Genomic DNA, 62929 nt, shown 5'->3' on the forward strand with positions numbered 1-62929 from the left:
TTTTTCTTTAAATATTCATCATTTGCAACCTCGCCATCGTCATCTCCATCGCCATCTCCATCGCCATTGTCGTCACCATTGCTAGTTCAGCAGCTGGTATGTTTTCTAAATAGTAATTTACCGTTTTTATGCATGTCGCTTTTCAGGATCTTCTCCGTTTACAAATGTGACAGACATTCATTTTTATTCCAGGCAAATGAGTATGTTTCAAGATTTGGCGGAATAAATATTACCGAAACGACTTCCATACAAGTATGTAATTTTCATAACTTAAAGGCGTTTTAACCTTGATATATGTTTTTAAACGATAAAAAGTAAATATCTGACCTTTAAGTAGAAACCACCATTAAGCCATATGAGAGAAAATGATGAGGCTTAAAATATAATCCAGGCTCCTAAAAGAGTTCTTTAGCCAATGAATACCCTGGACACCATTTGGGGCCTCCTGCTAGACTTTTTCCGCGTTCTTAATATTTATTGTACATTTGAGACTGGCTGGTTAATGACCTGGAAATATTTTATGTAATTGTAGGAGGCTGTAACTGTGTTTGAAGATTTCACCTTTAAAATCAAGAACGTCACGAAGGCCGATATAGAAGAGGTTAAAACTCTGAAAAAATCCATCTTTAAGGTGGCAGAGGCCGTCGAGAAATTTGCTCTTAGTTATAGCAAACGACACCTGAGTGGAATGAGACATTCAAAAAGGATCGTTTCCTCAAAAATGGGTGAGCTTGCGACCTTGAATCCTGTTTATTTTCAAAGTCTATTCCTCTGTTACTTACTGATTTGCTGACTGACCGACTGAGTTGTCCAAGTTCCTAGATATTGTAAGAACTCAGGTAGAACTCAACTATTTAGAAACGTTATTGTTGATGTCATCGCTTCATCTGGTATTTTAATTTGTTTGATACTTTCATTTTCCGCGATGGAGAAGGTAATAAAAGTAGAGAAAAAAAGAATCCTTCAAAAACGTAAAATGTTTGAAATCGTCGAGTAGTCGTTGAAGGCAAATACGATACAAACAATACACGTCCATCCAATAAGATTATGAAATATTTGTGTACAGCACAAAACGCATGTTTGTGTAGATGTGTTATTGTGAATTTTACCGTAGGTGCTTTCATTTGTAATTTTTTTCAACAGTTTTGGCCATTCAAAAAGCCTATCGCCAGAATGCAGGTGGCGTTTACTTTGAGGAACAACAATGGCGAGCGAGAATCGATATCGCTTCTTCAAATTTTGAGGAAAATGGTTTGTGGTAACTTTACAACTTTTAGCATTACTTTGGTTTTTCTCCAATCGAAATTTCTGAATTGAAATAAAGCCTCAGGTACATGGGCTTCCTTAGTTTGCATAGTCTATCTTTTTAATCATTCACACACCTCAGAGCCTGTAAAAATTTCAACTTTGTGGTTTTTTGCAAATGTTGTTGTTTGATAACTTTTTTTGTTGATTCTTGGGGATTTTAAGGAACATTGCTAGTTGTGTTTGTGTACAAGGATCTGCATGACCTACTTCTGACAGATCAAGCCATCAGGAGTGAAACAGACAACCAAAGGTGACGTTATTTTCATATTACTCCATGTCGTTTACCCGCAAAGACACATAACACGGAAACACATAAGATCTATGTTCAGCTAAACTGAATTTAGAAACTTTCCAAACACCCTAACTGAGGTTGGAAGACTCCCTGCTTGTCTCTGGCCGTTCCACCTTCATGAAAAATTGGCTTGAATCCACTAAAAGTATGTAATTTTTCTTCCTTGTTTCTGATCCATATCCGAATACAATTTCTTCATAGGTATGTTAATTCCAGGATTATGGCCGTTACTATGGACCCCAAGCCAGAGACATTGCGAGAAAATGTCATCCTAAAGTTCAAAAACCTAAAGGTAACATGACAATTCGTTGCTATGCATTTTTTAAAATTTATTCTGACAAGATAAAATCCATTTTCAGGTTTCGACAGCAGAGAAGCGCTGTATGTTTTGGAGTGGCCTCAGCAAAAGGTAAAAAGACTTAAATATATTAATGTATAGTATTCATTCCTTTACATTTATTGTTGTATAGTATTCATAGCGAAGATTAACACTTTTCCTGTAAGCCAGCATGTTGTGGTTTTTATAGAGGGGAAGTCTGATTGAAATGTTCTCGCAACTATGATTCTAATGGAAGAAAAACTGAGCGGAAAATTGTCAAACATCACCTCTTCCCCAAACTCTTTGTTAACTTTACTTTTTTTCATCTCTAACAGCTTTGCAGAAAAAGGATGCCATATAGTTGCATCAAAAAGCAACTCAGAAGAAACAGTTTGCAGCTGCAATCATTTGACGCATTTTGCCGTCTTATTGGACTACGACGGCAGCACAAAGGTAATAAAGTTATTTTTGCCTTACTTAGTAATTTTTATGGGCTCAGTTAACTAACTCGATGTTGTCGTTTAATTTTTCTTTTTTGGACACAGCTCACCGAGGAGGACAAAACAATTCTGAAAATTATCACCTACGTGGTACTGAGCCTTTCCATCGTCGGGATACTTTTAACATTAATACTTTATTCTTACCTCACGTAAGTGATGTACTTGAATAATAATGAGGTAGATTCTTAACTCTCCTCAACAAGGCTGGTAAGAAGAGAGATTTCAGTGCCAATCTGGTAACAAAAAATACTAATAGTAATAGGCGCTAAAGTGGACATTAAAAGTTGTTGCTTAATGAATAAATAGATGAATACACAAATGGTTGAATAAATAAATAACTGATTTAAAAAGAATAGAAAAACTCTCATAATGAAATCGTTTTTGGATCAGTTACATTTGCCTTTCTTTTCTGCATCCTTAAGATAAGGAATACCATTTCGAATCGAAATACATCGAATAATTTGGAATCCAATAGGGACGACACTGGCCGGAAATGGCATAATCCAAGAGATTATAATCTCTTGCGCAAACTTCATTAAACAGCGATGAAAGAACTTTTGCACAGAGTAGACAATTTAAAGGGAAAAAGTTCAGCGATAAAAATGCGGAATATTTCCAAGGGCCTGGCTTTCAAATATCACTACAAAGGAGAGGCTAGCATTGAAGAGGAATTTCAACCAGCAAGGGACGGAGTTGATTATGTAGATGTGCTTAACTCAGTTTACAACAGGCTAGACTATGTCATACCTATTTATTAATCAGCATGGATGAAGAACCGTACGATTTAGGTGGAAAAATTAATAAAAAAAGGAATATTCTTGAATGTACAAGTACATTTCTCTTTACACCGCCCAAATGCGATATGTCAAAACGTTTCAAGCTTCGATTGACTAACTTTATTGCAGCTAAGACTATTGGATATTCCAGAATAATATCGATTATTTTTGAGCTGCTTCTTTCTAAAATTGGAATGATAAAAAGTATTTTAATACCGTGAAGTTTCTCGATTATATGACGAAAAACAATGCTCCACATCTGTTGCGAGCTGCTCTTTGGTCCGTCTATGACGGAAAAAAAAAAGACAAACGCCATAAACAAGCTATCAGAGAGCAAAATTTGCATTAAATTCTAACGAAAGGGTTTTATAGGGATGCCGTATATCCGCAACTCGCAAGCGGGGTGAATCAAGTATTAGTGTAACAATACCTTTTAACAGTAACCTTTGCATATCATGGCCATGATGAAGTGGATGATGAATGGAACTGAATCCGGCAAAATTTTCAAAACTCTATTAACATGTTGTGTACTGTGTAAGTACAACGCTAGTTATTCCTGTTTGTTAGGCGTTAGCTATCAAATTCTGTGATGAGTACAACTGAATCCGACAAAGTGAGCAAAACTTTTTTTTAAAAGTTGTGCACTAGGTAAGTACCACCTAATTATATCGTGACTTTCCTTTTCCGAAACATTTGTATCGATTTTTTAACATCCTGTGAAATTTGGCCAAACAAAACCGAAAAAAAAATATCAGGTGGCTATTATTTGGTGTAATATATTAAGTACCCTCTAGGGTTACTGTGTATGTACCCAGAATACATTGCTGGAATAAAGTTGTGTTGAAGCGGCCATGTTGTTTGACCTCGTGGGTTTATATCACTAGCAATATATTACATTTTGGCGACGAGGATCGGTCGTTTTTCCACCTCATTCAAAAGTGCAAGGTCTTTGGACAACGCTGTGTGTGTTGTGGCATAGAAGATGGCCAGCACTAGTGCGGGTGGATTATTTGGACGTGTTGGCGAGTTCAACGTCGCACGTGAAACGTTTAGTGCCTACGTCGAGAGGATGGAAATGTTCTTTACAGCCAACAACATTGTAACGACAACAGGAGAGGGAAGTGCTGCCACCAACCTTGTGGTAGCGAACAGGAAACGTGCCATTTTCCTGACAGAAGTGGGGCCGGAGGTATACACAACCCTCAGCAACTTATTGGCGCCCACTAAACCGAAGGACGTGTCATTCACTAACATTGTGGAAGTCTTGGAGAAACACTACAACCCGAAGCCCCTGGAAATTGCACAAAGTTTTCACTTTGGCACGCGAAATCAAAAATCCGAAGAATCAGTTAGCGATTATGTGCTGGCTTTGAAGAGATTGGCGGTCCACTGTAATTATGGTGAATTCCTCAATCGGGCGTTACGTGACCGATTCGTATGCGGACTGAACAATCCGAAGATACAAAACAAACTACTGAACACAGATGACCTCACATTCGAAAAGGCTTGCAGTATTGCCAAGACCATGGAGATGGCAGACAGGAACACCCAAGAATTTCACCCTTCACGCAGTGAAACTGTTCAAGTAAACAAGTTGAGGAAACAAGGAAGTAAAAACACTGAAAAGAAGAACACTGAACAATTGTCATGTCCTAGGTGTGGGGGTAATCATTCAGGTCAGTCTTGTAAATTTAAGTCAGCAAAATGCTACGTGCTCCAAGATTGGGCATTTAGCTTCTGTTTGTCGCAGTAAGGATGAAAAGAAAAAGGGTAAAATTCATAGTGTACAGGCTTCAGAATCAGGCAATGGTGAGTGTGAGGATGAGGAATTAGGAATTTATTCTCTGAATTCGCTTGACCAAAACAAGCCTAATTGCAATAGGTACACTGTAGAAATGGAAATCAATGGTAAACTGTGTATGATGGAGTTAGACACAGCTGCAGATTTCTCAATAATGAGTAGAAGTGAATATATAGAGAGGTTTGCAGACAAGCCTCTGTCTCCTTCTAAAGTAACACTTAAGACATACACGGGTGAATTACTTGATGTGTCAGGGGAAATGCAGTGTGACATAGTGTATAAGGGTAAACCATACTCTCTACCCGTTCTTGTAGCCAATTATGATGCAAAACCTACTTTACTTGGTAAAAACTGGCTGCGGCACATTAAGTTTGAGTGGGGTGAGATATTTTGTATTCCCAAGGGAGACCCTAGGAGTGCTGATAGTCAACTAAATGGGTTGCTATCTAAACATAGCGAATTGTTTACTGAGAGTTACAAAGGTATGACGGGCCTTGAGGCCCATATTACTATGAGAGGCGATGCAAAACCTGTATTCGTGAAAGCGCGTAGGGTTCCATACGCTTTAAAAGAGCAAGTCGAAAAAGAGTTAGACAAACTAGAAAAGCATGGTGTTATTAAGAAAGTTGACAGGTCACTTTGGGCTAGCCCAATTGTGGTAGTGCCAAAGGCTGATAACACTGTCAGAATATGTGGAGACTACAAATCCACTATCAATCAGTCAGTTGAAGATGAGCAATATGTTTTACCTACTGCTCAGGATTTGTATGCTGCTCTGGTTGGCTCTAAGGTATTTAGTAAGCTTGATCTATCACATGCCTATGCCCAGCTGAATGTTGACAAAGAAAGTCAAGAGTACTTGACAATTACCACTCATAAAGGCCTTTATTCCTACCAGAAATTGCCCTATGGGGTCAAGTCATCCCCAAAAATCTTTCAAGCAAAAATGGATCAAATTCTTCAGGGAATTGAAAAATGTGTTTGTAAACAAGATGACATCTTGATAGGGGGAAATGACTGGCAAGAGAATCTCAAGATACTTGCTGATGTGTTGGACAGGCTACACCAATACAATTTGCATTTAAAACTGGCAAAATGCGAGTTTTTGAAACCTGAAGTGGTTTATCTAGGTCTGAGAATAAGTGCCGAAGGCCTGCAACCGGTGGAGGAGAAGATCAGTGCAGTGCAAAGAGCCCCAGCCCCAAAGAATGTGAGTGAATTAAGGTCCTTCCTGGGCATGGTTCAGTATTATCATTCCTTTTTGCCAGGGCTGGCTACAACCTTAGCACCTCTGCATAGGCTTTTGCAGAAAAATATTCAATGGGAATGGACAGATGACTGCCAGAAAGCTTTCGAGGCATGCAAGGAGGGCCTCACCAGTGAGTCGCTGTTGGTCCACTATGATCTAAATCGTGAGCTTAAGTTAGCTTGTGACGCATCGAGTTATGGTTTGGGGGCAGTGCTTAGTCATGTAATGGAAGATGGTCAAGAAAGGCCAATAGCATATGCGTCACGTACCCTCAGCTCAAGTGAGAAAAATTATCCTCAAATTGAACAGGAGGCCTTGTCTATTAATTTCGGGGTAAAAAATTTAATCAGTTTCTATATGGACGAAAGTTCACTTTAGTAACTGACCACCAGCCATTGTTGGCTATTTTGGGCCCAAAAGCTGCTATACCCACACTTGCAGCTGCCCGTATGCAGCGCTGAGCACTTGTCCTTTCAGCATATGACTATAACATTGAGTACAGGAGCTCCGAGAAGCACAGCAACTGTGACGCCCTTTCTAGATTACCCCATGAAGAGTCTAAGATTGGCAGTGAGAGTGAGATTTACAATGTAAGTGCCATTGACAAAGATTTCCCCATAACTGCAAAAGAGATTGGGAAAGCTACATTGATGGATCCAGGGTTAAGCAAGGTACTTGATTGGGTCATAATGGGGTGGCCAGAGGTTTGTGATGAAGATTTAAAACCCTATTACACCCGTCGACATGAACTTTCTTGCGAACAAAATTGCATTCTCTGGGGTTCCAGGGTGATCATTCCCCCAGTATTTAGGGAAAAGATGTTGGAGGAGTTGCATTGGGAGCACCCAGGCATTTGTGCAATGAAAGCAATAGCACGCACCTGTGTTTGGTGGCCCTAGATGGATGAGGAAATTGAACAAAAGATCAAACTATGCTCAGTGTGTCAGGATGTGCGGACCTCTCCACCTTGTGCCCCATTGATACCCTGGAAATGGGCCACGCGACCCTTTCAGCGTATTCATGTTGATTTTTGTCAGAAAGAGAGTGATTTTTTTTGTGGTGGTTGATAGTTTTTCAAAATGGATAGAGGTTAAGCACATGACCTCAATCACCACAGAGAAAACCATAAATGAGTTGCGTCTTAAATTTGCCCAACATGGTTTGCCCGAGGAGTTGGTATCAGATAATGGGCCACAATTTGGTTCAAGTGAGTTTGCTGAGTTTATGTATAAAAATGGCATTAAACATACCCTTACTCCTCCTTATCACCCACAATCAAATGTTGCTGCTGAGAGATCAGTCAGGGTGGTAAAGGAGGCGCTTGTCAAACAAGTTCTAGAGGGAAACAAGGGAAGGTCTATCAAACATAGACTAGCAGACTTCCTCTTGAGATACCGTACCACCCCACACAGCACCACAGGTGCTACGCCAGCAGAACTGTTGATGAGACGTAGACTGCGTACTCGTTTAACTCTAGTGAAACCTGATCTAGCCAAAACCGTAGAGAGTAAACAAAATAAGCAGAAGGAATATAAGGATTTAAAGGGTCATCAAGATAGGCTGTTTGCAGAGAATGACATAGTTCGAGTGAGAAATACTCAAGCCCGTAGCAATACTGAGAGGTGGATTCCGGGAAGGGTAGTTAGGGTCTGTGGACCCAGAACATATTTAGTTAAGACTGGCTATAAGACCAGATGTGTTCATGTTGATCATTTAATTAAAGCACATGATCAGGTGCCACATGAAACTAGAGAGTTGGACATACCTGTCCCAGAACTGTGTGAGCAACCTAATCGAAACCGAAAGTGTAGATAATAGTCAAGTTTCATCCGGAGTGCCGCAGCCACCAATCAATTTTTCAGATAAAGATAATGAGCCTAGTTCTAGTATTAGTGAAGAGAATGTAAACACACCATCGCCGGTTGTTCTGAGGCGATCAGAGAGAATTAGGAAACCTGTCGACCGACTGAACCTGTAGTGAATGTTATAGCTACTATTGTGTTACTTGTAAGGATATCTTATTTGTAAGGGGAAAGCAGTGTAATATATTAAGTACCCTCTAGGGTTACTGTGTATGTACCCAAAATACATTGCTGGAATAAAGTTGTGTTGAAGCGGCCATGTTGTTTGACCTCGTGGGTTTATATCACTAGCAATATATTACAATTTGGCACTGTTGATTAAAACAAAACAAATCAGATTCTAAAGATGTCCGCACTAAACTCTTAGTTCATAATCAGAGAAGGATTTATTATAAATTGGATACCTTAAGCCTTTTACATTCCATATAGCGCAAAGCAATTAAAGATCAACAAGCACAGGCGAGACATTCATGCTGTGGTCATGTTATTTGCGTCATGGTTGTCTGCACAACAGCTTTGGCCGCCATATTTAGGATAACAGGGACACAATAGCTTAGTTGCTATCGTTTTGCTATCGTTTTCTACCACCAGAACAATCTTTCTTCAATTGTCCACTTAACCCTTTAACCCCTGAGAGTGACTAACATCTAATTTCTCCTCAGAATATCCCCTCAATCAAACGTTAAGGTCAGGAGAATAAAGGAAATGATCACCAGTTAAAGAAGCTCTTGATTTTTACATGATTTTTCCCTGTCAGCATCTTACGAAATGTGTAGAGAACAGTATGGCGAGTATGCATTGTTATGTTAGCATGTAAGGGGTTAAAGCCTCTTTGCAAAAACAGTGGCCTTCTTCTCAGTCTCTGAACAATTATTTCCTCGTGAGTACACAGTTCGTTCAAACGAATGAGTTCGTCTATAAATTTTGCAATGATTGCTTGGCTAGTCGTTGAAGTCAGGATGGATCCTGGAACAACTAATCCATTTTCCAGTCTTCTTGGTGCTTCTCAAATAAACATCAAAGCCCTGTTCCTTACATTTTGCTGTTCCTCAAGAACAAAAACAAAATCAAAGTGCTCCGTGAGCAAACTCGTGAATTGACTCATGATATTTTGGATTATGTTTAATGTTATCTGGTTTAGGGAGTTTTGTGGTTGATTGTTATATCTAGAGTACGAGCAGTAGTTCAGTTTTCGCTAATGTAGCAGAGAAACAAAGTAACGTTGGGATAAGAAGGCATTACGATTGAATTGATCATGCTATTACATTTGACCAGGGTGGATGATGTAATGTGTTTTAAACGTATATCATTTTTGTTTTTGGTTCAAAGGAAAAGGTTGGAAGTAAATGTGGGTGAAAAGTGAAATTTACTGTCTATCATAGTAAATATTAGAAAATCAAGGCAATACTGTCTAAAACTTTAGCGATTCCCTCTTTATCAAATGTGACAAGCGAGAACGAGTTTTGAGTGATATAACTAAGTCATGACTGCCACCGTCATTTTGGATCTCCGCCTGGGTAGATTTTAGTCACGTGCTAGGCAACGTATAATCAATAACAATAAGATAGAATTTCATTTCAGGCCTAGTTATCAATTTTGTGGTGTATAACTTACGCATTTTAGTACGTAATATGCATTTTGAATCTTCAAATTGTCTTGAAACTTAAAAGAAAATTGTTCTTTAAAAATTCACTGAAAATCGGTAGCTAAAATTGTTTGTTTAGGTGTTATTTGATTTTCGTGTTAACTTGTAATTTGGTCAGTCGCCGGCATCTTTTGTTGTTTCACACAGGAAAAACACACGATACGAAACGTAATGATCGATTTTGTCCTCAATCTCACGCCATAGTAGAAAAAGCTTCTGAACATCTGTAAACTCCGAGCGCTTCGCAGTAAGTGATATTTTCAATGAATCATCGGATTGTTTTCAAGTTCAGAGATTGTAAATTACAATTTTATGGAAAAAGGTTGTTCTGTTATTTCAGTGTGAATCCTTGCATGTCTGCCAATAATAATAATGATGATGATGATGACAATAGTATTGATGGGGAAAATGATAACTATAAAGATGATAAGGATAACACAAGAAAACGACAGAAATATAATGATGGTGATAGGAAACGGAAGATTTTCAAGAACTCTAGACCCGGTAAAATTGAGTGAGTCCTTGGTTTGACCTTACGACTTCTGAATAAAGCCATCTACAAAGCTTGTCATGTGTCAAGCGTACTGTATGTTGCTAGAAAAATTATCTCTAATGTCTTGTTCATTATTAGTGTGTCATTAAGATTTTGTTGTTGCCTTTTTTCTTTTAATCCTTGCTAGGGGAAGAGTCTCCGATTTTCTGGATATCAGATAGCGTAAAAATTGATTGGTATAAGAAAATGAATTTGATATCACACAGTATCTTAAAAAGCAAATCTTCTGTTTTTTCCTTTTTTCGTTTGAATGATCGACATCAGAATCTGAGCAATTGCAAGCTACCCCTTCCTAACAAAAGTCAACTGATAACAAGTTAGGGTTAATGTTGGGTTAGGGGAGGGGTGGGGGCGCAATTTCTTAGATACTGACATTGACCCTGTTTGAACATGATACAAATGTACTAAAGAAGTACGCAATAGTAGGGGTCAGAAATTCTGAGAATAAAGTTTACGTGGTCCTTTAAGAGGGCCTTTTCACGTTTTTTCCCCAGTGACTTTTATTCTCCTACAGAGTTATCGAGTTTGAGTGAATTTTTACCGTAGATTCATGAAACGACACCTTTATGTTGTTGCCGAAACTTGAATTTGAAGAGATTGTTTATGATTTAACCATAGGTGAGAAGCAACGTGGTCGTTAAAGGGAAGTAATAGTATTTCATGAACCTGCAAATTTTAAGTCATTGTTGATACTATTAGGTGGGCTCGAAATTTCGCAATGCTCTTGGTACAAATCTGATCTCGCTATGAAGCTCTTTGATGTTTTATCTTCGTTTCTTTTCTAGGTTTTGGCACTCTGACAATTTTTCTGTCAACTGTGGCTGCTGCTTTGGCAACCGTTTTCAAATCGAAAGAATTCTCCCAGATTCACATCTTGCTTATGGGTCACATAGCTTAAAATATTCAGCCCGTATCGTGTACACTTTATTTTTGGTCTCTTTCTCTCTCTTTCGGGCGGCTATTCTCCATCATGTCGTACTTTTTCTTCTTCTACAACATAATTCTTGGACTTTTCTCTGCTTTTATGCGAATTCTAAAGGGCATGCTTTTTGAGATTTTCATCTCGCGTATCGATCGAACATCACTGATGCAGGGTTTCCAGGCTTGGGACAAAGGTACAGAGCATTCACCCAGTACAAGTAATTTATAAGTGGCAGAGGCTATGTGAAGGGACATATACAACATACAGACCTATTATGCTGCCATGTTGTTCACTATTTCCCAAAAAAAATCTAAGAAGACGAAGGAAGTCCAACAATTATTCAGGAAAATTCTTATCTTTACCTTCTGAAATCGTAGCTCTAAGATTCTTGAGAATCCGTCCTGTGATGCTACCCATGAAGCCACGTAGCTGTTTGCACTCCCAACCCGGGGGGATAAACGAAACCTCGATCCACCCTTCTCCACTTCCTGTGACTCTTTTTCGAAAATGATTGTAATATATGCTATCGTCAGTAGAGATATTCTGCTGAAACATTTACGTTGTCGCAGTTTTTTAGATCTGGGGTGAAGTCAAAATATCAGTGCTTACTGACTTTTCGGATCAGGTACAAGGTGCTAAAGAGTGGAAGAAATTTATCACCGCTCGCCTTGACGTCGGTGAATATCTCGCAAGACATATTTAATTTTTTTGTGTGAGCTTCATTGAGCATCTCAGATCGAACATAAAAGGAATTAGTAGGGTCAACGCACTCCCCATGACCGTCTCTCCCAGGTTAATCCATCCTTCCCTCCAGGATTTTTCCACGGCTTGTTTTTCCCTAGAAGGTCTACTTCCAAATTCGAGTTGAAAATGCCACCCTCTTAAACCGTTTTCATTTTACATCTTGCATGTCACCTAGTCGAGAGTCCCCATAAGGTTAACCGTTAGCTGTAAATCGGTCAAAAAACCAGCTGTTAGGCGTAAAAATTGACAAATTTTAACCCTTAGTTGTAGCAAACATTAACCTTGGAAATCTTTCCTTCCTCCAAAGTGTTATTTTGTGTTATTCTGAGTTAACTGCAGTAGAAAAATTGCCACAATTTTAACCGTCAGCCGTAAAAAGTTCTCCTCGGTCGGCCCTCCTCAGTTCTAAGTAAGTTAAGCTGTTTTAGTTAAGTTTGCAATCGTGGAAAAAAAAATTAATCAATATTTTCTACACTCGCGGAACCACACCGACCTAGGGTACATGCCATGATGAGGACTCTCTCTATAAATGGAATAAAGCACCATCTCCCAAATTGAAGAGTGGTTTCTTTTTTCTTGCCTCTTTAACGATGTACGACAAAACATCATGTCGCTTTAGATGCTAGAGAAGCGCGTCGCGTGACATCCTAAGGAACGGCTGCCAATGAAACTAGCAGATATAAAATCTGAACAAAATCGAGGTTGCTATCTCCTTTAATAACTCTATCCAAGGAAATGGACAAAAGTTGAGCAAATTAGACGTAGGTGCGCTCACTACTTCAAACGACAAGATGTGACAAAACATCATATCTGTCGCATAACGCGCTGAAGAAGTGCGTCGCGTGACATCCTATGAAACGGCTGCCAATGATCAATACTAACAGTTATAGGGTCAGAAAATATCGAAGTTTATCTCTCATTCAATAAACTTATTGAAACAAATGGCCAAAAGCTATTGAGCGAATAAGACATAGGCGCGCTCACTACTTCATACGTGTTACTTCACAGTGTTATTATGTGTTTTTCTGAGTTAACTCGCTGTTGTTCTTCCACATCAGTGAACTAAGTAACTTCTTCAAACGAGACAAGACAAGAAATGAGAAACGACAAGAAATGGCTTATGCAGGTTGATGCAGAAATTTTTTTCCTTTTGTTGTTGAATCTACCATCCTAACAAAATGCCAAGCGACTTGTTTCATTGTTTCACATTCAAATGTTTGTTTATTGTACTTAGATAATAAGTAAACAATCTAATCGGAGAAACTAAATAACACTCATTTAACTTTCCAGCTCGTTCTGAGCTTCTTCTAATGCTTTGTAGGCCAGTAACTAAAACTGAAATGAGAATTCTCGTTTTGCCTTAAGACGATTAGTTTCAACAATATACTTAAAATGAATCATTCTGCTTTTAAAAAAATACACAATTTATCGCATTCAAAATTAAAGGAGAAATCTCAGAATATTAACAAGCAAGACTTAATCCTGGCCATTACGGCCAAAATCTGTCATTTTAAGGCCAGATAAACCATCTTCTGATCGGCAGAAACTAACGTTAAGTGCTAATAACTGGGTACAAATCCTCGAAATGTTAATCCCAATTTCCATCTGACATAAACTAAGATAATCGAGAAGTCGGACAACTGATTATTTTCCAATTTCCATGATAATTCTCCACACACGCACATGGCTGTAATAGCTTTACATCACTCATGAGACAAAAAGTGATTGATAAAAAGTCTAAAAAAACTCTGGAAAACGTTTTCAACTTCGACGTCAGCGCAACGCCCAAATCCGCTTAGTAGGTAATACCTAAATTAAAAATAATTTTTTTACATAGCTAGTCATAATAACGTCATATGAGAAAAAAAACAGTAGTTTTAGCAGGATATCAAAAATGAAGCTCGTAAGAGCAGTTCAGACAAGCAAAACGTCAACTTTTGAATCAAAGGAAATCTGTTCTCTTGTTAAACTTGACTTTGGCCGTCTTTTGGTTCCTCCTGCTTTAGAAAGAAGACTCTTTAAAAATATTCCATCGGTAGCTTAATGGTTTCTGGTCCAAATATCGGCGTTTGCAAGTACCCTAAAACTCCCTGGGATTCCAATGCTCTCTGCCTTCACTGAAAAATAAAATAACTCATAGTTGAGTTTCCATGAAACATTTCTTAGCACTTGAAACGATACATCGCACAACAGGGTTGTTTTAAAACGAACTTGCTGTTTTACTCCTAAAAAGAATGTTATCATCGTAAACGTGTCCACTTGATTGAAAAGCATCTCAATTTGCAGGAGCAAAAAAAGAAATCCGTAACCCAACTGAAAGGAAAATAATACGCAAGTATCAGTGCTCACACATGAGCAATAATTATGATTTAATGTGACTTTGTATAGAATAGAATGTACATGCAGAGTATTAACTTACATATCCTCGAAATCCAGGTTGACGTCGTCACCAATGAGTACAAATGGTGCCCAGGAAATCACCTTCTTGAAGTTTTCAATTTCTCTCATACACTTCATGGCCTGATTGAGCGCTTCACTTGCCTTCTTGCCTTTAGCAAGTGCATCATAGAAGAAACTCATGAACTCCAGGGTTTCCTCGTCGCCAATCGCCCACAAGGTTGCCACAACAGATCTAGCGCCGGCAGCCAAAAGTGCACGCGCCATTCCAACCACACCCTCGGCCATGACCTCCCCACGAGCAGTGTAACAGCAGCTAAGTACAACCAGACTTGCTCGCAACCCGGCTTCTGTGACATCTTTCATCGTCAGGAGATAGTCTTTCTCTTGCAGCTGAGGGTTTTCTCTTGTGGTGTTTGGCGCCAGGATAACTTCTCCAGTTTCCATTTTACCGTGCGCTGCTATGTGAACTAAGGCCACTGATGATATACGTTTTAACACTTCATATTTTGTTGCCATTTCTCCAGTGAGGGGGGAAACATTAAGGATACGACCGATCATCTCCACTTCTTCCCTTGCTCCTGGAAGTTGCAGCAAAAGGTCCCCCTGATAGATGATATGTTTGAAACATGGGTCGCCGACAAGCAAGGCACCAGTCTTCATGTGAAAGTCAGCTGGACTATCATGAATTAGTTGCAACGTCGTCAGAGAGGGAAGCACCCGAATTCTGAAGGAGTCACTTAGATATGATGAGTTCGACTTCTGCAGGGCTGCATAAGGTACTAGGCAAAATGGCCCCTCAGGAACGAATGTCAGCTCGTTGCCTACGATCAGATCAGCAATAGGATAAACGATGATGTCATGCAGCTTCTTTAAAGCACTTGATTGGGAGTGTCTCACATCAACTCGGATCACACCATTGGCCACTTCCTCTTCTGTCGGCGAATCAAGTGGAGGATTTTCGATTGCAGCAGTATCTTTTGCACGGATCTCCTTAAGAGTAGTTGTGTTCAGTAGCTGGATGAAAGTTTTCAATTCATCCTCAAATTTAAAATCGTTGACGTGTACTTTTCTCATCCGGATATTATTTTCACTGAGGCAAACCCAGAAGTAAACGCACGGTCCACTGACAGCTATGAAAACTGTACTTGATGGAACAGAACTCAGGGAAAGGCACGAACCACTCCTCCTGGAAGTATCTTTAGGCGGATATCTTGTGTCCATGAGATCTCTCAGAGCTTGAGCACGTCCTTTCTCTGCGGCAAGAAGAGCCTTTACAACTTGACCTCGTTTGAGACTTATACGCCATAAACCTTTGTATGCACTTTGGTGCTGGTTACGATAAGAAATCTTCCACTCATCGTTGAGTTGAAGTCTGGCTCTAATGCCATTATACAACTGTACACTCGAGTGATAACAGTCAAAGGCCATCATAAGATTTCCTAAGCACTCAAAACTGCCTCCAAGAGAACAGAGTGAGCACGCCACTCCAGTCTTGTCTCCCACTTCTTTGGATATTTCTAGGCGGCGTTGACAACACTCGATTGCCGTTTTCATCTCTCCTTGAGAGAGATAATACCTGCCGAGACGGCAATAACTGATTCCCTCTGCGGCCTTGTCTCCCACTTCTTTAGCAATGTCTAGATGACGTTGATAGTACTTCACTGCTGTTTTGAACTGTTTAAGACTGTCATAAACTTTGCCGAGATTACCATAACTAATTCCCTCTCTGGCCCTGTCTCCCACTTCTTTAGCAATTTTTAAATCACGTTGATGGTACTCGATTGCTTGTTCGAACTTTCTTAGATAGTTATAAGCAGTGCCGAGATTGCCATAACTTCTTCCCTCTCCCACCTTGTCTCCCACTTCTTTAGCAATCTCTAGACCACGTTGATAGTATTCGATTGCTGTTTTGGACTTTCCTAGACCGTAATAAGTACCGCCGAGATTGCCATAACTTCTTCCTTCACTGGCTTTGTCTCCCGTGCATTTAGCAATTTCTAGATGACGTTGGTGGTACTCAATGGCTGATGTGAACTCTCCTAGACTGTCATAAGCCTTTCCGAGATTTCCATAACCTTTTCCCTCACTGGCCTTGTCTCCCACTTTTTTAGCAATTTCTAGATGACGTTGGTGGTACTTGATGGCTGTTTTGAACTCTCCTAGACTGCCATAAGCGGTGCCGAGATTGCAATAACTCTTTCCCTCTCCGGCCTTGTCTCCCACTTCTTTAAAAATTTCTAGACTACGTTGGTGGTACTTGATGGCTTCTTTGAACTCTCCTAGACTGTCATAAGCGTTGCCGAGATTGCAATAGTTACTTCCCTCTCCGGCCTTGTCTCCCACTTCTTTAAAAATTTCTTGACTACGTTGGTGGTACTTAATGGCTTCTTTGAACTCTCCTAGACTGCCATAAGCGATGCCGAGATTGCAATAACTTTTTCCCTCTCCGGCCTTGTCTCCCACTTCTTTAAAAATTTCTAGACTACGTTGGTGGTACTTGATGGCTTCTTTGAACTCTCCTAGACTGTCATAAGCGTTGCCGAGATTGCAATAACTTTTTCTCTCTCCGGCCTTGTCTCCCACTTCTTTAGCAATTTCTAGATGACGTTGGTGGTACTTGATGGCTGTTTTGAACTCTCCTAGACTGTAATAAGCGTTGCCGAGATTGCAATAACTTCTTCCCTCTCCGGCCTTGTCTCCCACTTCTTTTGCAATTTTTAGATCAAGTTGATGGTAGTTGATGGCTGTTTTGAACTCTCCTAGATGTCGATAATCGTTGCCGAGATTGCCATAACTATTTCCCTCTACAGCCTTGTTTCCCACTTCTTTAGCAATTTCTAGACCACGTTCATGGTAGTTGATGGCTGTTTTGAACTCTCCTAGACCTTGATAAGCGTTGCCGAGACCGCTATAACTTTCTCCCTCTACAGCCTTGTTTCCCACTTCTTTAGCAATTTCTAGACCACGTTCATGGTAGTTGATGGCTGTTTTGAACTCTCCTAGACCTTGATAAGCGTTGCCTAGATTGCAATAACTTTTTCCCTCTCCGTCCTTGTTTCCCACTTCTTTAGCGATTTCTAGATGACGTTGGTGGTACTTGATGGCTCTTTTGAACTCTCCTAGACTATTATAAGCGTTGCCGAGATTGCAATAACTTCTTCCCTCTCCGGCCTTGTCTCCCACTTCTTTTGTAATTTTTAGATCAAGTTGATGGTAGTTGATGGCTGTTTTGAACTCTCCTAGATGTCGATAATCATTGCCGAGATTGCCATAACTTTTTCCCTCTACAGCCTTGTTTCCCACTTCTTTAGCAATTTCTAGACCACGTTCATGGTAGTTGATGGCTGTTTTGAACTCTCCTAGACCTTGATAAGCGTTGCCTAGATTGCAATAACTTTTTCCCTCTCCGTCCTTGTCTCCCACTTCTTTAGCAATTTCTAGATGACGTTGGTGGTACTTGATGGCTGTTTTGAACTCTCCGAGACTGTCATAAGCGTTGCCGAGATTGCAATAACTGAATCCCTCTCCGGCCCTGTTTCCGACCTCTTTAGCAATTTCTAGATGACGTTGATGGTACTTGATGGCTGTTTTGAACTCTCCGAGACTGTGATAAGCGTTGCCGAGATTGCAATAACTGAATCCCTCTCCGGCCCTGTTTCCGACCTCTTTAGTAATTTCTAGATGACGTTGATGGTACTTGATGGCTGTTTTGAACTCTCCGAGACTGTCATAAGCGTTGCCGAGATTGCAATAACTTCTTCCCTCTTCGTCCTTGTCTCCCACTTCTTTAGCAATTTCTAGATGACGTTGATGGTAGGTGATGGCTGTTTTGAACTGTCCTTGGTCTTCATAGGCGATACCGAGATTGCAATAACTCTTTGCTATACCTTTTAGCTCAGCATTAGTTTTCCTCATTAATTGAAGCAGATGTTCGTTGCTGTTTTCAATCTTAAAACGTGTCAAGGGTAGATAAATGACGGCCGGATTTTCTTAAATGCAGTGAAAATGTGTATTTTTAAAGTAATGAGAGTATTGGATAGAACCTTTAAAATGGAATGATAATTCGTATGTGGGTTTCTTGAAGATATTTGGTTTCAAGTTATTCGAGAATGTTAACTAGCTCTGAAGTGCATTTATTAGTTTAGGTTCGGTCGTCATGGTGATGCTCAGAAAAATGAGGGGCATTTAGCACAAACTCTTGGAATTAGTTAAAATGCCCTTTTCTTTCAAGTTGAGTTTCGTGGAATAATCGAAAGAATTCTTTAAGAATAATTTACCTTTTTAAACTGCTTAGTGCAGTATAAGAGAATATCGCTAGCATTATGTGTAAAAGAATCTGTCTGGAACGTATTGATTTTCCTTGAAATATTACGCGTATTGCATCTCGTATCACGTTTGAAACGTTCATTAAAGGATACGGCCAATCCCATATGCAACCAGCTCCTCGCTTCTTTATACAAGCAAAGTTCGACACAAGCTCTGGCTCCTGAAAAGGAGAGAACGATTGGTGGTGCGAGGTAATTAATCATTGTTAAGGTATAAAAGTATTGATAAAATGGACTTAATTTGTCATTTAGCTGGGAACAAAAATACAGTAAAGAAATTTGAACTCGTGGAAAAACTGAAAAGGAACAATAAGGAGCTAGTGGAAAGTGGCTATCAATTAAGCTTTAATTGATGATGATAACGATGAATCTACATAACGCATTCTTCATTTTAATGTGCTCTTATGCGCTTTTCAGCACTTTTCGGGAAAGTTTTCGGGCAGACTGCATTGAGCAGTTTACAACTTTTGAAAGACAATTTTTCAGGTGCCTCCTGGCCGGGTTTAGAATGTCCCCTGCACGAGTTACCGAGAAGATGCAGGAAACGGAGCTTACGGTTTTCCGGTTATATCCAAGACAAGAATTCCAAACCATTTGCAGATGTCATAGCTTAGGCGGCAGCACATTCTTCTCAGATATTTTAAGACTCTGAATGTTAGTCCAGTCCAGGGCTTGAACCCTCGACCTCCGGCGCTCTGTAACGTGAACTAACCAGGCGGCGGTATTTGAGAGCTTATTAAAATTTAGTCATGCTTTTCATCACTTAACAGACATTAACACACCAGATACAATTCACACTTAAAGTGCAGTTACGTGCCACAACCAAACACAAACCCCTTTTGACGAAATCAAAAAAAAGAATGTTAAACGCTTATGATTGAAAACCCCAACTTTCTCAATAGCTTTGATTAAAGTGGGTTCCAATTGAACAGCAACTGTTGCATCATCAAGACATTCCCCGTAGTTTGCTGTGAAATTCAAGAAATAAGGTTTAAAGAAATGGTCATCACATGCAATTGCAGCAAAGACGCCTAAAAAAATTGCAATTGCATAAATTGCAGTCCATTTACGAGGATCATTTCTTTGCTTAATTTCGATCTGCTAAAGGGTGATATCTCTTTCTATGCTTCTTTTCTGCTGTGACTCTAATGTCTTCCTTTTCTTGACGCAGATGGTGTATTCCATTATCTTGTAACGCTGCATGAGATATTTATATATTTAGAAATAAAATTGCTACCCAAACGGAAATGAGCTGCTGCCCTGTTGCTGTAAAGCTTGGCGTTCAGTAGTTTATCTTTGCAGTTCACTTGAAGTCCTTCCGTGTAGGAGCGTATGGCGTTATTAGCTTCTCCTTGTCTGTATTCTTTGTTACCTTTCTCCAGACATACTTCCGCTATCCCTGAAAACACACCGTTTTAGCGTTAATGATATATTAATAAGTCACACGACCCTTGACGGGTGATTCCAACTTTATACTTCCAAACAAACTTTTATGTTAAGCTGTTAGGAGTCTGGGCTGTAGCTTGGCTATTACCAGCCGAGTTCAAGTTTCTTGGTTTACATTTAGGTCGAGAGGCTTTCCAAACCCCTTTTACACCTGGCTTACGTCTTCCAAAATATCACAAATTTCACTGGGAGATCCTATTTGTACTCAACTTTGTTTATATTCGCCCTTCAGGAGAGTTGGTCTGTGCATTTTGTTTGTTTTAAAGTATGCAAGCTTTTAGGAGTTTTAGTTGTAGCTTGGCTCTAACCAGATAAAGTCTGTTCGGTTTACATTTTGGTCGAGAAACTCTCCAAAATCCTTTTATACCTTGGTTACGTTTTCCAAAAGATCAAGTCAGAACATAAAACCGCATGAGTTATTGAGAAAAAAATTCGTAAAGCAAAGCAAAGCCAGGACCGTAAAAGGTTGAAACTTGGGAATGTTCTGATAAAAAAAGAAACGTGGGGCTGAGAGTGACAAGGGTTCGTAGTTTGCCCATCCTTCAGAAAAGTGCGTCTCTTTTTCTTAATTATCACTTGGTTTTTCCCATACAAGCAATTGTCTATTGAGAACGTACTCGAGGAGGCTAACTGGAAAAAATTTGATCGGGAAACTACCATTTCAAGTGCAAAAGGAAAATACTTTTACCACGCAAATATCGTTCATTTTAGGTGCAAATTGTAAATAGATCGATAATCTCCAGGACATTGTGCGTTGAGCTTACAAGTAAGCTCTTCTGAAACTCGGAATTCAATTTTGGCCTACTCTTCTTTAATTTACGGCTCTTCAAAGCGAAGTCGCGTTCAAATTTGCCGCTTTATTGCTTATAAAAAAAAATTAATGATGTCTACGCTCTCTGCTCGAGCGAATTGAGCAATAGATTGTTTTTTCTTTCGTTTTTTTTTTTTTTTTCCATTTTCTGGTAACAAAGTTTGAAAGTTGAGGAAACAATCTTCTGCTTTTTAAAAAACATTCACAGAAGATACGCAAATTTTCATGTATATGTGATAAAAACTTCACTGGGGTGTCTTTCAAAAAACCTTGTTTCACCTGGTGTTCTTACCTCCTAAAGGGGCATTGTGTACATCCAATTTAGCGTCACTTGACGTAACTTGACTTTCCTCTGTTGCTGAAATTTCCGAGAAGATATTTCAACTTTGTTAGTGATCACAACTATGTGTAATTACAATTGTGCACCAGAATTCAGATATACTTAATTTATAAACAGTACAAAATCACCATAACTAAGTCTTTCCCTGTTGCTTTTTCTCACCTGTGGCTGGAAACTCATTTTTCACCTCCACTTCTTCTCCCGTTGTTGGGAGGTTGCTTTCTGCCATAGCTAGAAATAAAATTGAATCGATTTTACTGCGCTACATGATTAGGAATGAACAGAGGAGACTCAGGTAAAAGTAACCTAAAGAACACGTTGCATACTTTATCATACAAGAAGAACGAAAATCTCAAAGCGTCCTCCGTCACGCTATTGTGGTTGCGTGACAGCTCCAGTCAAGTTCCTCGGGTTGTGTCTTGTTTGTTTTTATTTGTTTGTTTGATTGTTTGTTTTCGCAGTTTCATCTGATGAAACTTCGTTCTAGGCTGTCCCTTATCAAAATGCGTGAGTTGCAATGCACAACCTATGCCCCATTCACACCAAAGCTTAAACATGTTTAAAAGTTGTTTTGTTAAACACAGTTTAATTTTTTTTTTCTTCATAGAAACTATTTAACCGAATATTTTTGACTTGAATGTAGCACATTGGAAATGCAAGTTAGCAAGTACTTGAATCCCATGGAAAATCAAGTTTTTCAGTTCTCTGTTTATAATTTTCATTCAATGAAAACCAGTTTAACAAAACATGTTTTGCTGGTGTGAATGGGGTACTAGTTGTATCCGGTAGGCATGGATAAGCATGGATCAAAAATTATGCAATAAAAGACTCTTTCTCTCATTCCTTCACCTTAACGCATGTGGGGCTGAGAGAATTCGCGAAACCTATTCAAATCAGAAGCTCCTTCGAGGGTTTGCGTAATCATCACGAATCAGTACCAACACCCGAGAGCGTATTGCGTAAAGAAACACGTTTATGGACTCTTGAAAGCGAGTGTAAGTTCTGCTCTTCTTCAAAGCGCATGGAAAATTTCTCTCAAAGCTATCAAAAATTGCTGGACAGTCTTTTTTTGAAAAAATTCCTAAGTTCTAGTTAAGAGAATATTACATTAATTTTTTTATTGGAAGGAGCCACCAAATTTTGAATAACTGGAAGTAGCAGGCCCTTTTCCAGATTATTTTTATTTTTGCGAGTTCGAAAAAGGCGCTGAATACGAGATTATTTTGAGGAACTGGAGAAGATGGCACTGGAAAGTGTCCTATTCATCCAAACTCTTGTTATCAAGAAACTTCATCTGCAACAAATTGAAAGCCAAGCGCAACACACAGACTCCTCCACAGCTTAATCTTGAAGGCCATCGAATTAATTCACTACCAGGCCATATGAGCATTTTGCGGAGGAATTAGACTGGAAGCGAAATGAAAATGAGAAATAAAAAACAACAACATTTTGATATCGCAAAGCAAAGAGAACTTTAAAATTATTTGTGAACGAATTGCTGATCAAAAAAGAATCTATTTCAATATTACAGTGAATGGGAAATTTAGGAAATTTCCGGGAAGCTGCTGAGGTGGTCTTGCCCCACAGAACAGGATTCTGCTCCAATATCAGCGTTTACTGAGCCCACAGTTTTATCTTCCAGTGCACGATGTAGACACGCAAACATTGTGCTCATTTAGTCTGTCATCGTGCGCCGCACGATGACAGACTAAATGATGACGGCAAAGGTACATCTAATAAAACCGAATGACAGATAACCAGTTGGAAATGATATTAGTAACCACCTTGTAGATACGTAGTTCGAACATTTGAAGACAGAAACTTATTCAGGAGGTGGTTGATGTCCCAAGGCGTTTAAAAAACCAGGATAATTAATCGTGTCGTTGACGAGGTTTAGTTTTCATACGTGATCAAGAAATCGTAGTCACCGTGGTTCTGGGGTTAAAATTTTTTCTTTTGTTGACAGGTTTTCCTAATTTCTCTGCTATTTATACGTTAAGGTGAGACCCGTAAGCGAGCAGGAAACCTGTGCTCTGATCGGCTACCCAAGAGTGCAAAATATGTTTCTTTCGATTCCCACCTTGATTCCCGACAGAAGGAAAAAAAAGAAATGCTTGTTGCCTGTTGAATACCTCGTATAATGTCGTAACTAAACAGTATATTTTTGTCCTATGAATAAAAGCTCTTCCAACATTTTTGGCTAAAACAGAGGTCACAGAGTCGTCCTAAATGAAAACAAAACAAAACAAAAATCACAACGAAACTCGCAGATTCATTTGGTAATTCCATGGTGCATGAATATATTTTGTAATCGTGTGATACATCCTTTGATCTGTTGCTGACGAAGCCTTCGTCCCGGTCCCGGCTTAAAATGTAGAGAGGGAAATTGGCCGATGTACAGCCTTCCTAAGCTCACGCTTGTTCAGTAATGCACACGCCTATATGAGGTATTAGATAACCATGCGTCGATACGAATTTTACCATCGAGTGTTCATGACATCTTTTACTCCCTCAAACAGATAATTCAATTCAAGAAGATAAATACGTATCCATAGGCCGACATGTATCATCCTTTTCATCCAAAAGAGATTGGTTGAAAATTTGAATCAAATATAATTTTTTAAATAGGAGCATCGAATACAGAGATCCGCTACATCGAAACTCAGCTCGTCGGAACACCAATTCAATTTCGGACATTGTAATACAACAATTTCTCATTACAAGAACTATTTCCCTTAAAAAAGAATTGATTTCAGCTTCAGGTAAAAAAAACAATTAAAAACAAAACAAAACAAAACAAAAAAACAGCCCACTTGGAAAGGATTACTGTCATGTTGATAAATTCGGTTCTAATGACGACCTCGATACCTTTATATGATGATATAAATGGTACATTTACAGCGTGCGGTGGAGATGTCACGTTTTGAAAACTGAAAAAATTCTGATATTTCACCGACAACCATATTACCGTTATTATTACTGTATATCGCGAATGTTACGATATCAAAAGAAACGTAGGGATTGCCTATTTTTTTGCAACCTCGAGCTTTGTTTCAAAATTCGTTTGTTTTCGAGAGATATTTGCTGGTTTTGATATTGACGAGAGCTATAATTATATACAGCATGTTATTTAGCTTTGTCACACGCTCATCACCCGCTTCTGCCGCCTAATCATCACGCACAGTTAAACCTTTAACTTCCGTGATCTAATTATTAATTCTCCCCTCTAGCTGCTACATGTTTCGTTTCAAAGTAGATACAGAAATTTAGTGTTAGTTCAAAGATGACAAATTCTACCTAATAAAACTGTGAGTATTCTGATTACTTGTTTGCTGATAACGTATTGATATTACAGGGACAAGTTACAAGTTATATCACCTTTAGGAGTTTAAGGCTTAGGGAAATTGCATCGCGTGCAGACTATTAAACCACGAGTCAATCAAGAGAAACCATTAAAATATTTTCAAATCTGATAACAATTAACCGGGAAAATTCAACTGAAATTAAATGTGATAGTTGTCAGCCGCAAGAAAAATAAGATCGCGATCTTTCATTAAAAATAACATGAGCTCTACAGCTCTAATTAGTTGCAGAATGAAATTGATTTGTACCCGTCAAACTGTTATCCTCTGAATCCGTCTATTCTCCAAACGATGTCATTTGTTAATTCTACATGCCTGAAAATATCAAGAATAATATTTTGCTTTACAGCAATTTCGATGAAAAAATGAAGGTAACATATTCACGCGTTTGAAAGATCTAACCTCCTCTAATGCCCAGTTTCATGATCAAAATTGCTGTTCTTCTTTAAGAAAGTTTTTGCGCCTGTTTTTTTGTTTGTTTGTCTTTTTCTTATTCTTTTTATGGTTATTACTTGTTTACATGTTTCTCCGTGGCGATTAATTAATTCTGTGATTTAAATTAAGCGCGTTTTCTTTTAGTGCAAAACACTCGCAATCCGCAAAACCCCTTTTCTCCTCAGAGCAGGAAATGTTACAATCTGCCATAACTGACTCGATAAGGATGAATTCACATCGTGAGTTATAATGTACCAATGCAATTTCTCTTCAAGTGATCGACTCAATATATCACTCGTTCAATATGATACACATTTGTTTTAGGTCATCTTCCCATTAGCTTTACAGTTCTCTCAAGTTTTCATTTTCCGATTTCACCGTGACAACTTCATAAAGTTTCTAAAAATAATAACGGTGAGCTTTTTTTCTTGTAAATAACTCCCGCCAATTCTGCACTTAATATTTTTCCAGTCAAAAGCGTAGGCGTTCAGCGAAATCACCAGAGGGAGATACAAAGCTAAAGAAATCACATCAACAGTATTTATTCATCATGTAAATTTTTTTTCCAATTTTTATGTCTTTCGATTATAATATGCTACATATTTCTTCATTATCTTTCCTCACCTGAAGACTACTTGCAATAAATTAACTCCAACAACGTTCTTTTTCAAGAAAAATACTTGACTTCTCGTGGTATCTAGAGAAAAGCATATTTAAATCTTTTCGCGTGCTATGAAGAATTGAAGCGAATACCATGAGTACTCTCTTTAAGGAAATATCCGAGGATGATATTCAAAATATTTTAAATCTATGTACTCCATGCATCTTTGTGTACAGAAACCCTCAGTGTATCTTACAGGAATTTTATGAATAAATTGTTACTGAACCAGTTGTCTTAAAGTTGGAAGAGAAATCTAAGGCCCTAGCTCTCTGTCTCTTTGAGCTCCAGAATTGTCTGCTGAGTTTAGATGCTATAAGCGAGACCATAAATAAATGTCTAATAGTTCATACAGACAAGTGACACACTTGATACTGGAATCAGAAACGCTGCAGCTTCGTAAATCCCTCACGGGAAGATAAATAAGCTACCTCAAGGTCTGGTATGTTTCTCTTCATGTCAGCATTGATATTTAATCTGTTGCTTAACCTGATCTAGCGGGTAGGGTTTTTTTTTTTTCGGTTGTCGATTAAAAATGATTTTTTCCTTTGTCACGAAAGGGCTTAAAATTTCCTTTCTATCATTATGCATGCTAAGACAGGAAACTTTCGACATTGATGATTTTAGCAGTATGCAGGATGATCCTTTATGTGTCCACTGTACGTCATGGCTCATTAACGAGAAATATAAAGCTATGTGGGTGAACTTCAGATCGTAAAATCAGATGGTCTAAGATTCGATCCTGCGTTCGTGACGAGTAAACAAGATCGATATTTCTTTCATTCTTTTGTCTCATGTTTCAAATTATTTCTATTTGTATCTTTAGTCTATACACGTTTATCGCATTCACTGCATTAGGTCGCTATCAACTTATTCTGTCCTCACCTTAACTCCAGTGAAAATGTGACTTGCCCCACAAGTGTGTAACAAAACGGTGCACTAGGTAACACCAGCAGTATTGAAGAAGCTGAATATGAGCTCATCGAACTCGAAACAGAAAATCGTGTATCATTGTTTATTTCGTGATCCGTGATTCTATTTTGTAGCTATGCTGTTTGTTTCGCTATTTAAACGCCAAGTTTGAACAGGGCCTCATACTACATTTTTTAACTTTTCATTTTCATTAATCCGGAGTTCCTTTGTCTTTAAGTCCATATTAGAAACCATGAGCAAACTATCGTCTTTGCGTTTGCGCCGCGAATCAAAGCGGAAAAAAAAAACCAAAACAAAAAAACTCGCTCATGAACTTACAGTACACACGTGGAACTCGGGTGAGTAAGAGATGTGGGTTATTCACTTATATAACCAAAACTAACGAGACCTCATTTGTTACCTAGGTTTTTTTTTGCATCACAAAAGAAACACACAAACCGAACGCATAGCGAAGGAAATTTTCTTATTAATGATAAGGGCGACTTGTCGGCTTAGAAACTTCACAAGTTTTGTTGGAAAAGTTGACCAATAGAGCTGTAATTTACGTCACTAACTCAGTTGATAATAATAAATTAACTACAGTGGAAAGTCAGTTTAGTAAGACAGAAGATTGAATGAAGCATCTTTAATAATATCAAAGTCATTCCAAATGTTACAGAAATTTGACAACCTGTCAGAAGGCCATCCATGGTTTTATTGCTCAGTGACTGAGAAATGTGTTCTTCCAAGGTCTTTTTGCTCCGTGTATCACTGGCATTCATTTCAGTGAAGGTAAAACCAAGCTCTTCACAAACAAGTGTTGCTGTTGTGGTTTTACCAACTCCTGGGGAACCGCACAGAAGAGCTGCCTTTAAGGACGACCCATCTTGGTCTTTGTTGAAAAAGAAAGCTGTGCAAAATAAAAATGTTCAAAACTGTGATTCCATTACTAACATACTAACTGCATGTATAAGTGACTGTCGAGTGTAATAAATTCATCAAAGTTCATAAGTTACAGCTGTTTAAAAAAATGTATCTCTGAATGTGGGAATTAGGAAACATGTATTTATGTCATCAGTAAGTTGTACAAATGCACCTGGATGCACCCAAGAGAGATTATATTCACTAAGTACAATCACCGCATAATACATGTAAGATGCTCACTGGCGAGGAAATTTAAGGCATACAGCTGAAGTATGAATTAAATTTACTGTGAAGTTATGCTCTTGTGCTAATTGTTGGAGAGGTTTGAAACACCCACCTTTCAGTGCAGGTGATGATGATAGTGTTTGTGTTGTTGGAGATAACACAGATCTTTCACTCAGTTGTGACAAATCCCCTTCAGACTGATCTTTTCTCTGGCTGAGGGACTCCACTGGATCAGCTTTCTCCTTCTTTGTCTTCTTGTGCACACTTAGTGGTTCATAGCTGGTCTTATTGCCTGGTTTTGTTCTGACAAGCTCAAACAGACCGTCTTCATCTATTTGTAATGTTCCACATTGCCTCAGCCTTAACAAAGAAACCATAGTTTCCTTGTCCAGTAATGTTTAGCTGTTCAATGAAGTAGAGACAACCTTAAATCAGTTAAAGGGTCTCTAAACAAAGCAATGTTTAATGACCTCCTCAGCAAGAAATAAAAGCTTATGCCTATGAACAAGAACAGCTCTTTCAGAAGCCAACAAACTTGCAAAAAAAATAATTAATTTCTTCCCTAACTTGTAAATTTTTCAGTTCTTGTTAGTTTGCTACACAGACTTATGAATTGTTCATTAATTGAGTTAACTTATGCAAATTTGCGGCAAGTTTCCCTAGTATTTTTGCAGAAAGCCGCAGCCCAGATTTGTTACAAAAATTTAAGGAAAAAGGTGCAACCTATATGTTGGTGTTCATGTTTTTGTTTTTTCCTTTTTTGATTTGTGTATTACAATGTACCTTAGAAAGTTTATGCTCTCCAGGATCCCGTCCCACAACGACATAACTTGTTTTCTTGCTCACTGATTGGGTAACTTTTCCACCATATCTTTGAATCAAATCAGTGGCCTCCTCCCTCTCATTACTTTTCAAGACTCCTGTAATAACATATGTCAGTCCATCCAAACAGTTTTCTGCTCCCTAAAAATTAAATTATCAAGTGCATGCATGATTCAAGATATGCAGACGAATAATTAATTCTTCCCTGAAGACTTGCTAATACTGTCCAAACTGAAAAGTTAAAAATGGTGAAAAATGAAAAAAACTCTGTAGATACACCATAAACATTTCAGATCAATGTCAGCATCTGTGCACCTACCCCTCCCCTAACCCAACAACTGTCAACTGCTTACAAGTGAGGGTTAATGTTGGATTAGGGGAGGGGTAGGTGGGCAGTTTCTTAGATACTTACATTGAACCAACATTTGAACAACAACTGAGAGTAAAAGGATAAAATACATTTTTTTGTTTAACCCTTTAACTCCCAGGAGTGACCAAGACAGAACTTCTCCTTACAATATCAATACAATATCATGCAGACAAGTGATAAGAATAAATACTCAAGTAGGGGATTATTAGTTGATCCAAGACCAAATTCTCCAAACTAACATTACAAGAATTGTATGACAGACAGTAAGGAGAATTACTATTGACATCTCGGAAGTAAAAGGGTTAATCAAAGCATGCATTTTACAGTTTTTCATGTAAACTGTATCTGCAGATTTTCCAAATAAGCCTTAATTCTAATAATCTTCATTTTGCTTTGTCTTGCATCTCTCATTAAAATTTGAAAGGATGGAAAACAAACCATAAAGAGCTTGAGAGATAATAATAATTTAACTACCAGAAGAAATTAATATGTAACTTCTCCTGAGAATATCCATAGATTATCCAGCAAACATGTGATGAGGATACTAAAACTTATCAAGTACACGTAGTTGTTATAATGATCTAACAACAAACTCTCATTATTAATTTACAGAGAAATGTGTAGAGCTAGAGGGGAGAAATAACAATCAGATCTTGGTCTTTGAAACCTACCTGAGGGAATTCCTTTGAACCAAGCGTCCTAGGATGATCTCTTGCCATAAAACCATGGTAGCCAAATTTTTTCTTTTCCAATGAGGGTGGAACTTCAACCACTTCCTCTGATTTTGACACCTTTTGGTGTTCCTTGGGTTGGAGTTTCCTAACTAAGATCTTTTTTTCCTTTTTTGGAGTAACAGTTTTCTTTGGACTTGGTTTTGAGTCTCCAACTGGAGTTTCTGGAACTGTAGCAGCTTTGACAGCCAGTTTGCTAAAAAGAGTTGTCTTTGGTACTTCCTGGATAAAATTTGAAGTGAATAAAAGTTACATGTATATCAAACATACTAACCGAAAAGAGTTGTCCTCACAAGGTAAGAGTTGTCCCAAATAGGAATGTCGATAGTGAAAGACACCCTTCGAAAAATGGAGACAAAGTGGCAGCATCTTCCTGGATTGTCAAAGTTAAAATCAATAAGAATGTACCTAAAGTTTTGTCATCACAGTTACTGTTTAGTGTAAATTCTAGGCACAGTAATGGTAGTATTTTGGTTATAGTATTGAAAGTAATGTTTTGTTACAAGTATTGTTAGTAACGTGCATCTGAGTAAAAACCATCTAATTTCATAGGAGGACAGGTTTACATATACAACTGACATGTGCCACCAGTTTTATAAGTTTGAGTAAGCTTTTGGATTTTACACAAAGCCAAATTTAGTCATAAAATGTTATTGTTTCATCTTCAAGTACCTTATTCAAGTGCTTAAAGACACATACCATACACATGCAAGGAGAAATTAGATGCTAGTCACTCTTAGGGGTCAAAGGTTAAATGTATCAGCATAAGGGCAGTTTCCCGTGACAGATCTAACCTTCTCAATGCTTGATGGGAGAGAGGATAGACAAACAGACAGACAAACAAACAGACAAACAACATTAAGCCAAATTCACAAATTAAAATTTTCACTCTTTCTCACCTGTTTATAAAGCTGTTAATCCTACAAGTTTGGCTCTTTCAAATAACCTGAAATTCATCAGGGAAACAAAATGGTTTGTCAATCACATTTAATTCATATAATTCTTCATTCATGGGTCGCGTTTAAATAAAGAAAAAACTGTTCAGATGGAAATGGAAGGATTATGTCATCTTTAATCAAAATTCATGAAAAAAAATTGAAATCATGATTCCCCTGCAAACAAAAAATATTTACTTCTTGTAAAAAGTATAGGTACCCTCAATAATTAGACATAATTTCTTTACCTGAGTCCAAGCTGATTGGTCAATATTCTACTTTTCATAGCTTTTGAACTCTCCTCCTTCTTTACTGATGTGGCTTTTCTGAAAGAGACATGAATGAAAGAGAACCAGGTTCTGAATATACCCTGACATCAGTATGTATATTCTCCATACTTTTCCCTATACATTTTCTGAGGCAATTACAAGGATAATTTTTTAAAATAATCAATAGCTTTTATAGTTGGTGATCATTTCCTTGACTCTTGATTCAGGGGTGAAATTAGGGTCCAAAAGTTTAACCTTTAACTCCTAAGATCTGATTAATATTTCTCCCCTCTAGCTGCTACACGTCTCCTTCTAAATTAGTCATGAGAACTTGGCACTAGATCAAGATAGCAGCTTCTACTTGATAAGTTTAAATATTCTCATTACCTGTTTGCTGAATAATGTGTAGACATCATAAGGAGAGGTTTCATGTTAATCACTTCTGGGAGTTAAAGGATTAACTACAGCTGTATGAAAGGGAACAAAATTCAAGAAACAAATCCCATAGCTGATTTCTAGAGGAAGAGGATCTTCATCAGAATCTAACAGAGATGTACGATTAATTTAGAAATGGGGTCAGGACATCATTGAGATGTTGTACGTATACATATAATTATGTGAATATTTTTACACCCTAATTTATTTATTTAGCTTCGCCTAATTATCTCAGGCAGGGAGACCACCACAGCTTCAGCCAATTATAGTGGATCCCGCATTAACAATGACAAGGCCAGACCCCCCCCCCCCCCTCAATTCCCAGTAAACAGGCCAGACCGTGTCACAGTAATCTTGTAGGTGGGTTCTTCAACATCCCCTGACTAACCAAATTGACTAATTAATAGAAGCAGGAGACGGGACCTTCGGTTTATTCATCCTTATCTGAGAAGACTAGAATGTCTTTCCATTTGACATTATAGAAAGGTAGCACATTCTCCTCAGTTATTTTAAGACCTTGAGTGTTGGTCCAGCCGGGGCTCAAACCCTCGACCTCCTGCACAACAGTCCAGTGCTCTAACCAATTGAGCTAACTGGGAGGCTGTTTCTGTAATAATGCAAATTACATTCAGAATTGACAAGGACACTGTATAGCACAGTACACCATTAAAACAAAAACAGAAGTGTAATAGTTTGTGTAGAGTCTCAACATCTGTTCCTTTTGAAACTGTTTGTGTTCATCCTAAAACATTACCTGAGTCAATGTTGTTTTTTCCTTTCTTCTTCCTCTTCTGATTTTTTTTTGGTTTTTGTTTTCAGGCAACCCTGTTACAACCCCGTTTAGGGAAAGAAAAAAAAAAAAAAAGGCAAAACATATTAACTTATCAGCCTCACTCAGCTACCCTGACATACTCTGACAGACCATTGAAAATTATACCTACAAAGTTAGTTAACACACAGTACCACACCATTTCTCACATTCCAGTCCAGAAAGATACCTTGGGTTATATAAATGTAGTGGAATGAAACTCTTGGTTAAAACATGTTGTAAAATTATCATCCATGTGCAAAATTAAAGATTCATGACAAAGGAAATTTTACCATGTATGGCAATAAATACCAATTTTGGCGAAATAAGGTGCCCCCCCCCTCCCCCCCCCCCCCCCATCCCCAGGAGAAGATAGATGGGAATGATGATCGATTCAGTCAGACAGGGGCTGTGATATGGGCAGATCTTTTCTCCGTCACCTCTGAAGTCGAATTCTCTGATAACACAAATAGCTTTCTCTCTCAAATGCTACATAATCCATTACTTACCTTTCTTTTCGTTCGGCTCTTTCCTACATTATGTTTCGATAATGACTTCGCAGTAGAATCTTTGCCACACTTATTTTCTACTTTCGAAGCGCCTTGTTTCACTGTCTTTCCAGCAGAGCTAAAGAACGATCGAGTATCCTGTAAAAAATATGTAATTATAATTGAAACACCGGTTAAAAGACTGCCGCTGAGAACTAAAAGGACTCACAAACCATTTTAGTATAGTGAGATGTTCACATTACTCTCCTACATTTCGCGCCATCTTTGAGAATCTCCTGTACTTTAGTCAGCGGTCACTAACCTAGCTAGCCTCCAGACTCCTGCTATTTCTCTTCCGCTAATTTTCCGAGAAAAACAATAGGTCATAAGATAACCATAATTTAATTCTAATTCACGGAACCAAATGAAAGGAGCTGTAAGGCGAGGGAGGTTGAGCCACGTGCAGTTGCCCAACAAATTGCTTTGAAAATGGCAAATAGATCCGCGGAGAACACTTCTCAGGGGTACGTACTCTGTTGTGGATGTCGATATTTCCATGAATGAATGCGCCCCAGATTCGCGCACGCTCCTTCAGTGATTTGGTTGTTTCGTTTAGCTATCGTCTCCTCGAGGTATATTGTTTATTTAACCGAAAATACTCAAAATTCGCAGAAACTTGCAAAAGGTTATTTGAAGTTTTATACGCTGTCATTCAAAAACAATTTCATTTAATATAAAATGACTCTATAGAAAAAAAAAAAAAAAAAAAAAAACTACTCATAAAAGTTTTACCGATTGGACTTGAATGGAACAAACGTGGTCGTGTTACGATTGGTGCGTATTTTCCCAAAGTTGAAATTACACTCGTTTCTAAATTGTATCTGCTTGAGTGGTAGCAGATGATGGAGTTTATGCGCAGAATTGGATACAACTGAGTCAAAGAATTAACGTTTGTAACACTGTTCTTTGCGCCTGTTTTTCAAAGATCTGATGCCATGCAATGCATTTAGTCTCTATTGTAAAACTAGAATCGACCTCACCATATTTCCGGAATTTTTTAGGGCTTACTGTAAACTGCCAAACGAAACGAAACGAATTGAAAATATGAAAATCTCCGTGGTGTTCTTTGCTGAATCTTCACTACGTTCGCGAAGAGATCAATCTTCTACTGTATTTATAGGAAGGACTGCGCAATTTGGCCATAAAATGCAAATCTATAATTCACATTAAAATTCCGTGAGGCTCGAGCTGTGCAATTTACAAGTTGTCCAGTATCGATGTTCGTAGTCGATAAATAATTCGATTGCGTGACATGACACCTTCCCTGAATAACATCGCGTGACTAAAGTTGGTTTGCAGCATGTTTCTGATTGAAAAATTAAAAAAACAAAGTTTTCGTTGAGGTTTCAGTAATAGTAACGTTTGTTCTGTTATCATTTGTATGATTTGTGGACTGAACTGACCGATTCATCCTTAAGGGGGGCATTGGGATGTGCTAAAGAATTTCGGATTGGGTGTTCACTGCGTTTTGCAAATTTTCCGGTTTTCGTCAAAAATACCTGTCTAATGGGCTACGGATTTAGTTTCCGATGAAGTTTTCGGATTGTCCCATTTGGATTCCGTTTTCTCTCCGATCCAAGCGGTCATTATGCGCCCCCACTGATCTCGAATAGCCGCGAAACCTCTGTATGCTCCACATGTCAACACCGTATCGGATCGATTAGGGTTTTGCGATCTGGGATGTGAACGTTTATCGGTTTTGACTGTTTAGCATGCAGTTTTCAGTTCTGGTCGAATTTTTTTTGCGGTTTTGCGGTTGTGGATGATTTTTTTCGAAGGCTTTGAGTTTTCTAATAGACCCTCTCATACTTCCATACAGTGGAGTTGCACACGGATTCTTGCTTTGCAAATTGAAAATCTCTCTTTCTAAAAGTACGGATCTTCCCTTTTGTGCTGCTCCGTGTCTTAAATTACAGTAGGCCTTGTTTAGTTATTTCCTCTGAAATGGTATGAGGAATTCTTTTAATTTTTTCTTTTTAATTTTTCTGGAAATTAAGTGCTGTTGTCTTTCTCATTTCACACTTGAGTTTGGGACTGAAAATGAGGGGAATGCAGGCTGAAAGCTGGGGTGTCTGTGCCAGACAGCTTGATCCTGCCTTTGTCTGCATTATCATGTATTACCTTTTTAATTTTCCATTCCAGCATGAATTTTTAATGTTCTGTAACACCTTTTTTTCTTCTTGAATACTAATAATATAACACATTTATTTTAATCCAAAGATGTCTTTGTAATTCTGTTTTTTGAGACATGTTGATGGATTTTCAATCTCAAAAATTATCAATTTAGGTGCCCCATAGTTATCAAGGAGAGTCTGTTTGATCTTGGCTGTCTTCCTCCAGCTGTAAGTGAAATACTGAAGTAACTTTCATGAAATAGTGATGACAAAATTGTTTACATGTTGCAATGATTTGATTTCATGTCCTCCTTCCAATCAGCACCCCCTCTGTAATAGGGGCCCATCTCTCCCCTGTTTTAAGTAAGAAAGGTTGAAAAGTGATACTGTTTTGCTAACACTTCACCTGTAATTTCATGCTTGCATGATTGATAATAATTATTACATGTAATATTATTATTTTTAAGCTTGTCATTATTTTTATACTGGCCTTTGTCAAGCAAAGGGTCAAATGTGGACTTCAAAACTGCAATGGTTATCCTGGTTTGCTGATGTGAGTACAGAATTGATTAATAGAGCAAAAAGTTCAAGGCTTATACTGAAGGTCAGCAACATATAGTCTGATCATTGTGTATTTTTAAGTAGTTGTACCCAAGTCTAAGTGACACCCAGCTACATGTACTTTTTTTCAAAAAAGTTGCCACTTGTAATACAAGGCACGGGGATGTGCTGCTGCTTTGGGTGGCATTTTCATGACTCTCTTAGCTATAATGGAGTTACATTTTCAGTAGAGTTACAAGAGTGGGGACTAACACATTTTCATGATTCAGAAAATTATCATACATCAAAGTAAGGATTTACAAACAGGAAGGTTCAAATTACATTGAAATGTACCAGAATGTTAATGCACTGAAGATGAGAAGTAAAGTGTTCTAAATTCACGTAGACAAATGTGTTGTTTCATTTTAGGATCATGACCTACTTAAAAGACGATAGTAGCTAGATAGATGCATCTATAAACAGAAATTGACTAAATTGACCACAAAAGTTACATCTCTGGTAAAGTGACTCACTTAGCAGATGGGGTGTATAATTGGCCACAGGGTAGACTATAATGGGGCAGGTTTTCTGAGAGGCCGCAGCAGTACATACACAGCAAAAATTGACCCAAAAACTCCCCCACCCCTGGTTTATCAGAAAATTGTGCCATTTGAGTCAGAATATAAACACAGTGCAATAATATGAGGCATTCTATTATTGAATGGGTTTAATAGGAGTGTACTTTTAAGTGAGCTATTAATTGGTGCCACTGTTTAACTAATGTTCATGTGGTTTCCTTTCAGACCATTTGATTTTTTAAGTGGTTTTGGCAACAGATTCACCATTGCTGTTATGTTTGGAGCCACTTCCAGCACATGCCTGAATATGTTTTTACAACCAAGAAATGGAATTTTTCAGATGCCTGACCCAGCTGGATGGGTGCAGGGTGAGTGGTCATATCATAGTAACCTGTTTTTGAATAAATTGAGTGTTTGTTTGTTTTGTTTTGCTTTTTTTCTCTCACTGTTAAAATCATTTTAAAGACTATAGTAAGTATAGGTTAATGCAGTTGCCATGGGCCAGTATTAGTTTATGAACAAATTTTAATAATTAAGCTTACAGAACGTAGCCTCATAACTATACAAAATAGTAGTAGTGACCCATCAAGCCAAAAAAATTTGGATGTACAACCATATGACCATACAAGGTGCTAATTTTAACATGCGTGGTCAACTGTACTGCAGTCATGCCAATGCCACAGCTTTGTTCAGTAGTCCAGTGGTCAGAGCACTGGGCTCCAAGTCAGACAACCCAGGTTCTAGTCCTGGCCGGGGCAAGGCGTTGTGCCCTTGAGACATGCAGGAAAAAAAAAATGTGAGCTCTGCTTTTAGGCTTGGCTAAATCTATATATTATGGTTATATGGAATTCAACATACAGTTTAAACGACTAGGAGCAAATACATGTATGGTCAGTAGCATTTTGAGGCATTTGGTTTGTGTCTCAGCCAGTATTTGTTGTGTTCCGCAGAGTTTGCAACAGTACTGCTGTGGATGTTAGGACCTTGGGGCCATCCTCATCCAGCAGTATACCTTATCAGTGCATGCATTGTTCCACCATGTGCCCGTGTTGTGTTTGCTGTTCTATAGCATGGGATTCTTGTCCTTGAGGATGGTGTTTCTTGGTGTTTCCTCCCCTCAAACCTAACTGCTGGGTTTCTTTTGGCACTTTTGGCACCCAGCAGTTGGGTGTTGTAGCTCCTTGGAGTGTGACTGTAGTTGCACCTCCTGGGCCTCCAGTAGCCTCCTTTTGTGATTTTGTGTGAACTTGATATTAAGTTATTTATTTGGAATATTTAGACAGGCTGGCTCAGTTTGGCTTTTAAAAGCAGGTTTAAAAGTGGGCTTCTATAAATGATAACAATGACCACACTGGGAGCCACATTCGTTACTCTTTGTTGAAGTCTGTGAGTTGTTTTTCTAATTAACTCTCAAGATCTGATTATTAATTAATTCTCCCACTAGCTGCCATACATTTGCATATTCATCAGTTATGAGAACTTTTTTATTAGATCAAGAAAACATTTTCTACCTGATTAGTTTGAGTATTCTCATTGCCTGTTTGCTGGATAATCTAAGGGTATTATAGGGAGAAGTTACCTTCTAATCATTTCTGGGAGTTAAAGGGTTAATGTTCCCTGCTTAAAACCAGCACAGAGAAGATGAAGGAGAGTATGGGGCCTATGGTTTATCATCCTTAACCAAGAAGACTTATAGAACATCTAACCATTTGCAGATGTTGTATCAAAGGCAGCACATCCTCCTCAGTTATTTTAAGACCCTGAGTGTTGTTGTGGTCTGGGACTTGAACCCTCAACTACCAACACAGTCATAACACCTTCATGATGTAAAAAGAAATGACAAGGATGCATCCAAACCACTTGCTAGATACTTTAATCCCTCTAATCATTCTGAGCAGCATATGGCACTTTGCAGCCTTTCCCTACATCTAGGCAGTTCGGAGGGCTGCAAAACTCCAGAACAAAAATTATCTTTCAAATAGGCACTCTAAAGCCCCACAGTATCAACAAATGCTTTTCATTTAACTAATTTATTCTTGTTTTCTTGTCACCATATTCCCACCAATAGCATAGCTCCTTTTTCTGCATATAAATACACACACAACTCACAATTCCTCCAATTGCTCTGATGAAAGGCTATTGCACTTGAAATGTCAGCTTTTAAACCCTATACAGTGGCCAATTTACATTATTAACTCAGCCAATAATACTAAATTACCCTGTTATACTCTCCCACTTATGCAGCACCACAGTTTCTTTATAAATTTACCCCTTTACCTGAACAGCAGTCCAGCACTCAACATGAGCAAGCAGAAAAAAATTTCCTTTGTTTTAATTAGTTTTTCAGAATATTGTCACTGTTCTTGTGTATGGGATCCTGTTCTACCCATTTTTTGCCTGTCTGACAACTGACAACAGACTGGTTGGGTCCTTGCTGGGTTTTCTTTATGTTACAATCAGGTGAGCTAGCTTAATCACTTTGTTTATGAATACCAATTTAATCAGACTGTGAGTTTGATTTTTAATAAGCAAATACAGTTCTCAGAACTCTACAGTTGCCAATACTTAATTCAAATATCACTCTAATGTGGAATATTACTCTTGTCTTTTAAATAAGTGATGTTTGAGTTAATTTTGGAGCATGTTTTGTACACATGTACTGGTAAATAGGTAACACAGTACAGCATGGCTTACAAGTGAAACAATAGACTAATTTGGTTCTCTCTGCTTAATTAACCCTATCAGCCCAAAGGGTAGTCAGCATGTAAGTTCTCCTTCCAGTAATATTGCTGACTCGTTCATTAAGAACATGAGAATAAAAAAAAGATTCCCAACTCAAGATGCTCTGATTACAACATGAGTTCTTCTTATCAGTACCAAAGGAAATTTATAGTGAAGAGTCTAGAGAATATGGATATTGAAGTTAACCCTTTAACTCCCGTGAGTGACCAAGACAGAATTTCTCCTCACAATATCAGTACAATATCAAGCAGACAAGTGATGAGCATAACTGCACTTATGCGGAATCTGTAACATGAATTAACAACTCCACGCCTTTACAAACATGATCTTTAATACGACTGACGTTGGTTGAAACTAAAGAAAATAACAAACTAATTGACAAGGAAAGCAAACCAGCGTATTCTAATTAATTTCTTAGATTCTTCTTCAAACTGGGAATAGAGTTTCAGTGTATGAAGTACTTGAAGGTAAGGATATGAAGGAATCAAGTGAAATCGTATGTTTTTAATATTTTCGGCTTTTTTGTTTTTGTTTTGATATTTCTCAAAGTGATATTTAACAAACCAAACACAATTCTCCTTGGTCTGCAGCCTTATTGGTCATAGAAATGATGCCAACATATTCAAAACTAAAGTGAATCCACAAGGGGTGCTCAAGTGGTTTCACCACAAGTAGTATTTCTTCAAGAGTATAAAGGGGGTGGAGGGGGAGTTTGCATAGAGTATAAACAAGGGACTGTAGAAAATTGACTGCCAATAGCAGCCAATGAGTGTGTATGTGTGTGTGTATATGGGGGGAGGGGGTGTGTGGTCAATTTAGTCAATATATCATATTAAAGAACCAAAATCCTCTTACCCCTCCCCCCACCCCCCTCCAGGTGATGAATAATGACCAGCCCCCATTTAGCTATTTATTCATATATATTTTTTATTCTTTTATTCTATTTATTTATTTATTCATTTTTAATTACTTTTTTTTCACTAAGGGAGAGTACCAGAAGGAATTGTTTTACCTGACATATCTGGGGTCAGTTCCAATAAACCTTTGCCTTGCATTCATTTGGATGAGGTTCGGTATCCTGCTGTATCGTGAAGTGAGAAAGAAGTGGTTCCCATCTGAGAGAAGGGTAAGTCACTTGTGAGGAACACGGCACACAGCAGTTTAACATCGGGCATGCGCGAGGTGATCAATTCTGGCTGGCCGTGCGCCAATTTCCGCCTTAAAGGATAACATAAGAAACAAACGCTCTTTCGCAAAATAGGCGAAATAAAATTGCAACGCTCCTAGATGTCTGCAAAAGGAAGCAAGGTACCTAACGATAATGTAAATCGCTGAGTTGGAACGATATATCGCCCGAGGCAAAACTTTTTTGAATGGTTCAATACTATTTCGCAATTGTCTTAACAACAGCTTCTACCTCTCAGAGCCATATAACAAGTCCAAGTAAAAAACAACCAAACTTCCTGAAACGCGGGAAAACGCGGGTGACAAAGTCCTGATTGGTTTTCAGCTTTGAATCTGATTGGTTGAGAGAGGGGTGCGAGTTTTTCTGGACCAATCACAGAGCGAAGTAAAGCATAAACGAAGCGATAATTGTTACTTTCGACATTTAAAAAACAAGCGTTTGTATGGCACGATATTTCGTCGATGAGTCGCGATTTTCGCGGTAATCGTCTCACAGTTTTGTACGCTGGCTATAAAAGCTGTCCAAGGATGGAGACTGGGGAGGAGTTACCGCTTGCTCCCTCTCTGTACTTCATAAATTTTCTGGAACCATCCCCAGATAGGGGTAACTGTTGTTAGTGTTTGTTTGGAAGCTTTTACTGCTGACAAAATAACATTAACTTTTCTTCTTTTCTTTTCCAGGGTGGCGAGGAAATCTGCGATACACGTTTGGCCAGAGAAACGGAGATCGCTCACATGAGGGAACTCCTGTTTCCAGGATCAATTTCGTAAGCAGTTAAAATTGGTAATCTAGCAGGGTTGAATACCAAACTCTGACAATATCCTACATATGAATTTTTTTCAGATAAATTGTTGTAAAATGGGTTTGTCCCACAGTAAGATTATTCGCATGAGATCTCTATCGCCTGACAGCTTATGAGGGAAAAGCCTTAATCGAAATTCAAGGAAAGACTTATCAGGAAAATAACAGTATTCTCTCAGCAGAAATCAGCCGGAGATTAAAAACTTAACCGCAAGACATGTCCCTTTATTCTATAATCTGTACATAGGCTATTCACGTCACGCACTTTATATCACTAATTAGTATTGAATATCAGTCTCGGATTGAGCTTTTTAAAATTGAAACTATGAAATGAGAGTTGATCAAATATGTCGCTGTTGACGAGTTGACCAATAGTGTTGGCGAGCTGACATGTTGGAGAAGTGACCGGGTACAGAATGCATCTATCAGCGTTGTGATAGAGGGGTAGTTTTTTTTAAGGGATTAACCTGACACTATACGGTTGTAAACAAAGAGGACAAAAACACCAGCCTGTCTTGTTGCTAAGTTTTCAACTAGTTGTTGGTTTATTCTAAACCAATAAGATTTGTCGCTTGTGATTTTCTCTGCGTTGATTGATTCAGACATCGCACTCATAACTGCTACGCGTTGTGTAATAACTTAGATGGTAACCGGTCAAGTCGCCCAAAAGTCATCTCGCATAGAGTCATGTCGCCCGGAACCAGAGTCATGTTGCCCGAAATCCTGAGTCATGTCGCCCGAAATTTTATCGAGTGTTCAATCTTGAAGAAAAGTAACAATGGCAAGGAATAAACTCGTAAAATGCTGACTCGTAAAATGTTTTCATCCGCTAACCTATGCAAATATGAAGTTAAATAAAGGCTCAAATATCGCTGTTCATTTTAGCGTTAATCGTTGATATGAACTAAACTGCTCATTCAACAGTGCAGATTGAAGAAAAGTAGCAATCGCCCGAAGTGATGTTGCCCGGAACCAGAGTCATGTTGCCTGAAATTCATAATTATGTCGCCCGAAATCCTGAGTCATGTCGCCCAAAATTTTATCGAGTGTTTAATCTTGAAGAAAATTAACAATGGCAAGGAATAAACTCGTAAAATGCTGACTCGTAAAATGTTTTCGTCCGCTAAGCTATGGGAATATGAAGTAAAACAAAGACTCAAATATCGCTGTTCATTTTAGCGTTGTTCGTTGCTACGAACTAAACTGCTCATTCTACGGTACAAATTCTAATAATTATAAGCGGAACTTTCAGTTATAAGAATTTTTCAGACATATCAGAAAAATATATCAAGTTCTCTTAGTTTTATTTATCGTATAAAAAAACAACACGAAACTTTTACAGCGGTTTTTCTGGTGATTGCTAAGCACGCGAACAAAGCGTGTTAGCATCATTTCCCTTAGGATCAGACGCGGCATAAATTATCGCGACTTGTTCAGTTGTTGCTTGTTTCCTCGGCCGGTCGCATGTAAATTTTGTTCCGGCTAACTATACATAAAGAGGTTAAATTAATAACAGCCACCATATTCCTATAAAGGAAAGCTGAAACACGAGATCGTTACCCGTACGCAAAAAAATTATATAGTGAGCCTTCATCCTTGTATCGAGTGCGGAAATGAAGTTCGACCACGCCAGCAAGCCCTTCAGTGCGACATTGCGGCTTTTGGCAGCATCGTATCTGCGGGACTGGTATCGACCAAGCCACCTACCGTTTGGCAACAATCAGAGGAAGAATAGATTGGTTGTGCGTTGCATGTTCTCTTGCGGCATCGAACCCAAGTGATCAGGTCCCCGCTGCTGAGAGCACAAGAACCGACTTCGCCCAAGGTACGGAAATTTTAAGACCACTGTTTGTCCATGAAATAATTTTATTCTTAACCAAGAACTTAACCTTTCTAGCCCAAGTTTTATCTTGAACGTTTTTTTCCTTAGATGTGTTTGCGATAAAAATGCGGTTTTATTTTTGTTTTGCAGATCTTTCTCCGGAGTATCCGCCTTTCTACCTACTGATTCAGCTGCTCCACCGAGAGTCCTCTGCGTGCACCGTCCAAGTTCGACTCGTCATCGCCAGAAAACTTTTGCTCGCGTTTAGGAAAATAATGATATAATTATTAATATTATTACTATTATTATTATAGTTTAAAAGGAATAGTTTATTTTATCACGATAAAAAAAAATCAGATATGTAATAAGTTTTTTTTTTTTTTTTTTTTTTTTTTTTTTTTTATGACGAACTTACTTTAAGTTGACATTTGAATTTGTTTTCAAGGGGTGGGTGTCACTTGGTCAACCCACACGTCCTCGCGTGTAATTAGGTTTAAATGCAAGCAATAAATATGTTTGTATTAATGCGTGTCTGAATTTACCGCAACATCACAATCTTGCTTGGTAACCAGGTGATGATTCTTGAGCACGTGCTGTATTCAAGACGGTGGCGTTTTCCAATGTTCCAATCATGATGATGTGAACCTTCGTTCGAAACAGAATGCTTCCACAGACAAAACAACAACAGTTAGAACCATACTGTAGCTGGTATTACTATTTTTTTTATTTTCGTATTCTGTTTTAGGATTACTATCTCCGTGATATCAAACAACAGCGAAATAAACAACCTGAGTTTCACGAGTCTGCATTCTACGAGTTTCTTCCTCGTGATTTACCTAAAATGTTACTTTTCTTCAAGTTTAAACACTCGATAAAATTTCGGGTGACATGACTATGAATGTCGGGCAACCTGACTCTGGTTTCAGGCGACATGACATCGGGCGTGATGACTTTCGGGCGACTTGACCTTAAACCACCTAGATACTACACCCTGCGTGGTTAAAACCCTACCGTTTATTGTGCTGGTTAAGCCATCTGCTTTGTTCTAAGTTATACTACCAATAGACCCCAAATTTTATTGATTTACCAGCGTGAAAACCCACTTGGGATGTTAAAAGAACTAGGGAAAAATTTGTTAATAAAGAGCCTGGGGCGAGTGATTTACAAACTTTTGTCGTGTTCTCCCGACAACTCAAGTAGGTTACTATGCCGGTACACCGATAGAAAGTTCGGTCTGTTGCTCAAATAGAAATCTTGCACTCTTATTGTTAATTAGTGAAGGATTAGCAAAGCCAATCAGACTGCAGAACTTTTGACTAAACGCTTTTAGATTTATACTGGAATCTTTCAATTCACTCATTACTCTTTGTGATTGGTCTGGAAAGCGTTCCAATCAGTCTTGATTCCTTTGGCCTACGTGTAAGGCTGTCATGTTCGGTTGAAAAGAACGTGTACGTAAAGAAAAGAGCTGCCATTGATCATCAACGATAACATAAACGTGGGATTGATGCGTACATGAGTTATGAATAAATAAAGTGACACATTTCTTTCGTTTTTGCAGAAGCTTATTCAGATGATAATGATTTTCTAATTACTCGGGATCGGTGGTATAATTTCTTTTTGTGTTGCTTCAAACAGGGGGAATATGGTTGGATTAAACTGGTTTTCAACGCTGTTTCATTGTTTCTACAAACCAAGGAAAGGTAAAGATGTTTTGTTCGCGCCATGTCTGAGCCACGAACAGGAACCATTTGAATAAGGAGATGATTTAAATGACACCCAGTCGTTTGTTGTTAAAATTTGTTTTTTAACTTCATCTGAATTTCATTGTTAGATTTCAAATTTTCGACGCAATTCATTTCAACAACTTTGGTTAGCGCTTTAATGATCCTTCAGGTGAGTTGGATAATTTGTATCGATTTAACTATTGTATATTTGCTTTCGCTTTTGGTAATACTGTGATGGCAGAATGATTGATTGACTGACTGACTGTGCGACTTGCTTAGGGAGTGAATTACACTATCTTCATGGTCATCGTCACCGTGGTCATAGTTTACCACGCTCATTACTGTTTTTGTGTTGGATTTCTTTTCTCATACATATCTACATACATAAATGTGTTTTATTTCTTACGGTCGAGACAGATTAAAAGGTTCCAGCCCACAGGTAGCTCGAGTGCCATTCCCTCCAATTCTGGGAAACGAGTGCCAGCGGTCGAGTTGACAATCAAGAGCTTTATTTATAAAATTTCTTAGAGGCAGAATATCGGGTGTGATAAGCACGGATCTCATAAATATCGTGGAAGAGTTTTTGAATGCTACAAAGTGCAAATCTATGTCTGAAGTCAAACATCAAACTAGCTGTAGGTTCATAGTAGGAGAATTTTAATGGTAAACAGCAGCATTAATACATAAAGGAAGTACATGCCGGTACTCTCTTCTAAAGTGTTACGTTCTACTCAGGTTTTCATGGCAGTTCTTTCCCCAGTGGACGTGATTAGAAGGGTTTATGTTGAAAAATACAAAACTCATGGGGACACCAGCTCGGCTAATTTTGTAGTCGTCCTCTTTGGTAAGTTTTTGTGTCTGTAAACAAGAAAATAGCTTGTTCCAGGTGTTCAGTTAGAAAACCATGCGTGGAAGTAAAATTCCAAGCACGATGCTATCGACGGAGCGAAGGACAGAACGTTTGGGTCGAGTCGAAAATAACTGAACAAGGGATTGGTCGTAGGGAACACGACTGGCTAAAACCTCCCGGCTGATTGCCACTCGACCCAAATCTCCCTCGAGTTTTCTACCCAAACCTCCTGTGGCGTTGCAGTTGTGCCTTCCGTTGTAGCTATGTCCTCACACCTAATAACCAACAGAGCATGGTTTTATTTTTTCCAATCAAAGTGCGTTGTGATCTTGTTTTCTGCGAGTCACTTCCCAACTAGGGGAGAGAAGCGATGCAAAAGTGTGACAAGATCGTAAAGATTTCCTCGCTCGAAGTTTGACAATTTCAAAAGGTGTAAATTCTTTAAAATTGATCCTTAAAGTGGAATAAATCCTATGGACTTACCGTAGCCATCTTTACACCGATTTTCCATTTGATCAGTGGATTCTAGGAAAACGGGGTAAATTCTGTGAAATTCATCCTTTAAGTGGACTACATCCTACTGACTTGCCGACATCACGATCTTTACCCCGATTTTCGATTTGATCCTTGTGTGAATTTGTCATAAACGGGGTAAATTATGACAAATCCACCCACAAGTGCAATACACCCTTCAATGATTTAGAAACTGTACTTAAAAAAAGATGTGTTTAGGTGATGGGATCGGGAAAACGAGCATGGCTCAGGGGATAGTGTATATTCGTGAATGGCTACCGTCCTGAAAAATGATCTGGTTCGCAATGACCATGCGGATGACAAGTTTTCCTGAAATCAGTAGGAGGTTGTTCATCCGTTGTTGCTGGAAAACACTGGTCAAATTTTCCGCTTATCCCGACCCATCCCGACCCCCTTGAATGTGTACTTTTGCTTAAAGATAAAACTACAACGGAGTCTCTTAACCAGTCCCAAGCTGCGTGTTGCTCGATAGATCACAAAATATGACTGGCCACTGTATCACATTACGTCCGAGGACATATCTACAATAAGGGGGCATAACTATTACGAACGACAGATGGGTAAATAGACTTGGTTGGATGGTAAATTTTTATGGTGATTTTTTTTCTTTTTTTTCAATTTTCTTTGCAGGCGGGATAGAAGTAGGACTTGTCTTGTCTGCGGTCATTTCTCTTTTGATGTTGCTTCACTTCATGAAATGCCATCGGTGAGTTTTCACCTTAATTTGGAAACGCTAAAGCTTTTCCTGAGTCAGTCATCGTGTTCTCAATTTTTTATTGAGGAAGACTTTTCGCTTTTACGGCTTCCTCCACATGTAGGTCGTTACAAATTAAATGTCAGGGGAAAGGTGATGAAATTATATATATATATATATATTTTTTTTTTTTTTCAATTTAATATCCTTACACGCATTTCTGCTTGATAGTCCTTTTCGTTTTTTCTTCGTTATTGTTTTTTATTATTTTTTTACTCTTTTTTATACTGTTTAAAAAATAAAGTATTCCGTGGCAATTATGCTCCCTTGCAAAATAGAGTTGTTGTTGTAAACGATTTCGAATCCAAGGCGCTCACGTCCAACGTTTAAATTTTTTTTTTCAGAGAACACGTGCTTCAGTTGTATCAAGGGCAAGCAATATATTCAAAGGACCTGCTCTTGACACCTGCAGCTTCAGTGGTACGTACTGTGGTTAAGTGACGGATAATAGGAAGTTTAAGAAACGACGACAGCGGTTGGTTAAAAAATGAACTTATATTTGACCTACGAATCTCGCGATACTCTAAAGTCATGTACTTTCTTCCTTGCTTTCAAAATATCTCGAAACTGAATATGGAACACAACGTTAAATTAGAAATGGAAGTTTTAAAAGAAATAGCCGTCGCCGTTCACGCTCAACAGACAACGCAAAGTTGGGTCATTTCACGTTGTTGTTTTGCAGATTTACACAAAGAAATTTACAAAGATTTTTTTTACCCTCGTGCACAGCCGTTGTTCTGCTTATCTAACATTTTGTTTCGTTTCGTTCCCGTTCCCGCTTTGATTTTCTTAAACTGCTTGGCTAGTCGTTGTAGTCAGGATGAATCCTGGAACAACAAATCCATTTTCTAGTCTTCTTGATGCTTTTCAAATAAACATCAAACCCTGTTCCTTACATTTTGCTGTTTCTCGAAGAAAAAAAAAGAAAAAAGAAGAAAATGAGCCATGTCCCTAACAAGCGCCCTGTTTCGATTAAGCACCCTTCCTTGAAGTATCAAACGTAGGTGAGCGCCCGGGCGCTAAATCGAATCATTGCTGTATGACAATAATGATGATAATAGCACTAATATTTAAGATACTACTACTAATAATAATGACAATGATAATAATGATGATGATGATGGTGATGACGACAATAGCTGTGTTGGGGAAAATGATAACCATAAAGATGATAAGGATAACACAAGAAAATGACAGAAATATAATGATGATGATGATAGGGAACGGAAGATTTTCAAGAACTCTAGACCCGGAAATATGTGACTCCTTGGTTGGACCTTAAGACTTCTGTTATAAAATTTGAGAGTGAAGATTTTGTTGTTGCCTTTTTTTTTCTTTTTATCCCTGCTAGGGAAAGAGTCTCCGATATTCTGGATATCAGATAGCGTACACATTGCTTGGTATAAGAAAATGAATTTGATGTCACACAGTATCTTAAATGCTAATCTTCTGTTTGTCCCTTTCTTGGTTTGAATGATCGACATCAGTATCTGAGCAATTACCACCTACCCCTCTCCTAAGCCAACAACAGTCAACTGATAATAAGTTTGGGTTAATGTTGGGTTAGTGGAGGGGTAGGAGCGCAATTTCTTAGATACTGACACTGACCTTGTTTGAACATGATACAAATGTACTAAAGAAATACGCAATAATAGGGATTTGAAATTCTGAGGATAAAGTTTGCGTTGTCCTTTAAGCGGGCTATTTAACGTTTTTTTTCCTCGGTGACTTTCATTCTCTTGCAGAGTTGTCGCGTTTGAATGAATGTTTACCGTTGATTCATGAAACGACACCTTTATGTTGCCGCCAAAACTTAAATTTGAAGAGATTCAGATTGTTTATGATTTAACCATAGTTGAGAAGCAACGCGGTCTTTAAAGGGAAGTAATAGAATTTCATGAACCTGCAAATTTTAATTCATTGTTTATACTAGCAGGTGGGCTCGTAATTTCGCAATGTTCTTGGCACAAATGTGATCTCACCATGAAGCTCTTTGATGTTTTATCTTTGTTTCTTTTGCAGGTTTTGGCACTCTGACAATTTTTCTGTCAACTGTGGCTGCTGCTCTGGCAATCGTTTTCAAATCGAAAGAACTGCTCGCCCCAGAATTATGGAAACATTTGAAAGAAACTGGAATTGCTATTTTGTAAGTTTTACCGATGTATATGTTGTATCGATTTGAATCTTAAGAATGAGAGTTATATGATTGTATCACATTGTTGTCTTCTGGTTATTGTGATCGTTGTGGGCGTACTGGGTAAAAGGCGGGAAAATACGAATGATCAAATCACGATTTGTTCAAGTTTTGAATCTGATTGGTTGACAAGGTGGCGCGAGCTTTCTGGACCAATCACACGGGGAAGTTAAACAAAATCACAGCAATCCTCGATTACCTTCGACACTCAATTGAAAAATACTCTACTACATGAAGAATGCAACTCTAAAGATTGTTTAAGCATCAAAACAAGATACAGTAACATATTTGCAGGATCAGGATTTCGTGGCTAAGCTGGTTTTATAATTATAATCATAATTTCATAATTATAGTGAGACTTGAAGACTTTTCGAAAGACGCAATCTAGTACTCATGGGATGTTGTTTTTACAGACCCACTTTGGCCTTGGCTATTTTTCTGATGTTGTTCCAGTTGTTTCTGACACATTTCGTCTTCCGGTACTCGAATTATCCAAACATCACTGTCACAATTGATAATAGGTATTGTTGTATATCATTCTGAGCTGAATCTCTTGTTGTGTGATACGCACGCCCTGAACAACTGATCTACTCATTACAAACAAGTGCAGGCATCTATGACTAGTACTAGGCCTGACAGAGTGCAGTCCGATTCGGTCCGTAATTTATCAAGTGATTGACAAAATTATAACAGTACGCATATAACGCGTATAGTCACATAGGCATGCTACGTTAAATGGCCAGTTACAAGCATAACGTGAACTGTACACTGTCCCTTTAGTGCACTAATCAAAACTATAGCAAAATTCGCGAACGTGATTAATTATCACCAGCCCGATTTGAGAACTAATAGGACGGTGTACGCGTCATGTGTGTAATTGGACAGTGTAAGAGGATAGTTAAAGAGACAGTTAACACGTCATGCCAGGGTAAGTGGACAGAACGCGTCGTGTGCTGTTGTCTCGAATTTTGCCTAGTTAACGGTTGCTTTTTTTTCTTTTTCTCTTTTTAATGAAAACGTACAACCACAACCGATCTCTAGTTTCTTTCTCAAATTTTGTTACGACTACTGACCGAATTGGACTCCCCTCGGTCCTATTTGGCTGCTGATGACCGATGGCGTAGCAAATTTTATCATTGTGTTGATAGGATATGTCATATGCTACTGTATGTTTAGTGGTCAACTCACGCCTTGCCGAGAGAACGTTCAATACAAAGCTGCGGTAGATTAATTGAACGTCGACACAACAACTCATAGACAGAAACGTCTCTGATGAGAAGATTTTTGCCATACATCTTTGTTATCATTGTATGTGTGTTTATTGTTGTTGTTGATGTTGTTGTAGTGGTAGTGGGTGTTGTTGTTTCGTTGCTGTGATGGTTGTTGTTGTTGCTGTAGTTGTAGTCGTTGTTTTGTTGTGCGTTGCATCCAGGTTAATTAGTAATTCTCCTAGATTCACATCTTGCTTATGGGTCAAGAAGCTTAAAATACTCAGCCCGTATCGTGTACACTTTATTTTTGGTCTCTTTCTCTCTCTCTTTCAGGCGGCTATTCTCCATCATGTCATACTTTTTCTTCTTCTACAACATAATTCTTGGACTTTTCTCTGGTTTTATGCGAATTCTAAAGGGCATGCTTTTAGGAGTGATTTTCATCTCTCGCATCGATCGTACATCACTGATGCAGGGTTTCCAGGCTTGGGACAAAGGTAAGGAGCACGCACCCAGTACAAGCAATTTATAAGTGGCAGAGGCTATGTGAAGGGAGATATACAACATACAGACCTATAATGCTGCCATGTTGTCACTATTTCCTAAAACAACTTTTAACCAATGAATTAATGTTTGTAAGACTTCTGGGACGAAAGAAAGGTCGAACAGAAATTCCTCAGTGATAAGATCCAAGAAATTGCCCAGAACGCAGCAAACGGTAGTGGTTTAGTAGCGATTGGTAATAGCTTTACGTCTGATTGTTCGAGAGAGTTGCACGAGATTTATAGAGTTGTCATTGTGCTAACGAAAGCATAACCTATGGGATCCTGGACAACCTCTGACTCTCACTTCAAATTTTCTTCATTTTCTTTTCAGCTTTTGTCGCATACCTTGGTTTTGTGACTGTGCTGGTTGCCCACAGCCATCCCGTGATGCTGGTGTTCTGTCAGTTGCTTATTGACAGAAAAAAAGATCACCAGCCCCCGCAAGACCGTAAGTAAATGGTCTCTAGAATCATGACTCGGCTGGGATGATTCTGATTGGCTCGATTGATAAACGGACAGATGAGTGTGCACACAAATGGGCGGACAAACGAATGGGCAACTGTGGCTTAGAGACAATTGGCACGTTTGTTTCCTTTATAAGATCAAAACACAGCGCTGTTTATGCACTGGCAACTGACACTAGCAACCAATCAGAACATTAGAAATGATCTTTTCCCAGAGGGCAAGAAACACATAATATTCTTTTGTTAAGCGTCGTTATTAATGTGAAATCGTGGAAAATTTGGCAGAAAATGTACCCCATTCCCCGAGTCAGATAAGAAGATAAGATAATTTGATAAGAAATGGGTAATATTGAGAAGAAACTTACGATGCGAGCTATGTTCGGTTGGTTACTATTCATTTGATATCCATTCTGTGGTCACGCGGGAATATTGAAAGTTAGCCTTTCTTCTTTGCCACTTTGCACAGTTTTTTGAGGAACTAAAACGTATCTTGCTGACTGTTACTTTTCAAACCGACCTTTAAAAAAACGATTGTATTCTGGGTGATATAGAACAGTTTTAAGGCTTTTCATGAGGGGAAAAAGAAACATCCCTAAGTGTGTAATCTTTTTTTCAACTTGAGTCTGAAGTGCTTAAGTACTCCGTTCTTAACGTTAAAATAAGTTTTCAAGTACCGTGTTTTAAGGCATCTATTTTGTCGCAGGATCTCCGACAAAGCCTGTATATTGTAGGTTTGGCATTGAGGCAGAACGCTCTGAAACTTTGTAATATTTGTTTTAAATGACATTTCGTTGCCATTCCAAAACAATAGTAAAGGAAGTAAAGACATTTTGTCTCCTTTCTTACTCAAAGTACGAAAGAAATTTCTCTCTTTTGGCCTATTGTCTCTATTGCTATGATTCCTTTGTTGTCATGAACTAATTTCTTGAAGGGTAATTAATTTGAAATACTCGACGAAGTCCCTCCAGATCTGGTCCAAACCTCTCAAACGCAGCTTATATTGCCATTCCTCTCTCTTTGTCTTTCAGGCTTTATGCGGGAGCCCCGTCGGCCGCGCATGTCTCAAAAGGCTGTCAACCGCTGGTTCCTGGCCGTGACTCTCCTACGCAATCCATCTTTTATCAAGTACCGCCGCCAAGGCCGCCATTTCACGGCATCTGTTGTGACTCTTGGAAGCGTCAACTTTGACGTTCCAGTGTAAAACTTTGAGACAAACTCAGAAGGAAGACCACCGTTCTTTCTTTATGGTTCACTTTTCCGGAGATCTGCTGTAGCTTGGGGTTAAAAGTTTCCCTCGTTTTTTACCACAGTATAATACAGTCTGTATCTTGGCGTTGTTGTTAATGTTGTTGTAGTTGTTTTTTTTTTTTTGTATTTTAAATTTTTTGAGTCAACATGTTACTCCTCTAATGAAAGCTACTCTAAATTCTGGGCTAAACTTTATTAAACACGTAGATTGTGGTAGAGAAGTGAGTAAAGAAGCACACTAAGTACTTATTGAAAAACAATTTAAAATTGTGGATTTTCACTGCTGGCTTCGGAAATGGGAATTACATTATCTGGCAAACATGGAGAGGCAGATGGTAACATTTGCAATTTAAGATGAAGTTTTGGGAAATCTACTTCTCTTTAAACGATAATGGATTCTAAATATTGATTAATTTTCTTTGGTACATTTGAATTTGATGAGTTTTTTTTAAAGATAATATATCGAGTATTGAAAAGTAATATATACAAAAAGAGCAAGCAGTTTACGTTAGGCTAAAAGCCAAGTATTTAGGAAGGAAAAAAAGAGAAAAATAATAAATAAATATTACAGTTTGCTTAGGCGTTTTAAGCAGAAGTTTTTTTTTTTTATTTTTTTTGTTTGTTTGGTTTTTTTTGTTTGTTTTGTCGTTGTTGTTGTTTTAGTTGTTTTCCTTTAATTATTATGAAAGTAAGAAAAGTAAAAATTGGCGCACGATACCAAATAATGTTGTGAATTTATGAGGTCCGTGATTGGGGGAAAGACTTGGGAAGGAAGGTGTGGGTTTGGAACTGGGGAGCAAAGAACCAGTGGCAATAAAAAATACGTAATTGACAGGCAGCTGTGAGCATTAGCCACACGAGTGCTTTAGCGAAGGCCGATTTCTTTCACACGTGCGAATATATTCATATACGACTAGCGAACTCCAACATCGTGAGGACCTCTGATCTTTCTCCGAAAAAAATTAGCGGAAGTGGAAAGTGAGGTGGGAGTGAAATATTGGATTGGTGGGACTACCGGCGAAACCGGATCTCATTCAATTTTGTTTGCTCGTTTTTATCCGCGCGGGGATCCCGGTCGAATTCCCACTGGCTCCCGGGTACAAATCTCCTCACCGGCATCCCGAGAGATACTGACAGGTGTCCCGTGGGAATCTGGACGGAAACTTGCAAAAATAGCGACGTACACTTCAGAGGGTAATGACATCAAGGAACTCGCCTTTTTAACTCGTGAATTGCGCGCATGCGCAAGAGCGAGTTATAGATATGATGTGGAGAATAGCACTCGCTCGCTCGCTCGCTCGATTGGTCGATTCCTGTAAACTTTTTTTCGATTTTAGGCTTTTGAGTACACTTGATAGTTTTTGGCGAGTAATAAACAAACGAAATGGTGACCTTTGTTGCTAAGAAGAGTGGTGGGGTGAAAAAGAAGCCGATGATAATCTTAAAAGAGTTTATTTTTTTCGTTTTAATTTCAACAAGCGGCGTCAGCGACTGGCAGGCGTGCGATGATTCACACTGAAATAAGAAAATAACCTTTGTTTTTCATAAAATTGTAATTTACAGTCCTTGAACCTGAAAATTATCCGAAGATTCATTATAAATATCACTTACTCCGAAGCGCTCGGAGTTTACAGGTGTAAAAGCTTTTTCTGTAATGGTGTGAGATTGGGGACAAAATCGATCGTTACATTTCGTATCGTGTGTTTTTTCTGTGTGAAGCAACAAAAGGTGCCGTCGTTTTGTATTTCAACGTGTTTGGATTACGATCACCCAGAGCATTATGGCGCAAACGCTCAAAATACTTTCAGACGCATACACAAGTCGCATTGTTCGCGGCCAATCGACACTAAAAGATGTTACTGAGCGGTAATTTTGGACCAGATTGAGTCGCGAACGCTTGAAAGCCATGAAAGCCTTGGATGCCTTGTATGCCTTGTATGTCAAGTATGCCAATGTATTAGTTGAAAAACGTACACTTGTTGTAAAAAATGCAAAATCTGAACTCTGAAACCAAACTGCATATACTCTATGCAATCTATTGAACAACACTGCTACCGTGAGACTGAAAAACAAACTCTAATGGTGCAAACTGCTTGTGAAGAAAGGCGCCATGTTGGATTCACTTGATGCCAGGGAACGTAGCCACGATAACAGTGCGAATGGTATTAATTTCACGATCAGAAAGGTGAATCTTACGTTTGTTTTCATTGTAGTTGTATTGACATTATTTTTTAATAAATACATGATCCAAAATCCTGTGTTTTTGTGTATAATGTTATTATGTTAAGTATTGTTTACGCAATTGTCTTGTCACAGGCGGCCCAAGCTCACGCCTCGAGAAGAAGCCAACGATTAATTCATGAACGCATCACGCGTAGTGTGACTCGGTTTTAAGTTACGAGAGGAACCATTGAAAATTTGAACACGTTATAAGGAATAGTATAGGCAACGTAATATGGTCGATTTACAACGATAAATATTTCGAAATATGAACATTTTTCTCGTAAAATCAATAAAACTTACTCATACCCTGTGTATCCCTTGTAGTTTCTGGCGATTTCTGCCGTTTTAAGCTTGCTTTACCATCACTGGTATTCACGTCATCTACTTTTATTACGTTGGTAAAATCTGTACAGACATCACATCAACCAACTCGCGCACAAAGCAAGAAGACTACATTGAAGGCTTGAAATTGTATTTCGATCGATTTTCATCAAAAAATGGGCCAGGAAGTTTCCACAATAGTGCAAATAATCGTGAAGGCTGATCGCGGAGAAGCGATTGCGTGACGCTCGGTAAGCTGTAAGATGACATGTTATTATATACCAGGCGTAAAAACTCTTCAAATTCCCAGTCTGCATTTTGTACCACTCTGCAGTCTGCAGTCTATATTTTGTATCCGGTCTGCTGTCTGCATTTTGTACTAACAGGTATCCGTGGCACCAATACAGTTTATTTTTGGTTACATTTATTCGCACAACACACTTAATCTACCACAAAATACATGTGAGTGAGGTAATTTGACATTTTGGTTTATTTTTCGCGTTAATACTCTTCTTTCCTTTTGTAAGAATGTAGACAACTTACAATGTTTCAAGTAATCCACCCACCCTACAAAAAAATAACTCTTGTATGCATAGCATGCCTATGTTTTGAAATAGGCCAGACTTGAGCTCACTATTTCAGTATACTAGTCCGACGCCCGTAGTATCACTACACTTGATTCCAAGGATCCAGAACCATCCAGGTTACCCTGCTCACAGTGTCTAGTTTCAATTGTAATGCCTTCTTATCCCAAGGTTACTTTGTTTCTTTGCTACATCAGCGAACACTGAACTACAATGGGTAGGTCTTCCAGTGATCATGGAGGCAATTTCACTTGGCATCGCTGCTGGAAAAGAAGGATTACAGAGCTATACGAGTGATAAATAGTAAGAAAAACAATTCAAAGGTTTCTTCTTGCTCTTCTCCTTTTTATTCGTTGTATATATTTTGGGACAAGTATGATTTCCTTTGCTTTCACTTCTTCGAGTTTAGTTGCTGGCTTTCCTCGACTAACAACCTGATCTGGATATTCGTCACCTTTGTGGCTTTCATATAAGTTGTGAGTTTATGATTAGTGTTGCTGAATGTGATTGGTATACCTGGACTTAATGCTGCCACAGACTTTTTTCTCTGCTCTTTAAAAAAACAAATTAAGTATTTATGATATGACCCCCCACAATATTTACCACTTCCCTTTTCCTACTTACCCGCAAAAAAAAGTGGACGTTGTTGCTGTTTGCAGGGTTGCTAGTCAATTTTAACATAATGATCGCCTTCAATTGCGAGAAAAACCTCTCGAGACAATGTCTTCACAGGCGTAAGATAGCTTCATAAATTCTCCAACTTTTACTACATGGTATGAAAAAAAGAAATTCTTCCCTCTCCTTGTTAATGTTTTCTCACTGTTTCACATTGATATGCCAAGATATGTTTTTCGCCCAAAAATAATTCATAAAAAAAACCCTTGAAAAAGATGAATGGAGCAGGAAAAGTAGGAGATGTTGAGTTTATAAAATTTAAAATGAGACTTCACTTGGCGTAGTTCAGTCAGTTTAGACAATTTTGTTCGCGATTTCTTTGGTTCATTGTCAGTGTATCTAACCTCATAATCTCCTGGTTAAGAGTTGTTTTCCCAGTAAATGACTCCTCATCCCACCCTTGTTGCCAAACTAGTAACGTCTTTGGCGAGGATCCTCTCCTGCTTTGGCTATTCAACAACCATATCTAAATAATTAATTTATTTCTATTGTATTCTTCAGCTCAACATCATGATACTCGTACGAGTCATAGAGAAGATGACCAATTTGTTGCAGCCAACAGCGGAAGACAAGCATTCTCAGCGGTAACATTCACAACATAAAACTAAAACGAAATAGTGGAAAAGATTGTCATGTCCTCCTGTAAAGCAATATTCGCCTAGCCTACTCATTCCTTAATCAGTGAGGCATTGCGATATCTAATAATGAAAATTCATTGTCAAAGGAAATTAATTTAATGCTTTGTTTTGTTTTTTTTGTTTCTTAACTCCTAGACTTGGCATCAAAGCATGCGTAGTAATAATTCCCCAGCTGGGTGTCACGTGGCTATCTGGTCTCTTTTCGACTAAACACAAAGCTTTTGCTTACCTCTTAACCATACTCAACGCTACTCAGGTCAGTGTTCGATAGTAACTCTCAAAAATCATTCAATCTCGATTATATATTTTGTTTTCTAACTACGTAGGACACTATTATATTGGTTAGATGGTATTTTTTTGAAACAGTAAAACCAAAAAGCTGTTAACTATGCAAGAGAAGACAGATTTCTTCTTTATTTCTAGGATATGCAATTCCCCTCCTTCTTAAATTTCTTTTCATACTAACAGAAATCTTACTAGATATATGACCAATTTATTTGAATATTGTGAAAGTAATGATCATAAAGTCATGTTTATACTGTAGGGTTTCCTGATTTTCGCTCAACACTACACGCGAAATAATCAGATAAGAGAAGACATCAAAATGACTTTACACTAACTTCATATCATCAAATTTTTGGGTTTAAATCAATATCGGTGGAATGCTAAGAACCATATTTCATGTTGCCCGTCTATCTGCAGATCAGAAAGGGATTCAAAAGAAAGATGAGCATCGTTTTTCCATCTTCTATATAGGACAACTCCAGAGGGGAGAGCTCACATGTCAATTGTTGGGGATGTATGGGCAGCTGAATTGCAGTCTTGTGCTGAATTTGAATCGAAATCGCACTTAATTTAAATAACTAGATCCAACCAGCCGGAAATAACAGTCAATTAATTAGTACAATCACTTGGTTAAAAGCAATGAGTCGGTTGTGATCGGTCTGATTTATGATCTGCAGGTAAAAAGACGTCATTATATTCATCTTTGTTCAAGCGCTTAACTAGTTGTAGTTGTAACCTGTCTTTTTCATGATTATAAGTTTATTTTCTAGGCTATCAGATATATTTGCCGACAAGATTTATCGAAATAAACTAATCAATATAATCTATAAATTTTAATGGCTTAGTATGTTGATGACTGCCTTCAAATAAGACCACAGTCTGCAATAGACGAGGCGGTATTTATGCCAGGAAATCAAGACTCTTCTTTCTTTTAAAAGTACCCTAACACGTAGCTTTAATTGAATGTATTTACCTTTGATTCGTGCGTGCTAGCTTGCTGCGCTTACCGCATGATTGTTTCATGTTCGAAGTTTCACTTACTGAGTTTCAAACTACTCATCAAACACTGTTATTACTATTAACAATGATTAAGTATACTAACGGTAACCAAAAGTTTCTAGAAATTTTTAGAATGCTGACATGTATGCCAAGGAACTTTCTGGAGCATTTTATTGGGTTATGTAGCCATGGTACATCCCTATGATATGGATTATCGTTTTGAATCGAAAATACATCGGTTCATTTGGAATTAAATTGGAGCAATGTTAACTGGAAATGGCATAAACCAGTAAAAAAATTGAAGGAAAAAGCTTAGCGATAGAAATGTGGAATATTTCCATGGGCCTGGTCCTCAAATTTCACTACAACAAAGACGTAGAATTGAAGATGAATTTCAACAAGCAAGAGAATTAGTCGATTATGTAAATGTGCCTAACAGTTTACAATAGTCTAGGTTACATCATACCCATTTATAAATAAACATGGATGACGAAGCGCACGATTTTGGCGAAAGAACAAAACAATATACAAGTACTTGTATGCTCTCTACACTGCTAAAACGCGATATGTCAAAACTCTTCAAGCGTCGACTGACTAAATATTGCAGCTAAGATTAGGGAATATATTTATTGAAGAATAAATGGTCAATTATTCAATGAGCGTGGAGAGATACTAGGAGTAGAATGTCTGGCCCACAGAGCACATCACCATGACCCAGGAACGTCTCGCACTTAGACCTTTTGATCCCAACGCTCCTTCTAAAATGTTGGAATTCAAACATTTGGACACAAAAGTGATGGTTTGTATGACGCTTAAGCAGGAAAGAGTTGTTTTTGAGACTGAACAGTAAAACCGTAAGGCCGTTAGCCCCTGGTGGTTTTCTGATCAATTTACGATCAACTTTATGTAAATTCAGATCGAACTCGTGATCTAAGAAAACCGAGAAGAAATCCTTTGACTCGGAGTTTGCCGTGGTATAAAAATAATAATACATGTTAATTAACACATGAGCGAGTTAGTCCATCAAAGTTAAAGGCATACGAAGTAATTGGACCCACCAACTGAAACGCGCAGCATGTCGTAGGCGAGATGAATAACTAATAATCATTCCCATTATTTTATGCATACGAACAAATGGCATACTAGCTCTAGCTGCCAGTTGATGATCGAGACAACTTTCATTTAGCAGAGCTCAAAAAGAAATAATCATTCTGAAAATCAATTATTTTTAAGCTGCTTCTCTACAAAACTTTAACTACAAAAAGTGTTTTAATGCTGTGAGGTTTTTTGATTGTATTAAGAAAAACAATACTCCACATCCGGTGCAAGTTGCTTTTTTGTCTATTGGTCCGTCTAAGACAGAAAAATAAAAATGGAGACTAACGCTATGAATATGCGATCACAGATCATGATTTGCATTAAAATCAAACTCGTACGGAAGCGTTTCATGAGGATGCCGCAAATCCAAAACTCTCAAGCGAGGTGAATCAAATTTAAGTGTAACGATAGCTCTTAAGAGCAACCTTGCATACCCTGGGCATGATGAAGTGGATGATAAATGGAACTAAATCCGGCAAAATTTTCAAAGCCCTTTTAATATGTTGTGTGCTGGGTAAGTATGACGCTAGTTATTCCTGTTTGTTGTGCTGTAGCTATGAAACCGTCAAAACTAACTTTCCAATTTGTCACAATTTGTGATTAAAAGCGCAAGTTGGAAAGCAAAACAAAGAAGTCGTAGAATAACGGTGCTATTACCCTGATCTCCCCAATTTCCACTTTTAAAACAAAGCCTAATTCTAATTTTTACCTCAGTAAGGTAGAGGGTTTTGATGCTCATCGGTTTTTTTTAAAATTAATGATATAAAAATACTTTCTCGTTTCTATCATTATCGTTATCACTATTCTTATACATTTTTCGTTTATTTATTACTTCATCTATTTTCCTCTCATAGATTGCCAAGCAACCTGATTTACATATTTTCCAAAAGCGGAGCTTGTCTGCTTGAGACAGGGAGGTGACTTGGTCTCCATCGAAACTGAAAAAGAATGGCATTTTATCAATTTAGATTCAAAACCGTGATACTTGGAATACTGGTGCGTGGCACATTGGTTTAAGGATGATAAACGAGGTTTGGAGATGGGTGAGTGGAGAACAACTTAATATTTCAAAATGGCAAGATTCTGAACCAGGTGGGAACCACAAAAGGGCGGACATATTAAAGAATGAATGCCTCTTTAACGGTATCTCTTGGTATGATGAAAATTCCTACATTTGCGAGATGCCCGGAGGTAAGATCAAATTCTAACCGTAAAGTATATTATGTGCTAAAACATTAGAGTCTTGCACTTGTGTCGTGAAAATTTCTCTTGCTTCTTAAAAGTAAAAATATTGTTCACAGTATATGCTCGGCTCACCTAACTTGTAGTGTGAGCGAGGAATGAACGTTTAGGCGCGTATAAGTAGTCGAACATGATGCCCATGAAAAGTTCCGTTTTTCAAAAATGTTTCAAAAAATTGATTTGATCACTCTAGAATTATCCTTTTTGCATCGCATGCAGCTGGAAAAACAGCGATCGAAATTGTACATTTTCACAACTTTTTTCGGGTACGTTGCGTTTGGGATAATCTAACCAACGGAATTTTCCCGTGTTACAAACTACAAAGCGTGTTCACTAAGGTCAGAGAGTGTATGCATGTTGTTTTGAACGTAACACGTCGACGGATTTTATCTTTTATTTTCATTCAGATATAAAATGAATGAGAGTTCTCTTGGTGATTTCAATTGTGAGCAAATACCTCACGTTTTAGCTTTCTGAGTTACTTCATGCGAAGGTTTAGGTTAGTTGCAAATGGTTTTAAGGCTGCATGTCAACCCATTTAACGACATATTTGCTACCAAAATACATTTCAAAACCGTTTTTTTTTGGTGGCAACCAAATTGATTTTAGAGATAGAAAGAGAGGATTAATAATTATCAATGGGCTTGATTTGCATTAAAATGATTTGCTTTAAAATGCTGCTCAGCCGGCAAAACGAAATATATTTATAAATTTTTAGCAACGAAGCTAAGGATGTAGTCGATCGGCGACTCGCGTAAGCGTTGCCGTGCCCGTAGGAAGAGATAAGAAAATCCAGGCCGCATTAAGAACCAATAAGATTGCAGGATTCACTAACGCACCCTCTAAGAAAAACAAATAAAAATTACAGTTCTTTGGAGAAAGGTTGCCATGAAAAAACGTATCGGAAATGTAAGCGATAACCCATAATGGTATTGCGGGTAGCTTTCAGGTCATGGTTAGACTTGACCTCAGGATTTCAGGGAAATCTGAGAAAATGTTACGTCAAGGACGAGGCATCACGGGTTTGATGAACCTATTTTATTTACAAGACTGACTTTAAATTCTTAATAGCATGAAAAACGAAAACAGGAGCGAACTTAGCCTAATTAATTTATCTTTCTGTTTATTTCCACATTAAGTACCGTTACCCAGATAATCTTTGGAGATTGTTGCGCACATTTTAAATTTTGCTCTTTTATCCGACAACTTTTCCCGTAACAACTGTGTAAGGTTAGCGGCATATCTCCAGTTGCACATTTATGAGAAGTTTCACTTACATTTAATTTTACGTTTTTTAAGTCTGTTCAGAGGGGGGACGGAGAATAGGGGGCGGGGGAGAGGGTGGTGTCAACTCAACAAGGAACTAATTAATATTCAAAAACATAACTACAAAAGTTACGTGAATTCAAAAATAATCTTAGCTGATGTGAAGTTAACTAATTCAGAAAAGCAGATCAGGGATGGCGGGCACCGTGGTGAAGAAAGATGTATTGTATTAATTGATACTGATCAAATAGCAATCATTTAGTTTTCTATTTTATTGTGATTGTGATTGTAATCTTTCTATGCTAACATTATTATTATAATTATCACTTTGTTTATCGTCATTATGATGATTAGCATATTTGGTTTCGCTCTTAGCATTATATAGAGTGTCCCAATATAACTTTTAAAAACTCTTGGTATATAATTTCGGTGGATGGATTGCCCTGGCGCTTGAACAGAAACATCTGCCAAAGCCTGGGAGGGGACCTAGTTTCCATTGAAACCGAACAAGAATGGAATATCATCAAGGACGAGATAGGAAGGAGAAATATTAAAAAAAGCCATTCCAAAAAATGGAGTATTGGTTTAACGAAAAAGGCCGGGAATTGGACCTGGGTGAATGGAAGACCGCTGATTATTCGCAAATGGGGAATAGGAGAACCAAGTGGTGAACACAACGCGGCTTTCATCTACGAGCTGGACAGTAATGGCGGACGGGGCGTGTTTTTTGGTAGTGGTAATCGTACACGTTGGGGAAACCTGTACGGCTATATTTGTGAAATCTCCAAGGGTGAGTTTTTTTTTTTGTTGCTTTTTTCGTTTTTTATTACTGTTATTATATTTTTGAATAAACCTAAAGGTACTTGAAGAGCTATGTTGCTCAAAACAGAACAATTTATTTTATTTTTGGAATAATTAATTCCTCTGCATTTCATATGTGGTATTTTTTCCTGCAGATTCAGCTCCTGGACAAAACTTTTCGCAGGACTCTTACCAAGCCTACGTTGGACCACCTTGCGCGCAACAATATGGTAAGAGGAGTTGGTCACTATAATGGAGTGAAATATGTCCCAAGTACAACAAATAACCCATTCTCGGGAAAAGCAAAGCTAAAGAATGGAAAGAAAAACATTGCTCGTTAGTCTTTTCCATTTACATCCGTTTTAACAAAAGGGATGTTCGAGGAACCGGTTAATGTATTCCAATAATGTCTGTTGGCATAGCCCACTTCAGGTTAAGCACTTCGTTACAGTGGCCACGTATAGTGTTAAAACACATATCGTAAAACCTGTGTTGAAAGGAAACCAAAAGGATTCTCTCTAGCGTCCACTTATTATAAAATATTCGTTTCATCCAAGTTTTGAAAATTGTACAATGTGACAAGTTTTGATTTTCGAACTTTAAGCCGTTTGCGTTTCCTGTCATTCGCTTCCCGATACTTTAAAAATATACAAACACGAGCTAAAAAAAATCCGTGTCACTGTTGTTATCATCAGTATACATTTTTCCTTTATTTATTACTTCATTTATTTTTTCTCATAGTGTGCCAGCCAACCTGTTT

The 62929-nt window shown here is 38.3% G+C and overlaps 5 protein-coding genes and 2 long non-coding RNA genes across 15 annotated transcripts in view; 3 read left to right on the plus strand and 4 right to left on the minus strand.

The window, feature by feature from the left end:
* The window catches only part of LOC149052210 (uncharacterized), a 1280-nt gene extending 18 nt beyond the window's left edge, over positions 1–1262 (plus strand). Inside the window, exons 1-4 of the mRNA XM_089180414.1 lie at positions 1–96; positions 193–252; positions 533–725; positions 1144–1262. The exon at positions 1–96 is cut by the window's left edge and continues 18 nt beyond it. Of these exons, the coding sequence (XP_089036540.1) occupies positions 1–96; positions 193–252; positions 533–725; positions 1144–1262 (468 nt within the window). The remainder of the gene's footprint in view (positions 97–192; positions 253–532; positions 726–1143) is intronic.
* Positions 1263–12787: 11525 nt separating this feature from the next.
* LOC149052211 (uncharacterized) lies at positions 12788–18980 on the minus strand. Its single transcript, XM_089180428.1, has 4 exons — positions 18790–18980; positions 17632–18319; positions 14391–17448; positions 12788–14088 (listed from the first exon to the last, which is right to left on the minus strand). The coding sequence occupies exons 1-4, from the start codon at positions 18898–18900 to the stop codon at positions 14052–14054; spliced, it is 3894 nt and encodes a 1297-aa protein (XP_089036554.1). The 5' UTR covers positions 18901–18980; the 3' UTR covers positions 12788–14051.
* A 514-nt stretch (positions 18981–19494) lies between these two features.
* Positions 19495–21522, minus strand: LOC149052212 (hsp70/Hsp90 co-chaperone CNS1 homolog). The gene is made up of 4 exons (XM_089180436.1): positions 21456–21522; positions 21246–21311; positions 19934–20095; positions 19495–19664 (listed from the first exon to the last, which is right to left on the minus strand). The coding sequence occupies exons 1-4, from the start codon at positions 21520–21522 to the stop codon at positions 19495–19497; spliced, it is 465 nt and encodes a 154-aa protein (XP_089036562.1).
* A 5483-nt stretch (positions 21523–27005) lies between these two features.
* LOC149052213 (replication factor C subunit 1-like) lies at positions 27006–29985 on the minus strand. The gene is made up of 4 exons (XM_089180744.1): positions 29673–29985; positions 28593–28772; positions 27922–28120; positions 27006–27570 (listed from the first exon to the last, which is right to left on the minus strand). Exons 1-4 carry the CDS (start codon positions 29718–29720, stop codon positions 27254–27256), a joined length of 744 nt encoding a protein of 247 aa, XP_089036870.1. The 5' UTR covers positions 29721–29985; the 3' UTR covers positions 27006–27253.
* A 1499-nt stretch (positions 29986–31484) lies between these two features.
* LOC149052214 (uncharacterized) lies at positions 31485–32927 on the minus strand. The gene is made up of 3 exons (XR_016181461.1): positions 32689–32927; positions 32126–32196; positions 31485–31978 (listed from the first exon to the last, which is right to left on the minus strand). It is a non-coding gene; the product is annotated as an uncharacterized LOC149052214 (long non-coding RNA).
* A 96-nt stretch (positions 32928–33023) lies between these two features.
* LOC149052215 (stimulated by retinoic acid gene 6 protein-like) lies at positions 33024–52759 on the plus strand. Of its 9 annotated transcripts, none has more exons than XR_016188631.1 (19): positions 33024–33191; positions 35015–35069; positions 35309–35394; positions 36185–36327; positions 38299–38419; positions 39120–39168; positions 39687–39827; positions 40568–40653; positions 44149–44213; positions 44345–44406; positions 44973–45081; positions 46252–46327; positions 46720–46795; positions 47727–47775; positions 48398–48521; positions 48983–49090; positions 50114–50277; positions 50657–50904; positions 51818–51956. XR_016188631.1 is itself a non-coding variant. In XM_089212936.1 (19 exons), exons 1-19 carry the CDS (start codon positions 33157–33159, stop codon positions 51988–51990), a joined length of 1839 nt encoding a protein of 612 aa, XP_089069062.1. In that variant the 5' UTR covers positions 33024–33156; the 3' UTR covers positions 51991–52759. The 9 variants fall into 9 exon arrangements, 8 of the variants coding, with proteins under 8 accessions (XP_089069062.1, XP_089069120.1, XP_089069289.1 ...); XM_089212936.1 differs by having other exon boundaries at positions 50657–50773; positions 51818–52759; XM_089213163.1 differs by having other exon boundaries at positions 33044–33191; positions 38307–38419; positions 50657–50773; positions 51818–52759.
* LOC149052216 (uncharacterized) lies at positions 41662–44073 on the plus strand. The gene is made up of 2 exons (XR_016181721.1): positions 41662–42513; positions 42661–44073. It is a non-coding gene; the product is annotated as an uncharacterized LOC149052216 (long non-coding RNA).
* Positions 52760–62929: the final 10170 nt, after the last annotated feature.

This window comes from Pocillopora damicornis, chromosome 1 (assembly GCF_964200805.1).
Source record: "Pocillopora damicornis chromosome 1, jaPocDami1.2, whole genome shotgun sequence".
Classification (NCBI taxonomy): domain Eukaryota; kingdom Metazoa; phylum Cnidaria; class Anthozoa; order Scleractinia; family Pocilloporidae; genus Pocillopora; species Pocillopora damicornis.

What these genes read in the sequence shown, in the direction of transcription:
- LOC149052215 (XM_089212936.1), top strand. Translation starts at nt 33,157, where the DNA reads ATGGCAAATAGATCCGCGGAGAACACTTCTCAGGG. An exon ending in GGTTATCCTGGTTTGCTGAT is followed by an intron (nt 35,395 to 36,184) that starts GTGAGTACAGAA and finishes GTTTCCTTTCAG; the next exon opens with ACCATTTGATTTTTTAAGTG. An exon ending in GGTTCCCATCTGAGAGAAGG is followed by an intron (nt 39,828 to 40,567) that starts GTAAGTCACTTG and finishes TTTCTTTTCCAG; the next exon opens with GGTGGCGAGGAAATCTGCGA.
- LOC149052212 (XM_089180436.1), bottom strand. Translation starts at nt 21,522, where the DNA reads ATGGCAGAAAGCAACCTCCCAACAACGGGAGAAGAAGTGGAGGTGAAA. An exon ending in AAATGAGTTTCCAGCCACAG is followed by an intron (nt 21,312 to 21,455) that starts GTGAGAAAAAGC and finishes CGGAAATTTCAG; the next exon opens with CAACAGAGGAAAGTCAAGTT. An exon ending in ACACAATGCCCCTTTAGGAG is followed by an intron (nt 20,096 to 21,245) that starts GTAAGAACACCA and finishes GTGTGTTTTCAG; the next exon opens with GGATAGCGGAAGTATGTCTG.
- LOC149052211 (XM_089180428.1), bottom strand. Translation starts at nt 18,900, where the DNA reads ATGATTAATTACCTCGCACCACCAATCGTTCTCTCCTTTTCAGGAGCC. An exon ending in GGTTGCATATGGGATTGGCC is followed by an intron (nt 18,320 to 18,789) that starts GTATCCTTTAAT and finishes ACACGTTTTAAG; the next exon opens with ATTGAAAACAGCAACGAACA. An exon ending in AAAAAGTTATGGCAATCTCG is followed by an intron (nt 17,449 to 17,631) that starts GCAATGATTATC and finishes AACGTCATCTAG; the next exon opens with AAATCGCTAAAGAAGTGGGA.
- LOC149052213 (XM_089180744.1), bottom strand. Translation starts at nt 29,720, where the DNA reads ATGGCAAGAGATCATCCTAGGACGCTTGGTTCAAAGGAATTCCCTCAG. An exon ending in GAGAGCATAAACTTTCTAAG is followed by an intron (nt 28,121 to 28,592) that starts GTACATTGTAAT and finishes GGTCTGTTTGAG; the next exon opens with CTTGTCAGAACAAAACCAGG. An exon ending in ATCATCACCTGCACTGAAAG is followed by an intron (nt 27,571 to 27,921) that starts GTGGGTGTTTCA and finishes TATTTTGCACAG; the next exon opens with CTTTCTTTTTCAACAAAGAC.